Source organism: Coenobita brevimanus, chromosome 63 (assembly GCF_032717465.1).
Source record: "Coenobita brevimanus isolate Jiangsu-jjx chromosome 63, ASM3271746v2, whole genome shotgun sequence".
NCBI classification, from domain to species: Eukaryota; Metazoa; Arthropoda; class Malacostraca; order Decapoda; family Coenobitidae; genus Coenobita; species Coenobita brevimanus.
The window spans coordinates 30916551-30988639 of NC_137016.1; positions in this window are offsets into that span (position 1 = coordinate 30916551).

A 72089-nucleotide genomic window follows, 5' to 3' on the forward strand; every position below is an offset into this window, starting at 1 on the left:
AACAGGACCTGGGGAATGCCCAGCACACACGTCCTGTCTCCTGGCTTTGTGGTGTGTGTGTTCCTGAGATATGTTGGAAGGTTACTTATTCCCTCAGACTGAAGACATGCCTGACGTCATTTTCCAACAAGATGGTGCTCCTCCTCACTGGGCCAGTCATTAGAGACACCCTCGATAAGACGTTTCCGGGTCTCTGGATTGGCCGTGATGGATCAATTGCCTGGCCTCCAAGATCTCCTGACATAACTCCCCTCGATTTTTGTCTGTGAGGGTTTGTCAAAGATGCGGTGTAGGCCTACAGTGCCAAGGTGACAAACGTGCAAGAACTCCGTGCTCGAAATACAGCTACATGTGCAATGGTGGACGCTAACATGCTGAGCAGAATATGGCAAGAAACTGAGTACCGACTAGATGTACTGCGTGCAACAAATGGTGCACATATTGAACTGTACTGATAGTGGGTACAAAACTTCATGATCTGCTGTGTTACATGAAACAAATTGTAACGTATAATTTACAGTTCTCAATATATTAACAGATGAAACGGGTCAAATCATTTCGGAACACCGTGTATATTTTTTTTTATTTTTTCTCCACAACCACTGTCCTTGGCCTTTAACCATTTTATCTATTTCCTTTTATTTTCATGTCACCTTGTGATTTTATCATCATCATCATCATCCGTCTGTCTGTCTACTGCCAGAAGCTTTAATCACGTAAGGGGTGACCGTAAAACAAATCAGCTCCACGTTGTCTGCCCTCTACCATTTGGTTGCTTTCCCTACAACTCACAACCCCCTCCCTTGTACGAATTTAATTCTCCAATCCATCCTTCCTTCTTATTCTTGATTTCTCCCTCTTCCTCTCCCCGCCCCCCACATAACCCACTCACATAACACTCTTTTCTCCATCCTCACCAAATGGCTAAGTAATTTCAGTGTATTTCCCTTAACTCTCATTCCCATCCATAACGACACTATAACGCCTCTTTACTTCCTGATTTGTATCTCCATGTAACCCCACAGCACCTCCCAAGTAATTCATTTCCATTGCTCACATTATCATTATTATTATTATTATTTTCTTTTTCATACTGGAGGATATAATGGATATTTTCTAATACCGTCACACTAAGAGACTTGCCCAGTGTAAAATATAATGGACTGGAGATGTCTAGAGCAACATAAAAAAGTGCAAGAGTACTAGGGACGCGAGCTTCAGAACCCTCTGGTGTAGTGTGGTGCAGGAGTGTGATTTTGTTTGGTGTGGTGTAATGTGGTATGGGAGACGGATTTTCTTTGGTGTGGTTCAGAGGGGGTGGTATTGTGGGATGTAGTGTGTGGTGTGGGTGAGTAATTACGTGTGGTGGGATGTAGTGTGATATATTGTTCTGTGGTGTGTGTGGCTTCACAGACATCGTAAAAGTCTAAGGGAGTGAAGCACCTTGCATCCGGGTATCATTAGTAACAGATAGGTGGACAGCTGCTTCTAGACATGCTTGGCCACCAAAGAAAGAAAAAAAATGACACCATGCTAGTGATGAGGTAGCCATTAAATGTTTAATCTTTCAAGGGTAAGAAGTGTACGATATCAGCCTATGATCATCATCTGTAGCCTATGGTGTATAAGAATTAGATAGCACTGAGAGTGCTCATATCTTCGCCAGAACCAATGAGATTTAGAATTTACAGCTGTACTTCATACAACCAGACGAATACTTTTACGGTCTCTCATAGTTGGTTGATTCAAGGTCTGTTACACAGATTCAGAGAGGGCATCATTCGCCAAAGCCAATAAAATATATGAATTATTTCTGCATCCTGATCCTGATGAGGATTCACTTCAAAATTCAATCAGCTCTTCCTTTACCCACTGCCAACCTATCCACCACGTTTGATTTAAATCCGAAAACAACTTTTTGAGATACCTTGTACACAAATGTAAAGGCAAACACTGCTGAATACATAACCTCCGTTCAATTTCGTTGGCAGAGGTAAAAGTGAATACATTAAAAGTATATTTTATGGGAATTAAGTGCCATCCCTTGCATTGCGAGAGAAAACGTATCAGCGTTGAAAGAAAATCTGGCTGTCGAATACTTTGGGCAAACTAAAATACAGTACATTCTCTCTCTCTCTCTCTCTCTCTCTCTCTCTCTCTCTCACACACACACACACACACACACACACACACACACACACACACACACACACACACTGTCGCCCATTTTGGTTGTCAGCGTAAGCAAATAAGCTTTAATCATTTCAACCATTGCTTTTTTCTGACGATTTCATTCAGTTCAAGGGAGATTATTTGAAGCAGAAGAGTTTGATGTGCACTGTATGCGTTTTGGGATCCATAACGAGGGGCTTTATAAGTGATATACTGTAGATTCGTCTGGAAGTAGTAAGATTACACCTTTAAAAACTCACTGGATACTAGGATATAATACTGTAGTTAGAATGAAGTTTTGCAGGGGGGTTTGTCTCAGTCGCTCAGATTTATTATGGTATGATGTTTCCGAGCAAGGGTAGCGATGCGATGTTTACGCTCAGCTGAGAGATGAGCGGCCTGACGCGACAAGGCCCGACGGCAATGGTTTTCAGAGGCTAATAACTTTCTCCTGTGTGAGATAGAGAAGAGGTTCTCAGTAGGTAGTAGATATAGTTAATAAATTTTGTTTTTAGCTTTATATTTACTCATGAGACCAAAGAAACCACTTGGAATCCCAGCGTACCAAGGGAATGTACCGAGAGCTTCAGCTTTCGTGCTCCACCATGAAATCGATTTAAAACACTGTGAAAGTGACGCCTGCGTGGTATGAGTTTTTCATTTTCATATGTTGATTGAACGCGGTGTGTGTGTGTGTGTGTGTGTGTGTGTGTGTGTGTGTGTGTGTGTGTGTGTGTGTGTGTGTGTGTGTGAGAGAGAGAGAGAGAGAGAGAGAGAGAGAGTACAAATTTTAGCTCAGTTCATCTCTTATTGTTGAACTGCCTCACCAGAAGTACCGGTACTGAAAGTTTACACCAAGATTAAGTTTAGATAGGCCTATGTATAAACGCTCGCTCTCTCGTCAAGCGCTTACAAAAGCGCATTTTACTGGTATGTAATAAGTGACGTTCTGTGACAAAAAGAAGCAGTCATTGAATCGAAAAACAGAATATTTACGTAGTTTCTAGACGTTTCCCCCATGATAATGAGATAGTAAAAGGAGTCCATTTCATTTCTCGCTAGATCGCGATTCGGGTCCATTAACCCTTCTTCAGTAGCCTTGGTAGATAGATGTTTCTTCCTTCGTGACTGAGGTGTGAATGTGCTGAGCAGGTGAGGTGGGAGCTATTTAATCCGTGTCCTGGATCGGACTCAACTGAAGCGGCACACTGCCTTAACTGAACTGAACTGAAATGCACTGACATACTGGATGCAGCATGCTCACTAACTCCGTCCATTACACTTGGCTAAGTGCCAGCAAGTGGGGTAGTTCTCTTTAAATGCTCCCACGGTGCCATTATAACCACGTCCTCTGCCACGAAGCTCCCAGGGGCGGCATCTCTGTATAGGTACACTCACTCCTCACCCTTCGTAGCTAAATAAAATATCGAATTTACTGCATTTGATAAACTACCATAGGTAGCCCAAATTGCCACTTTCTAGAAGAATATGTTCATTTTGTTATGTAATCTAGTTGTATCTAGTATACACTACGAGAAACAGAAATTAAAATACAAGGCAATTAATGAATAAAAAGATAATCATCTGGTAAAATAGGTCACTTGCGAGAACTAGTCACAGTAATGTAAAACAGTTGTAGCTGTTATTTTTGCCATGTCCCCGCGGTCGTCTGAACGTGAACCTAGTTAACTTCAGGTTGAGGTTGCCTTTCTCCTGCCGCCCACCGTCTTCCTTTCGGGGGACAGGCAGTATATTTAAGTGTGGCTATATGTCATAAATAATAGAACTTTGTTTGGGGCAGAAATATAATATAATGCTTCTCTAGCATTATTTTATCGATAATTTTACCGTAAGTACTCTGACGAACTGGCTTCAATTGTGCCTCCCCTTCACATTTTCTCCTGAAAAACTCGGGCAACTGGGAGCGTCCATGAACTCACACTATCTTCTCCGCAATGCAGAACCTCTGCATATCAAAATTCATTTATCCCCAGAACTACTACTCTCTGGATTTCACTTCCTGGGAGTTGTTTTCCACATACATTTAATCCACTCGAATTTAAATCCAAATGTTATAAGTATTTTATGAAAGGAGGATGCCTTTGGGCACATGGACTTTTTTTTTTCTCCTTTGTTTTTCCTTCCTCCATTTATTTTCAAAAAAAAAAAAAAAAGTATATTGAACAAAGTAATTTCTTATAACTAAAGCTCATTTCAGGGAGAGTCAGACATACTTGAGAAAATCTGCTTACAAAGTTTAAGATTGGCCCTTTTTTATCATTACTCGTGATTAGTCTGGCTGTCAGCAGTAGTCTCAGCAACTTGGTCCATTCATCTCACCCACCTGTCACTGTCCCACCACTGCCACCAGAATTATTCTCTCTCTCTCTCTTTCTCTCTCTCTCTCTCTCTCTCTCTCTCTCTCCACACTATTTTTCATTGTGTTTTTGTTATCGCCAAATTTGGTTATGAACGTAGGCCTTACAGTTGAAATTATTAGGAAGTCAGGTATAGTCTATCACAAAATCATTGTCTGGTGAGGTTTTAGGTGAAGTCCATGGGTTTAGGTCAGTGGTCCTCAAGTTTTCCACTGTCTGGCGTCCCGAACAAATAAGAAAACGTCCGTGCGCCTTATCTACCCGTGCATTTGAAGGAACTGGGTAACTTCGCATGAATGATTATGTCTGACAAAAAGTATTGATAAAAAAGCAATTTAAAACAGAGATGCGTTGCATGCTCGTCAAATAATGTTCAGAATAAACTGAAAACTGTGTTACCATTAAAACTACATATTCCTACCAATTGGGTTATCAGTAATTGACAAACAGAAAGGACACGAGATCATCTTCCACGTGGAGTTGATTACTCAGTTTGATATTTCACAGCTGGGAAAACTGTGATTTGCAGAGATTTGCGGACGATACCAACTTAAACACACGGATGACAGTATGCCATAACATCTCATTTTCACACCCAACTCCACGCTGCTCTCCTCCCGATTGTTCTGTGACTGATAGGTAATTTTGGAATTCTAGTAAATCTTTTTACATTGCCCCCAGGTATGCTACTGACGAGATGATTGACAGGAAGTATCTCAGATCTTTCTCAGGGAACGCATTATTAAGCTGACCAGTTAATCCACGTGCTTAAGATTTTCCTGTGGCTTCCTTGAGAATACAATATGGCTCCCCAGGAGACCATGGTCCCCAGTTTGAGAACATTGGTTTGGTGGGGAAATGGGAGCACCTTGAAAATCCTCTAGGCTTGACATTCGAAGTCTTGTAAATGATCAAAATAAAATAGATAAGAATGTTCTGCTAGAGATGCTGAAATATCCATACCCAGGAATACTGTAGTTAGGATACCATATCCCCTCTGACCCGTACAAACGCACATACTGGTTTGGAGCATAATCTATCTGGCTTTCTTGAGAGGCAGACCTGTAATCCTATCCCTCTATACTCGTATACTTCAAATGAACCCCTTGTACACTATTTTCACTCTTTCTTTATCGAACTATGGGATATTGAGGGACGAAGAAAATTAGTCACATTAGGAGAAAAAGAGGCGCTCAAGAGGTTTCTAATTCACCTACGCCCACGCTTACATCACTGCCAGTTTGAGGGCTACATACCAAATGGATATCTGCAACGCTAAAAACCTACAGCCTCCAGTCCCAACCACGACATACCTCCCTAACAATCCAAACTACTTATCACATCTGGCAACAACCTGTCTTGGCGATGACGTAGCAACAGGGATTTTGAGTCACTGTATTAAATAAGTTCTCTAAAATCATTCTTTCAGGTATTTTTATGAATCAAGCGCATACTCTTCGCAACTCATCATCAGTAACTGGTAAGTGATATGGTTTTGCATAATAAAAACGGGAAAAATTTCAAGATTACTAATTTCCTAATTTATTTCCTTAAGGCATCTGTTAACGGTTTAAAATTTAAAACACATGAATAATCCTGCCTTTTTCGTAAATCCTTCGTCTTCTTTCGTAATGTAATGAATTCAAACACCATAAAATCTCCTTGTAAAGATAACCGATGTTGATTATTAGGAAACACCGTTTTCCTTGGTTATCTTTGACCTCGCTCCAACTCCCAGGTTTCAAGTTTTAAGGACGTACCTCGAACATGAGAGAAGACGAAGACCCTTATTAGTATCAGTCAAAGAGGCTCAGTAGCACCTTTTCCTTGTCAGTTTCTCCCTGCATATGCGACTTTAATATTGGCTTGTGTTACTGAGCAGTTTATGCCCTTTTTAATATTAGAGAAATGGCATAAAAGGGAATACAGTAACTAGGTTTAGTATTCATGATAAATTACAGAGAAAAGGGCGCTACAAAGCGCCCGTAGCTGACAAGTAAGTGAATCCAAAATGTGTAAATATATTTTAATGGCTTTGCAATTGAGATATTTAGTAGGGAGCTGACCTGTAATGATGACACCCCAAGTTTAAGAGGTAATTAACCCGTATTTTTCTTGCAGGTGTTGTGACCTGCAAGCACTGATGGCGCTGCTGATGCTGTTCATCGTTTCTACAACGTAAGTCTCGTCGCTTCGTACAACGTAAGTTAATCACCTTGTAGTAGGATTGTTGTTATTTTATTTTCAACCAAATTATTGTGTTACGCGTAGGCGATATACCTCTGAAGTGGTTATTCAAGAACTTAACAGTGTGATATACAGTTGATTCATATCAGCTTTACTAACTTCTTATATATTTTTTAGGTAGTCTTATAGCTCTCCGAGGGGGCAAACCCAACCAACCCATCGTTCAAGCCCGCCTGTGGTGAGTGTTGCATTGGATTCGTTGGCAGGGTGTTAGGGCTGTTAGGTCACTGACACGCTTCCATGAGCACAAATAACAGTTTTTGCGTGGCCGTTCCCACAGGATAAATATATCCCAGCCGCTGACATCTAGTCACGGCAGAGGAGTTTATGTACCAGATTTGAAGATGAAAACTATCTACCAGGCTTGAAGATGAAAATATCCACCAGGCTTGAGGATAAAAACTACCCCCCACGAATGAAGATGAAAACTACCTGTCAAGCTTGAAGACGAAAACTGTCTACCAGGTTTGAAGATAAAACCTACCAGTTAGGCTTGTAGATAAAACCTACCAGCTAGGCTTGTAGATAAAACCGACCAACCACGACTGAAAATAAAACCGATCAACAACGATTGAAGGTAAAGCCTGCCCACCAGGCTTGAAGATAAAACCTACCCACCAGGCTTGAAGGAAAAACCTACCTAGTAGGCATGAAGATTAAAACTACCTATCAGGCTTGAAGATGAAAACTATCTACCAAGCTTGAAGATAAAACCTACCCACCAGGCTAAAAGATAAAAATGTGAGTGTTATGTACTATGGATTTAGGTAATATCTGTTTGGGTATTTGAAGGTATTGTTTGAGTCAGGGTATTATTGAGTATTATTGGTTATAAGTAGTACTTGGGTATTATACGTTATGCATTTGGGGTACAGTCGTGGTCAGTTATCCACTTACATGTCTGGGGCATTGCTCACTAGTGAAGTGCTTCCATGCTGCTTGATTTGGTTTAGCAACAGCTGAAGGTTTTGACATCCCTTAAATTTAGGGGATTTAGACGGATCGATTACGGCTTGCTTGGTTATTACTGACATCCTTTAATGACACGTTCTTTAACTATTAGATTGTAGCTTGCTGGATATCAATGACTGGGAAAAACTCATTAAGTTTGACATCCTCTTCCCGTCTGCGAGTCCAAGGAAGATGCTAACCCGCTTTTATTACATTACAAGGAACTCTCCTATGTTTTGACTTCTTTTACGCGTCTGAGATTCGGAGTTATTGAAGAGGGTGTTCTAAAAACTCATTTAGGTTATGACGGTTTTCTACAACTGAGTCCCAGACTTAACCTGTCTGCTTGGTATGACTGGGGGTCGGAGCGAGGGAGATGTTGAAGATTGAGTTCCATCCATTCATCCATTAGTCCATCATTTAGTCCATTAATGTCCCAGCAGGAGTGTTGGGGCCCGGGGCTAGGCTACTTAGTCCACACAAGTAATGCATGTAACTATTTGTGTCCCCTAGCAACATAACCTGGGCAGTAAACCAGTCACCCCTACTTTTTCTTCCCCCTTCATGCCTGCTTATCTCCACCACCTACATTTAATCCCTTTAGTCATGCAGATGACGCCTTTTTCATTTCGATTAATTCTCCACCAGATGATATAATTAACTTCCCCTATTGGAAGATTTTCTTCTAAACTTGATAAGATTGTCTGGAGACTGCACGAACAACAGATAAAAAATATTTCCTCTTTGTGAATGTTTTGGTTCTGGTGATGAAGGTTGACGTCGTTTTCACTTAATTGTAGCTACCAACAGACCATACTCTGTTCGAGAAGGACCTCTCTGACTGACGATAACTTCATATAAACTCGTCAACAACTCGTCCTTCTGTGTTTTTGTGTGATTTCAGCAACCGCCATACGATTTTACTCAGTATAAGGAAGACCTTTCGAACAGAGAGGTTCGCAGGTATGAGTCAGGTAAATCCTGAGAAATTTCTCAACACTTCCCTGTCTTCCTCCCTCTCCCTGTTCCCCCCTCCTCCTCTCCTCCCATCTTTCCCATCCCCTCTTCTTCCTCCAACTTTTAATATCAGGTGATGAAGGTTGACGTCTCCCGGCCCCATCACGGTGGCCTAATGGATGTCTGGGAGCCAAAGGCGGGCACATCACAGCGGACGGGGCTCCAGGGGTTGTAATATCTGGGATCCATCTTGCTCACCTTCTGTTGGTAGGGGGGGCGTGGGTTATAAAGATGGCGATATATTAGGTTTTTAATGGAGAGTGATTCCGACTCCTTCACCCGGAGTGATCTCTTCTAAATTGTATAAAATCTTCCGGGAGAATAAAATGGAAAGTACGTTCGCAGGCTGATTGGGTTAATGGGGATTGTTTATATCCCCATTTACCCCACCAAAATCTTACCTTATCTGGACAAAATAGCGTGGCGTTATGCAGAGAAAACAAGAAGCGATGCCGAGGCACAGCAAACCCGTCCCCTGCAGTCATTTTAGTGCTGACTTATAAACACAACAGGATATCTAGTAAAAAATGTCATATTTCAATAATATGGAGTAAATCGAGTGAAAATTTGACGATTTTATGCCCATTAGAAATTTTAGGCTCGACCCCCCTACCGCTAACTTGGGGGTGACCCCTCTGATGTAATGAAGCAAATTATGGGATGCAGTTTTGAAAGATGCACCTTTAGGTTCTGGTTTCATATCGATATGACGAATTTGAAAGGAGTTATGGCGAAATCTCTCTCTCTCTCTTTCTATATATATATATATATATATATATATATATATATATATATATATATATATATATATATATATATATATATATATATATATATATATATATATATATATATATATATATATATACAGTTTTGGGGTCTACAGCCTTGGCCTGGGCCCAATTAGGGCCAAAATTTAATCAGGTGATCAGAAGCTCATAGCCCATCATCCCTGTAATTTTAGTCAAAATCGCACCAGTAGTTTTCGGCTAAAGTTGTTAAGAGACAGACAGACAGACAAACAAAACAGTGCCCTTCCTCAAGCCCCTCCCGGGCAGGGAAGGGGTAATTACAAAGTACTGTGGTGAGTGTGCTTAAGTGGGGACGAACTTAGAGTCGAGGTCTTTCTCATCATTGACTTCCCTGGCTCACTTGTAACGTCACATTATCATCGCTTCTAATCTTTCAGTCGTCGTTGACTCACTACACAGGTTTCCCCATTCATCATGACCTCGCATTGTTCCCAGCTCCTAGATTCGCAGTTTTAGCACTCTAATATCTTTGTTTATTTTGGTCTTATCTATGCCCCAGTTATTTACATAAAGTAATCTTGGCTGTTCACTAATATATCTTTGACTCACTGCACTGTCACGTTCATTCACCCTGACTCCACTCCTCTTCCTGGCTCAGTAACATAGCTTTCTCCTAATAACGTAGGAACAAGGAAACAATTACACATGTTGCTTTGCTTCTTTTTGCTCCCGTTTGCTTCGCCTCCTATATCAGCGTTGACACCGATTCCGCGCTTCCTTTTCGGTATAGCCAGATATGAAGAAGAATGTGATATCTGCGTGGGTGATTTTAATATTGATGAAAATGGAGTAGTATGGATTATGCTTCTCGTGGGAAATATGTATGTTTTGATCACACACACACACACACACACACACACACACACACACACACACACACACACACACACACACACACACACTGTGAAACACCTTCGCAAATTTGCGAGGATACGGTTATGGGATGAGTCTTTTAATTATTATTTGAAGGCAGCGCATCAAGAAAATTGTTCAGAAAATGATATGAAACAGTGTACAGTACAGTACATATAAAACTTATACCTGTTGACCTAAATGAAACAGTGTTTGGTAATTTATCCGTACATCAAAAATTAGTTCTGCCCTGAATACTGACTGCTATGTAGTGATGAATTAAAACACTGAGATAGCCTCTTGTTATACCAATACTAACCTTCTCTTATTTGCTGTTTTTTAGTTCCTCTCCTGATTATTGTCAGAGAGGGGTTAAACTTATGTTCTCCTTGTTGAACGGTAATATATGCTGCTCTCGATATTTTTTCCCCTCTCGGTTCTTGTTTTATTTTCGGTCACCCATATATATATATATATATATATATATATATATATATATATATATATATATATATATATATATATATATGGCTGTGCACTATGATAATGCCCGAAATAAATTTCTTAATGCATAGTTAAAGTTATGTAGTACGTCTGCTTCATCTGCCTTTTTTTTATGAAATTGTTATACATTCTTTAAATACGTTATATATGAGAATGCGGAAGGTATCTCATATAAACGCGGAAGAGGACTCCTTATCCTCGTTTAATTCACGCAGACCATTCTATTGGATTATTTTTCCGCGTGGCAGACGAAATTTGAGCTCTTTGCTTATGCGCTCCAGATTCACCCTCATTCTACTCACTATTCATCCTGATTCACATCCATTCTCCCTGCTTCTGATTCAGTCTCAAATTCCCAGCATCGATTCCTGATTCACGCATTCAGTTGGCCTTGACTCTAGATTTATTCACATTCTCCATGTTCCTAATTTTGTGTCCCTTGTTCATCCTCACTCGACTTCAGTGATTCTCATTCTCCGTATTTGATCCACTGTCTGCATCAACTCTCGATTCTCCCTTATTCGTCCTCCTTCGACATGATTCACCCTTGTTCTTCCAACTTCGTATTCAGTTTGATTCGTCGTGTTTCGACTTCTGATTCATTCTTATTCATCCTTCCTCTACTTTGACGCATCGTCATTGTTCCTTCGACTTCTGATTCAGTCATGTTTCTCCTGCTTCATCTTAAATTTCATCTTACATCTGATTCGCTATTTGCTCAATTTTGAATTCTGATTCACTTCGTCGTACTGTGACGTCTGATTCACACTTATTCATCCAGCTTCCACAAATGATTCCACTCTTGTTCATCCTGCTTCCACATCTGATTGACTCTTGTTCATCCTGCTTCCACATCTGATTGACTCTTGTTCATCCTACTTCCACATCTGGTTGACTCTTGTTCATCCTGCTTCCACATCTGATTCACTCTTGTTCATCCTGCTTCCACATCTGATTCAGTGTCATTCCTGCTCCGACTGACCCAAATCCTCCTTCATTCTTGATTTTCTGCCTTGCTACTTTGGATGTGTTAATAATTTTCTCGCCTCATCCCATTACTCTTTGAGTCGTCGTTATTGAAAGACTTGTAACTCAGTCAAGCGCAGTTAAAGCCTGAATATATATGAGTTCATGAGGCGGTATGGCCATGTGTAGCGAATGGAAGTCAATAGATAGATTGATAGATTATGAATGAGCATGAGATTGGTGAAACTGGAAAAGATGTTGTGGCCTGTGAGAGTAAAGAAAGGGAGAATTCGAACAATGAGGAATGTTTATGGGTCGTATTTTAAGTGGCTTTGAAGACTGTGTAACACCCTTTTTATAGTGATTCATTACACATGCTGTAACTCTCTAACATTATATATTTCCGTAACGCATTCATTTTAACTAAGCGGAGATTGTCATTCGTTTGCACCATATTTCCCATAGCTCAGTGGCGAAATATAGATATAAAACAGCTCTTTAGATAGACTTCATGTATTAACATCATATTCTAGTGTGGTATCTATTCCGCTCAACATTCAAGATAGAGAGATGGCAGTTTTGTATAGCTATTAAACGTTTCAGCGATGTACAAGGGATAAAGTGAAATGTGCAATATAAATCGTGTAGGAAGTAGAGGTGACGAAGCCTCCCATGCCATTTAGAACACGAGAGAATCAGTCGTTACTGAGGAAGAACATATATGGCTAGAAGTTGTTTTTTTTTTTTCCAGATTTCCTTTCATCAGAGAAACCGTTACACAATAGACACACACACACACACACACTCTCTCTCTCTCTCTCTCTCTCTCTCTCTCTCTCTCTCTTCAGATAAGAACAAAAGTTATTCAAGTATTTCTGCCTAGTTCACGGTGTCTCTCTTGCCTCAACCCATTGTCACTAGTTTTTTCACCACTGTCGCTGTCAAAGGTCTGCGATGGATGCGTTTGGGTTTCCTTATATATATATATATATATATATATATATATATATATATATATATATATATATATATATATATATATATATATATATATATATATATATATATATAGTATTATCCTGCCGCGGACATTTGATGGACTGGCTCGTAGTGCTGGGTGATCGAGAGGCACGGGGATGATGGGAGAGGAAGGGGGTGGAAAGGAAAGGGATTGATGGATGGATGGAGGTAAAGAGCTGATGGGAGAGGAAGTTCGGGAGAGAAATAACAGGAGAGAGAGAGAGAGAGAGAGAGAGAGAGAGAGAGAGAGAGAGAGAGAGAGAGAGAGAGAGAGAGAGAAATATAGTGAGGGAGAAGAAGAGAAAAGACAGACAAGTGAGAGACAGAAAAAGAATAAAGGTGTGTGTGAGAGAGAGAGAGAGAGAGAGAGAGAGAGAGAGAGAGAGAAATATAGTGAGGGAGAAGAAAAGACAGACAAGTGAGACAGAAAAAGAATAAAGGTGTGTGTGTGTGTGTGTGTGAGAGAGAGAGAGAGAGAGAGAGAGAGAGAGAGAGAGAGAGAGAGAGAGAGAGAGAGAGAGCAGGGAAGGAAATGGGGAGGAAAATGGAGCGAATGTAAGCACTCCTGTAGTACTGGGGGACGTGAAAGGTCGGAAAGTGATTAGGAGGAAAAAAAAGTAGGGAAGGATGGAGAGAGGGAAAGGGTCTGAGCAAGAGAGGGGAATGGAAAAGGAGAGATGTAGGGGAGGTGGAGAGAATGTGCGAGATTGAGTGATGGAGGGGGGAGAAAACTGATATTGGAAGCGAGTAGGAGAAGGGACATGAACGTATGGGAATGGGGAGAACTGTATAATGAGAATGGTGAATAGAAGAATATTGAGTAAGGTAAAGGAGTGGAGAGAAATATGAAGAAAGGAGATGGAAGGAGAGCTGATGGATTGCGGAGAAGGTGCTGATGATGGAGAGCGACTGAGAGAGAGAATTATCTGAGGGAGTAGGAACGGAGAAAGAGAAGTTTGGAGAGGGGGCGGGAAAGAGAGATAAAAAAAAATGGTGTAAATAGGGGGAGGAATGAACGAGAGATAGTGAAGTGGTGAAGAGGAGAAGTAGGAAAGAAAGATAGTTGGAGAATGGAGTGGTTGAGGGTGTTGGGCACGAGAAATGGAATAGATATAGAGAGGAACGAAAGGAAGAGTGGTGCAGAAAATGTATATACCCTGTACTGTATGAGCTGAAGTGGAGATGGAAATGACAGGAAAAGAATTTAACTTCGTGAGGATTTTTATTTTACTTCATTTTATCAAACTCAGGGCATAAACTACATCTTAAGTTTCCAAAGTCCCGCTGTCCTTGCAGGAGCACCAGTTGGGGCTACACACTTTCACATGTCACGCCTTGGCCACCAGTACTACTCGCCGTCAATATTGAATACATGCTAGTGGTTTTTCATTTAGAACGCGTGACGGTATTGGTAGGACTGTTTTTATTTCGAAAGTGAAACATCCAAGTTGTTCCCGCACCAGAGATCGATTTTGCGTCCAGCACTGTCTCACTTTAATATGGATGACTGAAGGTAAGCAAGGGGCGGAGAAGGGAGATGGAAATAAAGAAAAAGAGAGAGAGAGAGAGAGAGAGAGAGAGAGAGAAAGGGAATGGGCAGGACATAAAGAGCACTTAAGAAATGGCGTGGAGGGGAATGGTATAAAACAGAAGGAACTGGTGAGGAGAGATGCTAGTGGAGAGTGATGGATGTGAAGGGTGGATGATGGATGGCAGAGTGATACTGGATAGAGTTAAAGAGAAGGGTAGGGAATGGGGGTGGATTGAGAGGTAGGATGGAATAGACAGACGGGCAGGATGGGGTAGAGAGAGGGGCAGGATGGGGTAGAGAGAGGGGTAGGATGGGGTGGGGAGAGGGATACGATGAAGTGGAGACAGGGGTTGGATGGGGTTGTGGACAAAGGGGTAGAACGTGGTGGAGAGAGGATTAGGGTATGGAGTGGAAAGAGGGGTAGGGGATGGGGTGGAGAGAGGAGTAGGGGAAAAAGATAAAAGGGAACGAAATTTAAAAAAAAGTCCATCCAAAGTTACTGCCTCCATTTCAGCGTCTCCTGTTATGTTAGTAGCTGAGTGATCTGCATTCATCTCGTGTTGTAAATAACGGTTTGAACATAAATTCATATATATTATAAATTATTTTTTCCACATATATGCGAGAAACTGTATGTTCCTTCACCAGACATACTGGAAATGCTAGGAAGACATACCCATCCGACACTGGGAGAGTAGACGAGGCATTCAGGAAGGCTATGGTTGTTTTGCTAAGGTCACCTTTTTTTTTTTTTTTCAGTGACGATGGAGATGGGCCTGTAGTATTATCCAGTATTTTGGTGGTTGAATACTCATTTGAAATGGATGTACTGTCAAGAGCCCTGGTAAATGTTCTAGTTATTCATTCGTGCTAATGTGCTGTGGATCCATAACTTTGCTGTGAAGATGCCTTGTTGGCAAACGACCTAAGTATGTGAAATCGACAAACAAAAAAAAAAAAAAAAGTCTCCTTACAATTACAAAGACGGACAATATATGGAAGTGCAGTGACAGAGCTAAATAACAGCAGTTTTATGTTTTCATGTATGTGGATATTGGTGGCGTGCCCTTCATAACTTGACCAGATGTTACGAGCAACTTGCTGCTAAAGAATATGTAGTTCCTTAGCCTCGTTCATATGGCATCTGAGTGTTGGTTTAATGATGGCTATATGAATGTCAGCCTTAATAAAGTAAAATCACGCAGCGTTCATGGCATAACCTTAGTTTTGCGAGCAGTTCATGAGGTCACTTGGATATATTAGTAAGAAACACAGTTCCTAATGCTAAATCTCCATTTTCTGCATGAAGTGAATTTTCCATTGTAAGAAAACTCTGAAAAATTCCAACATTGCAAATGGTTGGACCGCAATCGACAGTAACCTATCCCGACAGAAAGCAGTGCTCAGTACATGTAGTATACCTTAATACGTGGATTTTTTAAGAAAATAAATGTCCTCCTGACAGTCCAAAAGTGCTTGAATATTGTCATAATTACCAGATTTTGTAAACAATTGGCGATACATGAAACAAAACCTGCAAATTGTTTCAGACATTAAAAAAATGCATGATTTTCAGCATCGTCTGCTACTGCTGTTGCTGTTGTTGTTACTGTTGTTGTTTGTAGTTGTTGCAGCCCCAAGTTTAACGGAACATGAACCCAGCAGACTTCTAGCTGAAGTTGCCCCCTCCTGTAGTCTACCATCCCTTTTTCATGGGGATGGTTGCTGAACACATCACATCATTCAGTTCGCTTTTGTATTACTGTCCATGGTGCCAGATGGTTCAAGGTGAACAGGAATCAGAGGCTGTTTGTTTGGTTTCGTTTGTTTGTGTTTGTCAAATCGTGTTTTTAAAGAAAAGGCGATATTTGTTGTAAACACACATAAACGCAGAGACATATATGCCTAAAATTAGTGTAAATTTTCAAATGCTCTGGCTAACTTTTTTCCCCATGTGTTTCTTTCCCTCCTTACAAAAACAAATGGGTTTTAGCAGTCGGGTTCTCATTTTTCAGGCTGTCAGAGAGAAATTAAAAGAAAACAGAAGTATGTCTGCCTCTTCCACTCACACAGCAGTCGTTTGCCCGATCGTGAGACCGTCTCGTCTTGGTGAGCTAGAGGAAGGCGGAAGGTTGTCGAAGCTTCACAGTGGCCATTAATTTCCCCAGGGCTGGAGAATTTGCTCTTCGTGACGCTCAGCCTCCCAACTAGATAAATGGAAAGTGAAAAGTGATGGTGGTTTGGAGAGAGAGATAAAACAAAAATGCATAAGAGTTTTAATTTAGACGTGCTGGAGAGAGGCGCCTTCATACGGTGAGATATTTATGCTTCTTGGTTATGCAAACGTCCTTTCACTGCAAGAATTTTATACTAAGCTCAGTGAAACGGTATCAGAAAGGAAAAAATAATGCTGACAGTGTAAGCTCGTTAAGTATAATGACTATTCTTGCTACCTCCAGAAAATTCTATAAAGGGAAGGCCACTCATATTGAAAGGGTCAGAGACTCCACTAACCCTTTGGGTACCAGACCCCCCTCCCCTCCTCTCTCTCTCTCTCTCTCTGTATATATATATATATATATATATATATATATATATATACAGTATATGTATAATTTGTGTGCGCGCATTTGTATATGTGTTTGAAATTCCGTTTATAATATTTAAAAACAATACTCCAACTGGGAATCATCTTCCCGGGATTCAAGTGCGATGACACCAAACAACTCCTCTTCCCACAACATAACAGTTTTTCCCAGTTTACTATATCTTGTAAATATACTCGCTCAGCTTGTGTCTGCGCGTTGCTTTTGTCCCGCTTCTCCCTCTTTCTATTGACACAGCTAAGCTCACTCCCTAACAGCCGAACCCTTTCAGAAGTTCTTAATTACCTGAACATCGTCCTCAAAGTCACGAATCCGTATATTCGTCCATCAATTCCACGTTACCTCTCAGATACTTCTCCTGGAACATGACTGAATAACCCTTTATCTTGATTTATAGCCTTGTATTAATAGCATCGTCCAAGTTTCTCTGCAGGGCGTCAGAGTTTGATTATAGCATTTTATGATCACGTAATGTTTCCGTACAAGTGGCTTTGGAGATATCGTAACACCACTTCCTTAGCGACGTATTCTGCACATTACACGTCAGTATTCACTTGTACTTCAGTGGTGTAAACTCTTCCAGTATTAAAACATAAGTGGCATTCAAGAGGAGAATGAAGAGCATTATGCTACATAAATCGCTTAGGAAAATGTGCTACGAAACCCCCAGTGCCGTCTAGAATAAGACCCTTACCCTCATACTCGTTCATACTTAATATTAATCTTCATGAGGTCCCAGCTGTTTTTTTTTTTTTTTTTCACCACATCCTTTTTATCATTTACCATACTTTTGTCTGCTGACAACGATGCCTTGCTCGAATGCCTTATAAACATGCCACCCAGGCCTGTATTCTCGCTGACATAGGAGTGTTCGTAACTCCTTTTCCTTAGTGATCTGTTTTGCACATTACACTTTGTTCTCTTGTTTGTTATTTATATCGTTGTAATATCAACATGGTTTGCATCAGTAAAAAAAAAAAAAAAACGAATGTGCAAGTGTAAAATGCAGAATAAAATAGCTAACGAAAAAGTGTTAGGAAATCTCCAACACCACCTAAAATACAACCCCCCAGTCTCCCACCAACATTTCGTCTCCATGCTTCAAATACGTCCACAAACAGAACTGCAGAATTTTCCCAGTCGCTGCCTTTCTTGTGAGCCACTATCCTCACAAATCGTTCGTATTCACTCTTGTCTATAAGTAAATTCAAGTCACAGTGACAAAATAGCCACTGCTTCAAGTCAACATTGACGGTAAAAAGTTGCGACGGTGAATAACTTACGGCCAACTTTACTGAAGAGATGGGACTTGTGGAAGTACTGGGCATTCATCTCAAGTTTGCGTGAAAAATGGACGCGGCGTTCCTTTGTCTCTGCAGATGCCACGGAAACTTCTGCCGTGTTGCTTAATTAACAAAAAATGTGAATGCAGGCCAGTGGAAAAAATATTTTCAAATTGTGTCAACGTGATAGTGCTTGTGTTTGCTTGTTATTGTTTGTTTTTAACGGGCTGACACAAGGAGCCAATGCAAGCCGTTGTTTCGAACTTGACTAGAATTTGGAATACAATGGCTCTAACACAAGGGCAGGAGTCTTTTAGATTGGAAAGCGGTTCGATGAATGAGGATGCAAAGACTCTCGGAAACCATAATATACCTAATGCTTCATTATTATTATCGGGTATATTAGAAGTACAGAACCAGTAGCATGCTGTCGACTTTATGTACAAAACAGCTAAGATATCCACTGATAACGATGGCGGAACACAAATGTATGCAACTTATGTATCTTTCTCACAACACAGATTAAGCTTTTTATAGTCTTACCTCTACATCAACTTAAACAACGCATAAACAAAAGGAAAGATCCCTAAGTCTGTTGCTGTGCGTGAACTGTGGAATTCAGGGTATATGATGGAGTTTATTGTCTGGTGAAACGGTGTGCAGTTTCGTGAAAGTTATTTACTTAAGAAACTGGCAACACGCATACCTCTTGTTCCCACCACGAACTCATTTAGCCCGAGGACGTCGTTTTCGTATTATTCTTGCCATTTCCTGACGTTTTTATTCAGTTTAGGGTATACTTTTCGAACTGGAGAGTTACATAATGCAAAGAATACACCTCTTTCAGTACGAGAGCCAACATTTGAATAAAACCTCTTAGTAGCTACAGGGATAAACTGCTGTATGATATGAATGATGTCACCAAGATTCAGGGGGTTAAGGTCATTCCAAAACAAGCCTTGTATGATGAAAAATTAGTGAGAGGAAGAGGATTATATTTCAATGGACATAGGGGAATATTAGCCAAAGAACCATTTATAAGGATAACTATAGTTGCGGCACGCGACTCTGAGGTTGTTATTATCGTGCCCTGGCAACCTACCATTCAAAAGTGTGTCTGATTTCGTGTATAATATGAAGCGCATATGATTCCTGTATAATATGTTCGTGCATAATAATATTCGTGTATAATATATTCGTGCATAATAATATGATTCGTGTATAATATGATACGAAATCGGACGCACTTTTGAATGGTAGGTTGCCAGGGTACGATAATGACAACCTCAGAGCCGTGCGCCGCGACTATGGAAGAGTACTGAGTCGACATATATCTTGGTACCTCAAGACAAATTCATTTAAGTGCTGAAGGGGTTACTGAAGATTATATCTACCCCCTCCAGTTACTAAGAAAATAAAATAATTTGTGACATCAAGAAAATATATGTAAATATAATCGTTCTGAAGGAGTTATGGCAGTGGGATGAGGTAAGTCAGGTCAGTGGAGAACAGATCTGTTTATCTCAGAAATTTTTCTCATATAATGACTTCTGCATTACCGGCGTTCATAATGACTGTCGATTTCGTATGCAGTCGTTTTTATGATAGCTAGTGAACAATATTTATCTGAAGATAAAAAATCATCATTGGTAAATTTATGTGAAAGATAACCATTTTCAAACAGGTACAAAAGTCCTAGATACAGGAGCTTCAGGACCCTTCTGGTAATGCCCTTAGTGTGGTGTGGAGTTGAAGGGTGAATATTTTAAACGTGGTGTGAGAGGGTAGTGGTGTGATATGGTGGTGTGTTGCTTCGCTATAATCATTAAGGTGTAAGGGAGTGAATGATTTCTGGAGTCGTGAAAAGCAAATAACTGAATTAACAAATGCACGGACAACAGTACTAGCCAATTTGCCACACAGTGGAACCACTACTACGAATCGGGAGAAATGATCACTACTAATCGATAGACGAAGTCTGATTCTGCATGTGGTAGTTCAGAAGGTCAAGGGAGACAGTTTGTCAAGGCTTCGATGGTACAGGGTATTGCAGTATGGGTGCAGACCGACCAGTAGAACCTTCATTACGAGCATAAGATAGTCATGCATCACAATGAGCTTCTATATTCTTTCGCACAGTGGGCCAGTAATACAAAAGACGCGCCTGTCATAAGCGTGAGTAGTGTCATGGATTAAATGGAGGGTGCCAGGAATTAAATTCGTTGGAATGACTAGTTACCTAACATCGCGATGAGGCACATCGCTACCTGTTAGTACCGTCCGTTTGTACTGTAAGTCATTCAAGATGAAGAAATCAGACTCAGGAACTGGTAGCTTTGGCAAGGAAGAATCATCACCAGACTCAACGAAGTATATGACCTGGGACCATAGAGGTTCAACACATTGGAAGTTGCCGAGAACATCGTAATCAAACGCCAAACTTAAATCGCAACCTTTCGAAACTGTGGCAACATGACGAGAGAGCATCGGTCACAACTTTTGGCTTTCCAGGAATGTCTTCAAATGTTGAGTTATAATCATTAACGCGCAAGGTGATCAGTAAGATTACGACCTCGAAACAGGTCACATAGAGGAAGGTGATCTGGTGGATATGAATAGAATAATCACAGATATGTCGTGGAAATGTTTAGTGACCAAACCACGGTAAGTGCTTCCCAATGAGTTACAATGAAATTTTTTTCCATGGAATTTAGTACTCGGCTCGCATAGGCAGTGACACGCTTCCTGCGTTTGGGATCAACTTGCATGAGAACCGCACAGAGGCCAACTCCGGAAGTATCTGTGCATAATAGGAAAGGTTTGGAATAGTCAGGGAGCGCCAAGACCAGAGCTTGTGCAAGAGCAGTTTTTAGGGAGGTAAATGCAGTAGCTTGTGCATCTGACAATACAATAGGCTCATCCATCTTTAGCAGTTTAGTCAGCAGCGCAGCTGTTTGGCGTACCGCTTGATGAAACGACAGTAATAGCCACTAAGACCAAGGAAACTGTGCACTGCATTAGTATTTGTAGGGGTAGGAAAGTTGGTCACCACCAATACCTTTTCATCTGACGTGTATGCCACGAGCGTCGACCACATGTCCGAGGAACTTCAATTTCTTACATAGGAAATGACATTTTGACAGTTTGACCTTTAGTCCAGCCTGTTGGAGCCTGGAGAAAACCTTTGTTAATTTCTCCAAGTGTTCTGGAACAGAATGACTAGCGAAAATGACATCATGAAGATAAGCAAACACTGATTGACCTATCATGACAGCAAAAACTGTGTGAATCAACCACATGAACGTGGACAGGCATTTCTCAAGGCAAACGGAAGTCTAAGGAACTGATAAGGTCTGGACGGGGTGCTGAAGGCAGTGATTGGGCGAGACGATTCCTCCATTTCTACTTGCCAATTGCCACTCAACAGATCCAGAGAGGAGAAGATGCAATTATTTTCGCCTAGGGATTCCAAGAAGTCAGTGAGCATAGGAGTTGGGGATCTGTCCAGAACAGTTAAGGCACTGACGCAGCTTGTGGTAGTCTATGACATGGCGTAATTCACCACCTTCTATGGAAAAAAAAATAAGGGACTCTTCCACAGACTGTCAGACTGTTCAAAAACGTCGGACCTAACATGTCCTCAATAAGACGGTCAACTTCCTTACTTTGACTATAAGGTAAGCGATATGCAGGGATATTAAACGGATTGAGCATCAGGCTCCAATGTAATTGAGTGCTCTACTTAGTTAGTTTTGCCCATATTTTCACCATGCGGAGCTACAGCCCCACAAGAGCTCAAGTAACTGCCTTCTATACTTAGGATAATCACCCCATTTCACAAGAGACTCAAGAATAGTTGGGGTAGTATTGTCAATAGAGTGAGTAACTGAGCACACCTCTGTGACAGTGTGGGAAATCTTTGCATACACGTATGGCCGCTGTGTATACCAAAAAATCACCAATCTACGTCCCAGCACACAGCTTAAGTGGTGCATTAGTAGTGATGGCTAAGTAGAAATAACAAAAGCTGTCGTTTGACACCGAGCACATCGCAGACTCATAACTCAAGTCCTGTTAACGACAGGTCTCCGGCTGAGAGATAGTAACACCGCCATGTGACCCAACAATCCTCAGAGCAATCTTACTATATACATTAGGGGGTAAAACCGTGCACTATTTTACCACTGCTCGGTTGGCTGTTTAGGACTACATGAGGTTTTCTAACGGCAATGAGGTAGGTAATGACGAGTCCGGAAATGCCTCAGTGTCAAAGGATGGCTCACTGAGAAGATCCATTTCTTAATCAGGGTGAGAATCTGAAGAGTACAAGGGATCAGTAATGGAATCACGTATGTCAGTAACGGAATCAGGTATGAATATGTAGGAGGGACAGCAGCTGTGTCAACGTGTTCCTGAGAAATTGTGTTTGAGATACCTGGCACAAAACAGTCTTGAATAGCAATGCCTCCACGTGCCAGTAACACATTGGTGTCTTCGTCTGCCATGGTTTTAATACCCAGTACAACGTCAGCAGGACAGCTGATCCAAGGAGTGACAGAGAAATCAGCAAGCAATGGGTGTGCGGAATCATGAATAGAAATTTGAAGTGTAACTTTGCCCATGACGTCAAAATCTGATCCATCTACACTACAAAGACAAAGCTCAGAGGGCTAAGGGAAGCAAATATGTTTCAGCTGTGGCCTTTAGTTCTTGCTAATGCTTCCTCATTCACCAAATCGACAACAGAACCTGAGTCCATGAAGAGAGAGAGAGAAAGAGAGAGAGAGAGAGAGAGAGAGAGAGAGAGAGAGACAAACAGACAGACAGAGACAGAGAGACAGAGACAGAGAGAGATTCACCTGACTACATTTTCCACGCACAACTACCCCTGAAAAACCTATTGCATGAACACGAGACAGAGGCAATTCGTGGTGTTCGGTAACTGCTATGAACGATAGGTCCGAGTGCGGGGCTCGTTTTCCCCCGAACGCTGTCATGCTGGATAATGACATTCACTGGTAGCATGACTCGTGGATTCCATATGATATTTACAGAACAGACTGTCGGACCACGGAGATGAACGTCATCTCCAGTCATCCTTATAGTACCTACAATATGCATGGCCAAAACGCGAAGGTAAACATCGCCGTCTGTCCCCACGGGAATGACTGTTGTTACATAGCCTATGATTTCATCATCCTTTGTGTAATTCTAATGCACACTATGCTGCATGTTTGATCACGAGCGTGTTCTACCTCACTCCCCCTTCTCTCCCTTATAGTAGAGTAAGTCGTTCTTTCTGTTGTTCAGAGCAGGATTGTCAACTCTTTGTCCCCTATGGCTTCATTTGCGCGTCCTTTTTACAAGTTGTATCAAGCTCTACCGGCCCCTATATAATGAGCTCAGTCTCTACATTAAGGGCCACTTAGATCTACTCCTCATTTTGCTCTCATCTCTGTCCTCCCCTGTACAGTTATTATTATTGTGAGTGCTCAGGAAGTCTCCAACCATCTAGCAGCTGTGTAATTTGAGTATAAGTGTTATTACATTTTGTTTTTGTACTGTATAGCATAAGGTGTTGATTCGTAGGCCTAGTAAAGTTTTTGTAATTCATATTGTCAGCCAGTGGTAATAATATTTTGTATCTGTAATAATATATCTTGCGTTAACTGAGCATTATCCAGTGTTTTCTCATTTTATCAGGGCTGACAGATAAATTTACTCATGCTAATTTCGTGTTAATAGAGACTATTGCAGTTAACCATATATTTAACCTGTTTTTTGCCATTACATTATCCTTATGAGTCCTGAATGTTTTGTTGTTAGTTTGAGCATTAAACTTTAACTTGTAATTTTACCTAACTCTTTTGTTTTGAACCTGGAACTTTACGGGACAGTAGTGATTTTTAGTATTCTCACTTAAAGTGTACATTATCTTTCTCTGTTCCGTAACATAAATTTGGCGACCTCTTATCAGGATATTCAGGATATTATCATAAGGATATTGCTTGATATTTTGTGACTGTGATTTATTCATGATGTCTACTATTACTACGCTTGATGAAGCCAAAGATTTTTTGTCAAATGTGCAAACAATGTGTGATGTAGAAAACAGAACAAAGAATGAACTTAAGCTTGTTGCTCAACAATTGGGAATTGTTGTTCGCTCTCATCATTCTAAAGATCAAATTGTTGACATGATTAATGAAAGCTTGTTTAATGTAACTCCTCCAAATGAGCAAACGCAGATTGAATTAGCTAAGTTACAGCTAGCCCTGCAGGAGGCTCGTGCTAAGGAGGCTGAATTTCAGGCAAATGCTCGTATTCAGGAGGCACAGGCTCAGGCACAAATTGAACTAGCTAGGATTCAGGCAGACCATGAGTATCACATGAAACAAAGTGGAACTGGATCATCTGGCTCTGATGATTCTGATGTGGCTAAAAATGTTAAACTTGTCCCTCCTTTTAATGAATCTGATTTAACAAAGTATTTTCAATTGTTTGAGAGGGTAGCTACAGGTTTTAATTGGCCCAAAAAGTATTGGCCAGTACTCCTTCAAACTGTTCTCACCGGAAAAGCTCAAGTAACTTATGCATCTTTGCCTCAGGATCAATCTGATAATTATGATGTAGTTAAGAGCTTGATTCTTAAGGCCTATGAGCTTGTTCCTGAAGCCTATAGAGTAAAATTTAGGACAACTTAAAAGCAAGATAAACAATCCCATGTTGAGTATGCAAAAATCAAAGAAGATCTGTTAGAGCAGTGGTTAAATTCTAAGAATGTAAATTCTGATTTTGGTAAATTTAAGCAGATGATTTTGCTGGAAGACTTCAAAAGGTGTATTAATAATGATGTAAGCCTATATCTCGATGAGAAAAGAATAGATAATTTGTCTGATGCTGCAGTTTTAGCTGATGAATATGTTCTCACTCACAAGAGATATTCTAAAGAAAAAAGGAAAGCTGAGAGTAAGTACGTTGCCTCTACTCAGAGTACAGGTAACAGGAAAGAGAATAAAAATGATGTTTCTCAGGAAGTAAATACCAGCTTCACCTCTAGATTTCAGAAAAGTAAATGTACTTATTGTAGTAAGCTTGGTCATACTATGGAGAAATGTTTTAGGAGACAGCGTGATGTGAACAAAAAGGAGTCTTTAAATATTCAGTCAATTGGTCTAGTGTCCACCCTTGAGAGTTCCCAGAATTCTTTAACTGAGTTAACTGAACCTGCTTTGAAGGGTAAATTAAATTCTCATGATGAAGCTCCTCTTTTGAGCAGTAACGTGGGTGACACTCTCAAGAGTTCATGTGCTAATTTCCTGTCTGATGGTTTTGTTAGTCCTCTGGACAGTAATGACAGGAAATCAGTTAAAATATATCGTGATACAGGTGCTTGCCAATCCCTTATGCTGACCAGTGTTCTAGGCTCTAATGTTAATTCCTCTGATGAAACTGTAATCTTATAAGGTGTAGGGAATAATTACCTCTCTGTCCCTCTGTGCAGAGTGAATTTAGAGTCTGGTTTTGTTAATGGTTCCGTTATGGTTGGGTTGGTTGAGACACTCCCAATGTCAGGCGTAACTTTCTTACTTGGAAATGATATTGGTGGAAGTCAAGTGTGTCCAGCTCCTCAGTTGTCTAGTGAGCCAGTGGCTGCGGCCCAGGATTGTGATGTCCCTGATGTGTTCTCTGCATGTGCTGTCACTAGGGCTAAGTCTAAAGTTACTGGTGACTTAGAGGATAATGATGATGATGATGTTATCCTAGCTGACACTTTTCTTGCTAATTTGGACCACTCACCAGATGAGGCAGTACCGCGTAGTGTTGATAATTTGTCTCGTCAAGAGTTGGTTGAGTTGCAGGTTGCTGACCCTGAGTTGAAAGGTCTAGCTAACTCTGCTTGCAGTGAGGAAGAGTCAGCCGGTGCTTCTACTTGTTATTATATAAAGTCAGGAGTACTTATGAGGAAGTGGAGACCCCCAGCAGCATCAGCCGACTGTGAATGGGAGGTTGTACATCAAGTTGTCATCCCTCGTGTTTGTAGGCAGGATATTATTAGAGTGGCTCATGATTCCAGTTTGGCAGGACACCTTGGAGTGAGGAAGACTGTGGCACGCATTTTGAAACACTTCTACTGGCCAGGTATCTTCAGGGATGTTTCCTGGTATTGTAAGTCTTGTCACACCTGTCAAGTTGTGGGGAAGTGTAATCAGACCGAAAAGGTTGCACCTCTAGTTCCCATTCCTCCTTTTGAGGCGCCATTCACCCGTGTGTTGGTGGATATTGTAGGCCCTCTTCCTAAGACTTCTTCAGGATTTTCTTATGTGTTGACCCTGATTGATATGGCTATTCGTTATCCTGAAGCCATTCCACTTAGAAATATCTCAGCAAAGAACGTGGTTAAGGAAATGCTAGGGTTCTTCACAAAGTTTGGTCTGCCCAAGGAGGTACAGTCAGACCGGAGAAGTAATTTCATGTCAAATGTTTTCAAGCAGTCTCTGAAAGAGTTGGGCATCACCCAGATCACGTCTTCAGCTTACCATCCCCAGACCCAAGGAGCGTTGGAGAGATATCATCAAACACTTAAATCGATGCTCAAGAAATACTGTTTGGAACATCAGAAAGACTGGGATAAAGGTCTTCCATTCGTTGTATTTGTCTCAAGAGAATCTCCAAATGAATCACTGGGCTTCTCACCTTTTGAACTACTGTTTGGCCATGAAGTAAGAGGACCCCTTAAGTTACTCAAGGAATGCTGGCTGTCGGAGGAAGATGACGTCAACCTGCTGGAGTATGTGATGAAGTTCAAAGAACGGCTGTCCACTGCTTTACAGCTGGCGAGAGAGAATTTAGGAGCTGCTCAGGAGAAGATGAAGACTTTTTATGATAAGAAGTCCAGGTTACGCCACTTTCAGCCAGGAGATCAGGTTTTGATTCTGCTACCGGTGCATGGGCAACCTCTTCAAGCCAAGTTTAGTGGTCCTTCTTTCGTGGAGAAGAAACTCAGTGATGTCAACTATGTCATCGCCACACCAGATCGTAGAAAGAACAAGCAACCTTGTCACATCAACATGCTAAAGTTATATCACAGGCGGGACGAAAATAACCCAGTCTACACTGTAGCTGTTCCACCCGAGTCTGCAAGTGAAGTTCTCCCATGCAGTATGAGCCTGAGTGATAGTTTGGGGAAGAATCCTGATATCATGAATGATCTCCAGACTAAGCTTTCTCATCTAGCTCCCGAGGAAAGGCAGGAGTTTTCGGCATTACTGCAGGAGTACCCGCAAGTGTTCCGTGCCACTCCAGGAAGAACCACTGTGTTGATGCATGATGTCGATGTTGGAGACGCAAAGCCAATTAAATTGCCTCCTTACCATGTGAACCCGGTGAAAGTTCCTCTCATCGAGAAGGAGCTTGGCTACCTGTTGGACCACAAGATGATTGAGCCCTGTCAGAGCGAGTGGAGTTCTCCTGTCACTCTAGTCCCTAAGCCAGGTGGGTCACAGCGGCTTTGCATCGACTACAGATGTGTTAATCAGATAACCAAAACAGACACTTACCCTCTCCCTCGCATGGAAGATTGCATAGACAAGATCGGAAAGGCTAGGTACATAAGTAAGTTTGATTTGTTAAAGGGATACTGGCAAGTACCTATGACTGAACGTGCTAGGGAGATCTCATGTTTTGTAACACTAGGAAAGACTTTTGCATGTTTTGTAATGCCATATGGTATGAAGAATGCACCAGCCACATTTCAGAAGCTCATGAATGTTGTAACAGAGGGTTTGGCAGGGTGTGTTGTTTATAATGATGATGTATTAATCTTCAGTGACAACTGGAAAGATCACCTATGCCATGTCAGTAAATTTCTTGAGCGTTTGGTTCAGGCTAATCTTGTAGCTAATTTATCAAAGTGTGAGTTTGGTCAAGCTAAAGTTCAGTACCTTGGGTACGTAATTGGTGATGGACATGTTGCACCACCAGGAGCTAAGGTTCAGGTTATAAGTGATCTTCCCAGACCTAAAAATAGGAAAGAGCTACAAAGATTTTTGGGAATGGTAGGTTATTACAGGAGATTTGTTCTTAACTTTTCAATTCTTGTATCACCACTTACAGACCTACTGAAAAAGGGAGTTAAATTTGTCTGGACCGATGACTGTGAATCCTCTTTCAGCAAACTTAAAGCTATCCTATTAAGTCAGCCAGTGCTCGCTACTCCAAATTTTGCAAAGCCCTTTAAGATGGCTGTTGAAGCAAGTGAAACAGGAGCTGGGGCTGTTTTGCTGCAAGAGGATGATCAGGGTATTGAACACCCTGTATCTTATTACAGTAAGAAGTTCACTCCACCTCAAAAGAATTACTCAACTATTGAGAAAGAGCTTTTGGCCTTGATTCTGGGTTTACAGCATTTTTCATTTTATTTGTGTTCTGGTTTTGACCCCATAGTCATTTATACCGATCATAACCCACTGAAATTCCTTAGTAAGTTTAAAGATAAAAATCAGAGATTGACAAGATGGAGTCTACTTCTTCAGGAGTATTCATTAGACATACAACATGTCAAGGGAAAGAAAATGTTATTGCAGATTGCTTATCTAGACTTTAGACAGATTGTTTTAGAGTAATAAGAAATTTCCTTTGTAAATTTCTTTTTCTTTGTGGGGGGAGGTGTTACATAGCCTATGATTTCATCATCCTTTGTGTAATTCTAACGTACAGTATGCTGCATGTTTGATCACGAGCGTGTTCTACCTCACTCCCCCTTCTCTCCCTTATAGTAGAGTAAGTCGTTCTTTCTGTTGTTCAGAGCAGGATTGTCAACTCTTTGTCCCCTATGGCTTCATTTGCGCGTCCTTCTTACAAGTTGTATCAAGCTCTGCTGGCACCTGTATAATGAGCTCAGTCTCTACATTAAGGGCCACTTATATCTACTCCTCATTTTGCTCACATCTCTGTCCTCCCCTGTACAGTTATTATTATTGTGAGTGCTCAGGAAGTCTCCAACCATCTAGCAGCTGTGTAATTTGAGTATAAGTGTTATTACATTTTGTTCTTGTACTGTATAGCATAAGGTGTTGATTCGTTGGCCTAGTAAAGTTTTTGTAATTCATATTGTCAGCCAGTGGTAATAATATTTTGTATCTGCAATAATATATCTTGCGTTAACTGAGCATTATCCAGTGTTTTCTCATTTTATCAGGGCTGACTTAGATAAATTTACTCATGCTTATTTCGTGTTAATAGAGGCTATTGCAGTTAACCATATATTTAACCTGTTTTTTGCCATTACATTATCCTTATGAGTCCTGAATGTTTTGTTGTTAGTTTGAGCATTAAACTTTAACTTGTAATTTTACCTAACTATTTTGTTTTGAACCTGGAACTTTACGGGACAGTAGTGATTTTTAGTATTCTCACTTAGACACCACAATGCTAGCACACAACAAAGGATTTCTCGCTTCAATGCGCGGTCAACAGTCATGTCGTGTAGGCGATCTGTGTAGAGGATTAGTAGAGGCACCATCGTTAGACCAGCGCGAATGAGCAGAGAAATACACAGTCGCACCTGTCATCGTTGTACACATATGTGGTTGACACGGGGAAGGTGTAGGAGGAGATTCTTCACCGGATGGAGATTGAGAGACAGAAGGGGGAAACTAAGGTAGAAGGAGTAGTGAAAGAGAGCAGTGGTGTTGTAGACAGAGTACTGTATAAGCAAAATTAACTGAAGGTAGATCAGTAGGAAAATGATAACATGGAAGAGGGTCGTTCGGGGGAGAAGGAGTACTAATATCTGGTTATTATTACCTTGTTTTGCATAAAAGTTACCGCCACAAAGCACAGTTAATCTATCATCGTCACCATTGCCTTTATCATCATCATTTGTAGTCGACTGGAGAATGGAAGAGAGTTTAACTTTTTAAAAAGAATTCAAGTGTAAGTGGAGAGTCTAAGCATGAGCAAACACACACACACACACACACACACACACACAATTGCAACTACAAGTAAGGGAGTGATTATACACTATGAAGACAGTATATTAAAGAAAACTGGCAGTTTTATAAAGAATGAATAAAGAGAGAGAAGAGAACAAGATTTATAAAAATGAAAAATCTAATAATGTATATCTACTAATGTAATGAACTAAAGCACTGTATAAAATCAGAAATGAACAGTAATAATAATCACAATCTTTTGAGAAAGTGACAGTCTCTAGAGATAGTGGTAAAGCAACATTAAAAATCAGAAGTCCAACCACTAACAGCATCAGCTGATCTGGACAATAAGGCTGTCGAGGGCAAGGTCCGGAGAATATTCTCTGACCTTGGTCGAGGGCAGAGTGAGATGTGAAGCTTCTCCTACGGAGTAGAACAGAGTATTTGATTGGAGAAGGCTGGATGATGAAAACCGTAACGTGGAATGATGCTAGAACCTACACTCCCGTGGCCTCTGACGTAGCTATAACAGATGGTTTGGGTGTGGCCTAGTGCCCTTGGGTGGGCGCTAAAACTAAAGACACGTTGAAAATATGGCGCTTAAACCCCTGTCACACACAGACGACTCAAGGGCAGACAGCAGCGTGACTCAAGGTCGTAACGCATTTTTTCATCGATCGTCCCTTGATTCGCTGACAAAGCCCGGACTCTTAAGGGCGCTCGTGAGCCGCTGGGGTGACTCGTTGGGCCTCACGACTTGCCAAAAGTCGTGTCATAGTTGCGTTGCAGTCGGGAGTGTCGTACGTCGGTCGTGAAGCAGTCTTAGCTCAATTGGATGAGTCGTGATGCGGCCGTTGCGTACCATGATGCTGTCGCCGACAAAAAAAACATTATGACTGTGGGTCCCTCATCAACTGACTAGACACAGAAGAGGTCCATGTGATGCTCTGGGTGTCATTGGTGATCCATGTGTTATGTCCCGCCCCACACTGGGTGTCATTTGTGGTCTAGGTGTGATGCCCTGCCCCACACTGGGTGTCACTGGTGGTTCAGGTGTGATGTCCAGCCCCATGGGTCGGTCGTGGGGGGGTCGTGGGGGTGTCCTGGAGGGGTTGGGGTGCATTCCCCAAATGCATCACGAAGTCGTCTTGCGTTCGTGGGTGGTCGTGTCATGGTCGTGGCTGAAAAAAATTCATTAAATTTCATATTTGAAGACTTGTAGCTTTGTTGCCTCGTGGTTGCCTCATGATCTTGTTTCGTTCTTGAGGATGTCACGACCGGTCGTAAGGCAGTCCTGAAGTGGTCATTAGGCAGTCATGAGCAGAGCAGATTCGGGGCCAGTCAGCAGACGTGGGAGCCAACTAGGACACAACCTTGAGTCACGCCATGGTCGGCCCTTAAGTCGTGTATGTGTGACAGGGGCTTTAGCAACTCTTTGTGATGGGGCATGGTAGTGGGATGGGGGCAATGTCGTTACATTCCCACAGTACAGGATGGAGAAATTTCCGAGTTCAATTACCACACTAGGAAGACGGAACACACACACACCACACAGTGAAGGACAGGAGGCAACAGGAACTTGTAGGCAGGTAGAGGCTCCGGAGCAAAACACCAGGCAGGTAACACGAGATATAATGCAGCCAGGCTATGTACAGCAGGAGATGTAGGACACCGGCAGGACAGAGCTCACTAACTGTGGGCAAGGCAGAGGAGACCAGGGCAGCATGGTTAAGACAGGGTAGAGCTCACCGACAATGAGATGGGCACACTGACAAGATGTAGAGAAAAACGTTATATCCCCCAACCCACACTGCCGCCATCATTAATGAATCTTGAAATATAAACAACTTGTCATAAGGTGTGAGTTTGGTGTTATAAGGTTGAGGTCACCACTGTGTTGTTTTTGGTTATAGGGATATATATTTTACTAGGAGCTACACCAAGGCAAATGGTTAGGATAAATAAACACCAGTGTGTTTGGAAGAAAAAGAAAGAATTGATTATTGACTTGGAACAATACAGAGTTATTACATTATTTCAGAATAGTACAAGGCCGATACATTACAGCATGTGTAGATCAATTACATGAATGAATAGTTACAGACTAAGAATATGAGTAATGAATTTAGTGAGAAGTGGGAGTGCCAGGCTGTTGTGTTTATGTGTATCGTATATGTAAAGTTGTACCACGTGGCCAGATTTTACCAGGAGAGACAGAGAGCAAGGCAGGTAGTAGCCAGGTGAAGTTCTGAGTGGGAAGAAGAGTGAGCGAGGTCGCCCGCATGGTTGTAAGCCCCTTAATGAGGTAGGCAGAGCACTGGTAGGCCTAGGTCACCTGAATAGGCAAATATGATTGGTTTAGGCACCACTACAGGTGAGGAGGGAAGAGAAATTGAATACAATTGGTAGCGGCACGAGTAGCCATGCTAATTCCGAGAACAAGGTGAGGAAAAGCCACAAGGGAAGGAAACCACGTGTGTAGGTGAAATGCGGAAAAGCCATGAGGGAAGGAAACCACGTGTGTAGGTGAAATGCGGAAAAGCCATGAGGGAAGGAAACCACTTATGTAAGTGAAATGCGAGGTACAATACTTTGTGGTGTGATATATGCTACAGCACTCCCCCTCCCACCCTCCATTTATGGCAACAAAACAAGAAGAAAAGAGAAAAAAATATGATTAGGGTACAAAGTAAAAAAGGGAAAAATATGTACAATTTTCAAATTGAGCGAACATTGGAAAGTGATTTGAATGCATTAATTACAAATAGCAGTTCTTATAGACTAAGAAATAGTAGCCGGCCATAACATTCTGTACAAGAACTTGACTAGTGCTTAGTTATTATGAGCAAATGAATGAGAGAGAGTTATGCCCAGCTTTACAACTGAGCTATTATATGAGGTAGCACACACGCAAAAACAATTCTGTACCATATGAATGCAACGTAGGTGTGATGATTTGGAGGCTAAGTAAGCTATGTGTGCTGCGAATGCCTGGGTGCACCATCTTGTGGTAATGACTAAAGCCTTGCCTTCGGAATCACTGGGGAATATAGGGCCGTGCTGTCCCACATGATATGTCACACTAAAGTTTCCAGGGTGTGCTGGTGACATCAAACTGGTGCAGTGGAAGTGAGGTCGTGGCCCGCAGCAATTCTTGGAGTTCCTGATCATCCTCCTTCTCCCGGGCTAAGGCTGCATGGTCAAGTGGGGGTAGTGTAGGGCCGACGGCTGAAACTCCACGGGACAGGGCGTCCACAGCCTTGTTCAGGTCCCCACTGATATGCTGGATGTTAGTGGAAAACTCTGAAATGAAGGCTAGCTGTCTTGCCACCTGAGGAGACCAATTTTCACCTTTCTGAGCTATGCGTAAATAAGGGGTTTATGGTCACTGAGGATGGTGAATTCTCTGCCTTCCAAAAAATGCCTGAAATGTCTGACTGCCTCATATATAGCCAGCAACTCTCTGTCGAAGGCACTGTATTTGCGCTGGGCAGGGATAAGGCGCTGGCTGAAGAATGCGACAGGTATGTTTGCACCATTGACTTGTTGTTGTAGGACTGCACCCACAGCTTCGGCAGAGGCATCTGTGATGAGTGTCATGGGGGCATCTGGTGATGGGTATGCTAGGCAATGTGGTTTTTGAGGGTGGTGAAGGCATGGTCTGACTGTGCAGTCCATTGAAGAGGCTTGGAGGAGGTCTTTTTTTGTCCCCTTCAGGAGATCGTTAAGAGGGGCTAGTGTGGCTGCAGCGTTTCTCAGAAACTTGTGATAATAATTGACCATCCCCAAGAACTCCCTGAGCCTGTGAGGTGTAGCCGGGTGTGGAAAGTCCTCAATGGCGTCCACCTTCTGCGGGAGGGGCGTGATACCTGTGGTGGATACTCTGTGACCCAAGAAATCCAATTCGTCTGCACCAAGGATACACTTCACCAGGTGCACACGCAGCCCATAGTCCTGCAGACATTGGAACAACATTTGGGGTTGTGTTTTGTGCTGCTCTTGGGAATCAGAAGTGATGAGGATGTCATCAATGTGCACCATGACGAAATCTAGCCTCCTGACAACCTGGTCCATAAATCTCTGAAATGTTTGTGCGGCATTTTTGAGGCCGAAATTCATCTTTGTGTATTCAAACAGGCCGAAGGGGATGGTTACCGCCATCTTGGGGATGTCCTTCTCCGCCACAGGGCTTTGATGGAACGCCCTTACTAAATCAGTCTTGGAAAATACACGAAGGCCGAGTAGTTGGGGGTGGAAATCGTGGATGTGGGGACTGGGGTATCTATCGGGAACTGTCATGGCATTCAGTGCCCTGTAGTCCCCACATGCTCTCCACTCACCTTGCTGTGCCTGCAGTGCCATGTGTAGAGGGGATGCCCAGCAGCTTGATGACGGCCGAATGATGGCCTCGTCGAACATCACCTGAAACTCTTTTTCCGCTGCCTGATGACTTACTGGGGGATGGCATCTGGGATGGACAAAACAGAGGGGGTCAGGAAGTGATGATGCAGTGCTCTACACCATGGTCTGTACAGCCGTTGTTGGCCAAGTGAGAGGTCAAGAGGGGAAATTGGCGTAGTATGGAATCGTATGAGGATTTCTGGTGAAGGTGTGTAATGAGTGGAGGATTATCAGCACACCCGGTTACTTTGATGGACGAGTTTGAAGGTCAGTGATATAGAATACGTCCTCTGGTATCCACGAGCAAGTCATGTGCCTCCAGGAAGTCGACGCCAATAATGGGTTGATTAACATCTGCGACGAGGAACGGCCAAGTAAATGACACTGAATGGGTGAGTGCCACGTGATGGGGTTCCATGTCGTATGTGGCTATGGGGGTGCCGTTTGCTGCTATCAGGTCAAATACGGGTTGCTGAGCCGTTTTGTGGTCAGAGGTAGGAGGGACTATACTGAATGCAGCTCCAGTGTTAATAAGGTATTTTGTGCTGGAGATGGCACCTTTAACCTATAGTACTTCCCTGGAGCCAGTGGAATGTGTCATAGCTTTGGGTGTGCTGATCCTGAGGGAATGTTTGGTGTGTGTGGCGGGAGACATTACTGGAACTGTCTCCTGCCATATGTGTTTCCCGTGAATATGCAGGGTGGTGCACATCGTCTGCCTTCCATGCCAAAGCACTTGTGATATGTACACAACACGAAATTGTCCCTTGCTGTTTGGGGATTAGCATTACGAGCATGGTTCACTGGGGGAACACTGTTGGAACATCGATGGGCTGGGGGATTAATTGCAACACTAGGGGTCAGAGCGATGAAGCCACTTATTTTACTTTTCAGCTCATCTAATCTGTTTGTTAACTTTGCTAATAAGGTACACAGCTCTGACATGGAACCGTTTTTGTTCGCAACACTGTTCACTGACACTGCTGCTTCACTAAGGGTAGCACTGGGGGCTATGACAGGGGAAAGAGAGGAGTGTGCACTTACTGGGTGGTCGGCATAATGCTGTAGAGTTTCCTATAGAGTGTCCGCCCTCTCGATGAACTCAGCAAGGGACGTGCCAGGGCCCAGGGATGCTAGGTGGAGTCGGAAGTCTGATGGCATGAGCTGGAGGAGTCGGTGACAGAGGAGGTCATCTGATAGGGTGGCCCCAGCTGCCGTGAGAGTGGCTTGAATGTGGGCAAGGAGGGCCGAGGGGCGCTGCTGTTGGGAGCAAATTGCATCTAGCTCCATTAAAAGTGCCTGATTTGATTTGCCCAGGGCCCACTCAGACTCTCCTTCAGGATTTTATATTTGTGCCCTGTAGGTGGTTTGAGGAGTGCGTCCTGAACAAGGGCAGCTACTTGAGTTGGGAGAGTGCGGACAACTGCTCTGAATATGTCATCATCACTGGTATCTTCAGGCCATGCGGCATCAACTTATTTAAACCATGTGTTAATATCGTACATGAATGTAGGAAGGGATAGTCGGATGTGTGGTAAGGTATCCATGTTGTTAAACACTCCGGGAAGTCACCAATGTGGTGTTATAAGGTTAGGGTCACCACTGTCTTTTTTTGGGCATATGGAGAGAATGGATAATGAGCGATTGGTGAAAAAGATAACTAGATCTGATGTGAGAGGTGTAAGACTGAGAGGAAGACCACGAATAGGATGGATGGACAGTGTGAAGAGAGCGCTGGATGCGAGAGGGATGTCTGTTGAGCAAGGAAGAGTGGCTGTGCATGACAGAAATAAATGGAGAGAAATTGTGAATGAATAAGTGATGACGCAGCCCTGAGGGGATATTCTCCCGCATTTGGTCTGATCAGCTAGTCAGGTCAGGTGCGGGTAAGGGGATGGGTCTGTTATGATGTGGCAGGGGTAAACCAGTTCTGATGTCGGGCCCTGCTGTGGATGTCACTGATTGCATTGCGCAGTTGACCCCTGTGCGGTGTGATGCGGTGAGGATCTGTCCGTTCTCCCCTTTGGGGCTAAGATGCGAATGAATGTGTTTGAATGGATGAGTAAATGGAGAGTGAGTCGTCCTGTCTCGGCTACCTCCCTTTCCTTGGGGGAAGCAGCCTAGGTATATAGATAGATAGATAGATAGGGATAAATATTTTACTAGGGGCTAGACCAAGGCAAATGGTTAGGATAAATAAACACCAATGTGTTAGGAAGAAAAAACAGGGCAGTGATTATTGACCTGGAACAATACCGAGTTATTGCATGCTTTCAAAATAGTACAAGACCATTACATTACAGCATGTGTAGATCAATTACATGAATGCACAGTTACAGACTAAGAATATGAGTAATGAATTTAGTGAGAAGGGGGAGTGCCAGGCTGTTGTGTTTATGTGTATCGTATATATAATGTTGTACCATGTGGCCAGATTTTACCACGAGAGACGGAGAGCAAGGCAAGTAGTAGCCGGGTGAAGTTCTGAGTGGGAAGAATAGCGAGCGAGGTCGCCCGCTCAATTTTAAGCCCCTTAATGAGGTAGGCAGAGCACCGGTAGGCCTAGGTCGCCTGAATAGGCAAATTTGATTGGTTTAGGCACCACTACGGGTGAGGAGGGAACAGAAATTGAATACTGTTGGTAGCGGCACGAGTAGCCATGCTAATTCCGAGAACAAGGTGGGGAAAAGCCACGAGGGAAGGAAACCATGTGTAGGTGAAATTCGGAAAAGCCACGAGGGAAGGAGACCACGTGTGTAAGTGAAATGCAAGGTACAGTACTTTGTGGTGTAATATACGCCACATGAGTATGAAGTCCATGTGGTTATCACGACTTTGTTCAGGGGCAGACTATATACCGGTGTCGACCTTGGTGAGCTCTCGTTTTAAGTGCCGAGGAACCGACATGCTCCCACAGTCCCCGAGCATCATAAGACACGAGATCAGCAGATCCACGGTTGGCGTCCCATTACTCAGCATATGTGGGCATGCCTTCTATCACTTAGGCCTTCTAACAACTATACATGGCTATACAAGGCTATACACTAGATTCATTAACATTTACATAGGAATAAGCAAGGTTGAAAAAGTAATATAATGTCTATATAATGTCTAGTTTAGAATGAATTATCAAATCATCTGAAACACCTCGCCCAAAAATTGATAGTGAAGGACAGACGACCAGAGCCGTTCTTAGATGAGCTCCTGCGTCTAGAAATGTATGTTCTAGGCTCTGTATCCATTTAATGCATCAGACATTTAATATTTTATCCTAACTATGATGTACGTATAAAGCGACCTCTTGCGTTATAGTATAAATACTGACTGTGTAACATAACTTTTTCAGTGTTGGTTTTGGCTGGAATGCAATATATCTGAAAACTTAGGTACTCGTATCCCTTTTCACTTAAAGTTTGGGATCCACGTTCCCTGCAGCAACGTCTGGGGCTTATAGCTGCATGCACACTTGTAATTTTGCATGCTCATATGTTACAGCTGCATACACACTTGTTGCAGCTGCATGCACACTTGTTATAGCTGCATGCGCGCTTGTTATAGCTGCCTGTGCACTTGTTTTAGCTGCATGCACGCTTGTTATAGCTGTATGCACATTTGTTACAGCTGCATACACACTTATAGCTGCTTGCACACTTACCCTGTTTATCTGTTAGCCTGGTGGGAGAGAGGTCTGCTGTCTCAAGGTTATGGCCTCGTATAATTTCAAGAGCTATATCCTACCTAGTATTACCCCTTCATGTATGATATTACCTCCCCACTTCTCTTCCTCCCTCCCATCCTTCCCTCCATGTTATTCAGTTACCTCCTAATCGACTTGTACCCTTTTGCACGTTTCCTTCACCTTATCATATTTCTCAATCTTTTGCTCAGTATATTTTTCATCCTCACTCACGTCATCTGTTTTCCTCTACTCACTTCCTCACTTCAGTCCACACTCTCCCTCAACCCCCGCATGATATTCTCTCTCAATCCCACGTCTTCATTTCCCCGCCCCCCTTCCTCCATGTCATGTCCCACACAGTAGTTTCTCCTAAACCTTTCCTCCATCTATTTGCCACACTTTCTCTACCTCATTTCCCACCCCACCCAAGTCATTTCATCTTCATCCTCCCATTCTCCCCTCACATACCTCATTCTCCTCCTCCAACTTTGTTCCGCACCTCATACCACCTCTCCACCTAAGTTCCCCACCTCATTCCCCCCTCCCCCACGTCAGTCCCCCACCTCATTGTTACTTCTCCATCCCATTCCCCGAATCCCACCTCGATCCTTCTCCATAATAACCGTCCTCCAACTTACTCCCTTATTTCATTTCCCCATGTCCATCTCAGCTCTCAACTCATTACCCCTCCTCCACCTAAGTTCTCCACCTTATTCCTCATCACCTCATTCCTCACCCCATTCCTCCTTTACTTCAGTCCCCACCTCATTCCTCCTCTTCCACCTCAATCTCTAATCTTATTTCCATTCCCCCACCTCAGATCCCTATATAATTTTCCCTTCCCCACCTCAGTTCCTCATCTCATTCTCCTATCTCATTCCTCCTTCCCCATTTCATCCCCCTCCTCCACCTCTGTCCACATCTCATTTCCCCTCCCCTCCCCCATTTCATTTCCCTTCCTCATTACCGCTCCTTACCTCATTTTCTCCCTCCTCCACCTTAATTTCCATCTCATTTTCCCCTTCCAATCTCATTCTTCTGCTCACGTCAAACCCTCACTCCTTCACCTTAATCTCCCACCTTTTTCGTCCTCCTCATCCATCTTAAACCCCCATCTTATTCCGCCTTCCCCACCTCAATATCCCATATCATTCTCCCTTTTTCACATTTCCCCACCTCCTTCACCCACCCTTTCTTCAGTCCCCCACTTTAGTTTCCAATTTCATTACCCTTCCTCATCTCATTCCCCCTCCCAATCTCATTCCTCTTCCTCATCTCATTACCCCTTCTCCACCTCATGCAAGGGTTGTGTCACTGAGCACTGGTGTGATGGTATTAGCTTGTAGTTTTGGGAGCATGTTAGCATTACACACCCCGATAACCCATGCAGTACGATGACTCACTTCTTATATTTTTCAGGAATATAATTATCTCACGAGTGCCTGGTTCAATCTGGATCAGTCTTTGCACATACATTATTTGTGGGGATAGAGAGAGAGAGAGAGAGAGAGAGAGAGAGAGAGAGAGAGTCAAACTTCAGGGCGTGGCGTTATTTCATGGATGCCTGATCCGTTTGTACGAAACTTTGCACATATTATTCGTGGCTGTATTAAAGAAGTAATTCGATTTTGGTGCAGATCGATCAGAGGTCGTCACAGGCCAAGGTCGAACTTCGTAGTGACGTCACTTCTGAAAAGTTAAATCATGCTTGTTACAGTTTGACATTTATGTCCAAGTTAAAAGGTATCCCTTCAGTACGATGTCATTTTTTTAGCTTATTTTCACAATTTCAGTTTTGGTGAAGCTTATCATAACGAAGGAGTTTACGTTCTACAGCGATGACATAGTTTAAAATTTGTTCTTGCCATCTCCAGTCAATTTTACTAGCTTTTTAGCTTTGGAAAACCTTTTCAAACTAGAGCGTTTTGGTATAGCCTTATCTGATCCTTTCACTCCGGGAGCCTCACGAAAGCTGAATATAATAGGCTGACGTATGGGAAACCAAAGTGCTTAAGACTTTTGGCTGAAGGAAATGATAACGAAAATGAGTTATGTCGTCCAGAAGTAAAGATGGGTTATTTATAGAAAAACAAATGCCAAAATATGTAGGAAGCTGTGCATTGCGAGTCCATTGCTGACGGCTGTTGGAGGCACGATAAGGGTCATTAGCATCCAGAGTGCACCATTAGCATCCTGAGTGACCTTCCCACATGCACCGGGGCTCTCACCTCTGTCCTGCTGTATTCCATATGCTATACACGTCTGAATAATTACATGTGAACTCTCAGGTTTGCAATATACGGTGTTGCTTCAGGTTTATTATAGGGTTATCCTTTGGCTTCCGCTTTGTTACGAGATGCAAAAACCCAAAGCAGGCCGATTTACGCTTTTGAACAGCGCTTCCTTTTCAGAATAATCACGGGGAAATCAGAATACACAACTAGACCCCTTTCTCCCCAGAATATCTAAATTTATGAAGCTTTCTGGATGCTTGTTGCATTAACTGAATCGCAGTCGATGTGAAACTGACTTGTTGTTGTTGTTGAGTAACATTGACCTGTGGCGGAGCAGACCCATCAACAGCAGGCAAGCAACTGCCGCTGCAGGGTCGTCCTGTGCAGTGAACCGATGTTCCCTTGGTGTATTCAGCGCCTTGCCATAGCGATACACTTGGAAGAGTGTGGAAGTTTGGCTTCTGAATGGACGGCATATTTGCGTCTCTCCATCCAGTTAACATGGACACCATAGTTGATGCCACCTAACCCCGTTATATGGTTATATGGTTACTACTCAGCGTTGTAAATGGTTTCCTGGGTTATAGGAAACCATTTGGTTTGTCACTTAGTGTTGAGCCATCTGAAGAGGAAATAAAAAGTGACAGGAAGGACGGAAGAAATAGTAAGAGAGGAAGGCAGACACAGAAAAGAATGATCAAGGTGAAGGAATAGGCAAACAGCACTATATCATGTGAGTGGATAGTGGTCGCCATCACCTACCACATCAGCCGTAACACCTGTACTGAATTAAGTCTGTAATGGGTGAAAAAAAAAAAAAGAACTTCTGTTCTGGAGGTTAGGGAACCCAACATCAGAGAGATCAGCAACCGTATCAGATCATTCTTACAAGATATTCATGAGGTAGATGGTTACGAGCCATCCGCTAAGTACAGTAGCACGCAATAATATCGCCCGACGTACTAGCCCGACAGTTATGATATGTCTGCAGTATATTTTGAACAGTTTGTTTGGTACTGAGGATAAAATGTCTTGCTAATTATCGTACGGAAGGGAAGCGGTGTTCACCTAAACACTGGTACTTCATGTTGTTCTGATCATAAACTCTTGTGTAGTCACTGGAGTTCTGTTTTGTGTCTTCCTGGTCGCCAGCAAAGGATACCGCAGACCTAACCAAATAACTGCTGCACGAAACACAACCAGCTCACATTTGGAAAAGTTGTTTAAAAGGATTACACAAGTATCAGCCATGGACTTGGATCCCATTCAGGTGGAGGAAGAGAATCCATGCCGTGCCGAAATTGTTGTGTCTAACATACGTCATTTACGGTGCTGATAAGGGATGCCTTCATTTGTTGGCACCGATGTAAATGAGCGATTCCTCTGCCTGGTTATACAGACGTCTCTGATCTCCCACTCAACCCTCAAAATGAGGATGGTGGACTGCAAATGAGAGGTAACTATAGTCTACAGTACACTTGGTTCACATCTCAGATGAACCTGACGTTACAGATAGTACTGCTACTACTACTATGCGACTTTCCAATGGTGGGTAATGGCACTGTCTTAATAATATACATTTCCGCCATGGCTAATACGTAACTATAAACCCGTTCAGTCCTAGAACGTCTTTTATATTTTGTTTGTTATCTGGGGAAGGTTATATCTGCTTGAGAGAGATTTTTCTTCCTAACGGGAGGGTTTAGATACGCACTTCATTAATCTCCGCACTATGAAGGAGCTGAGTAAAATCGTTTGGAGGTAGCAGTAGTAAACTAAAAATTTCACCATCTTAGTGAAGGCTTTAAATATGACGCACCTTCTTCACAAGGGATTATACGCAATCGATACGAAGGGGCAGTCAATTCTTTCAGTACGTTGATTTCTTTTGTAAAGTTTCTTCTACCATCAGACGGTTTTATTCAGCCTAAGGGAAATTCCTACTAGTTCTGAGTGACCACAGTCTTCAATATCCCCATCTTTAACAAATGCCCCCCTTTAAGATGAATAAAATAGTCTGGTAACAAAAAGAATTAATATGGTTGTAAACGCAATGAAAGGGTTAAGATGGATATCTCGTCAGTCAGCAACTAACGAGAGCAAAAGAAACATCATACTACTGAAGATATTAAAGGAGCCTTTCACATTCTTTCTGCTGGTCATCCCTTGTCTTGAACGTTTAGAAGAGTTACGATAGTCATAACCGAACTTTTCACAAACATCCTCGATAGGGCCAATAGGTCTGTTGCTGTTTGCATTCCTTTATATTCCTTTGTATACCTCGCCCCCTCCCCCCATTTTTATTTTTTTAACTCACCAAGTAAGTGTTTCGTTGGTCATCCCTTACGCTGTACCATCTGCCCTCTTCCCTCTGATCGATTTAGCTGTCTCCACTATATTACGTTCCGCTCCACCCTATCCCATCTTTGCATCTCTACCCTTCTAAATTCCCTTCTCCTCCTACCCCCCTCCTCTACCATCTCTCCTGGGAGCCTTGCCCACCCCCCCTCCCACCTTATTCCACTCTTTCCTGCCCCATAGTGCTCAACCTCAGCCCACCCTACCGAACCATTTTTATGTTACCTTGCATCGTACACTAACCTACCTTACCTTTCCTAACCTACCGTAGCTTCCCTTACCTTATATTGCACTGCCTTGTTTTACCTTAGCCTTATCCATCTTGCATTCCCTACTCTGCCTTGCCTCACGTTACTCTATCCTACCTTAACCTCACTTCCTCTCCTTTTCCATTCCCAATTCTCCCTAACTCCTTCTTCCCAGTATAATGCGATCTTAACTGATAATCAGGTATAAGTGTATCCAGTTATCTGTTTAGCTCATCTCAAGCTTTCCCGTACCTCACTTGAAGCTCCGTGTGAGACTGATAGTAAAGGGAGCTGGAGTGAGAAAGGAGAGGAGAAAAGGGAAGAGGCTAAATTATTGATGAGGGGAGAGGAGAAAGAATGAGGGTAAACTAAGTGGGGGAGAATCGGGGAAGGGAGATTGGAACGCGATGAACTAGAGGGTTGGGGTTGACGATAGAGGAAGGGGTAGTAGCGAAGCGAAACGATATTTGTAGGAAACAAATTCATATGGGCTAGAATGGATAGAGGGGGGAGAAGAGTGAGGGAGGAAATAAGCTAAGGAAGAGGCTAAAGAGAAGAAGAGACGAAATGGGAGGGATGGGAATTGATGGAAGTACAGGTAGAAGAGAGCTTGAAAGGGGTTAGAGAGGAATTTGGGAGGAAGGGATTTTGGTTACAATGAAAAGTGTCGGAAGAAACATATAGGAGCTTAGGTGAAAGGAGAGGGAAATGGAAGATGAGCAGGGGAGGGGAGGTTGGTGGGGATGGAGAAGCAAACACAGGGAGGGACGATGATGATGGGTAAATAGTGGGGATATGAAATGGGTGAAATGGGGGGAACTGCATGCGGAAAGATAAAGGAAGGAAGTAACTGGCTGTTGAGGAATAAGGGAGTGAGGACAGGAAGGAGTGCGGTAGAGGGGAAAGCTGTAAAGAGTGGGACAAACAGATGTAGTTCAAGAGGAAAGATTTTTGGCCAGGTAGATGCAGTTTTGAGGGAAAGATGAAATGAGGGATGCAGATACAGTTAAAAGGAAACGATGGACGTGGAGGTGGAACAAATGCAATTGAAGGGGAGAGTTGTAGGAGGGGGTGGAACAAACGCAGCTGGTGATAGGAAATTTCCACAAGCCAACTAGAATCTGACCCCTAAAACGTGCGTGGGTTGTAAAGGGGAAGGAGAACTGAAGGAAGGGGAGCAGAGAAACAAGGGGGAGAAGTGGATGGAACAGCGGGGCAGTTGAGGTGACAGTGTCTGTTGGAGGGAGGAGGAAATACGATAAGTGTTGGGGAAGAGAGAGAGAGAGAGAGAGAGAGAGAGAGGGGAACTGTAGGAGGAGCATTAAGAGAAGAGATGGAAGGGGGACTGGGGAGGGGGGCAGACATGGTAGGAGTAAGGATGATATTGTAAGTGGCTCTGGAGGTTTTGTAACACCACTTCCTTAGCGATTTATTCAGCATGTTACACCTCAGTCTTCTCTAGTTTGTTACTGATGTAAACTGTGTGGATAATAAAACTATATAAACAGGATACAGGAGAAGGCTAAGGTGTAGTATACAAGTTAAATCGCTAAAGTGTTTGTTATTGATGCAAACTATGTGGATTATGAAACTATATAAAGAGCATACAAGAGAATGCTAAAGTTAGTATACAAATTTAATCGCTGAGGATGAGGTGCAACGAAGCCATCCATGCCACCAATAATACGGCCTTGAGAGTAGCTGTTAGAGAATGATAGGGAGAGAGAGGAAGGAGAGAGAGATGGAGTGTAAGAACAAGGTTAGGTTCAGATGGAGTGTAAGAACAAGGTTAGGTTAAGTTTGGGCGAGGGTTAGACAGGGAGTATTGGAAGGAAATATAATAAGCAGTGAGGGTGTTGCAAAGGACCCTCTTGTACAATGATGTCTTTTCTACAGATGATGTCATTAATGTTCTGCTCCCCTCGAATAATTTTGTTTAGTTGAAGAGATAACCTACTGGTCCAGAGTTCGAAAAGCATTCCATCTCACTGCAGGATGTAATTAAGTTTATCGGTTCCCTTAAATTTGATGCACCTTTCCGAAATTAAATAAGATGGTGTGGCAGTGGTAAGAGGAAAATATAATATACCTCATCACACTGAAGGCGATAAAGTGTTACAAAAGTTGATAATGTAAACCGAAATTAGAGGAAAAACACTTCAATTTTTTTTTTAAGTACATTTGTGCCCTATGTTTAACTCATGATAACTTGAAGCAGTTTAATTCGGCTTAGGAGAAACTTTATTGAACTGGAGTGTTAGATGTTGCCTTCATTGTCCCGTGCACTACAAGACGCCTTCCCTAAGTTGAATAAAAACGTCTCGATATGGCATGAATAACCAGAAAATAACCTAAGTTTGTAAAAAATAAAATTCCCCTTCCCCTGTTCAGCAGTATACGTCCTTGTTACGAAAGATGAGCATTGTTTCGGAACTGCCTTTTGGAACTACGAGCAATACTGGTGATTGCTTTATCGAATATGGAGACAGTTTCCGAACATTATTCTAGGTGGCATAAGTGATTTGGCAGTACTTTTTCCTTAGCGGTTTAGGCAATATTTTAGGGGGTATACACTTCAGAGCACTTTTTCCTTGGCGGTTCATTGTGCATATGATACATTTATTGCTCAACTTTTGTTATTTGTTTCAATGATCAATATAGTTTGCCTCAGAAGCGGACAAGAAGGTAGAAAGCAGTAATATGCCAAAGAAATAATTGAGGAGCTGCTACAAAGTCCTCTTATGTCTTCATAAATACGGTCATTAGGCTCACTGGCATAGGAGACGTTCCAGCGCTTCCTCCTTGGCAGTTTATTGTTGTTGGCATGGGAGGAGTCGCAACACTTCATAAGTAGTTTATTCTCATTGTCACAGAAGACTTAAGCACATCTGTCTTAAGGATTTATTCTCGTTGGCGCAGGAGAACTTAACACGTCATCCTTAGAGATTTATTCTCGTTGTCACAGAAGATATTAACACTTCTTTCTGAGGAATTTATTGTCGTTAGCGATTTGTTCTCGTTAGCACACGGGACACTACTTTCTTATAGTATTCCTGTTCTCTTTAGCATAGGAAACTTCGTACATTTCCTTCTACCCGATTTTTTTCGTTAGGATGGGAAACAGTACCACCTCTCTTTTCTCGGTACTATAGTGTACTTGGTTGTTGTTCTTCCTTTGCGAAATATTCTTCACGCAATACTTAAACCCCACCATGTAGGTACGGTGGGATATTTTTAGGTGCGGGATCATGTAATAGGAGCGGCCCTGCCTGTGTCCCTCGTTAAAGGTTTTCGGAAAGGAGATGCTTCGCTCCTGTAGACTTTAGCGAAGATGCACCACACTATGCCGTATCACACCACGTCACCCAACACAACACAACACAGCTCACCATACAACATCTTTACACCACACCATATCACAAAAAGCCACTCAAAACAACACAGCACAAAACAACACAACACAGCTCGGCACATCTTACCCTGCCACCCTCTTACAGCACACCACACACCATCACTCCCACACAAATCGCCAAGGGTATAAACCAAGGAGCTCGGAAGCCCCTGCACCAAGTAATTTTGTGCTTATTCAAGGACTGTGTCGTCTGAAGATAATTCATCTGGAGACAGCAAGAATAAAGTTGTCTGTAGATAGTTATAAAGAAGTCGTCAGAAGATAATAAGAATAAAGTCGTCTGGAGATAGTAGGAATAAAGCCGTCTGGAGATAGTAAGAATAAAGCCGTCTGGAGATAATAATAAAATCGCCTGAAGCTAGATTAATGTCGTCTGGAGAGAGTAATAATAAATCCGTTTGGAGATAGTAAGAATAGTCGTCAGGAGATAGTAAGAATAAAGTCGTCAGAAGATCAGAATAAAGTCGTCTGGAGATAGTAAGAATAAAGTCGTCTGGAGACAGCAAGAATAAAATCGTCTGGAGATAGTAAGAATAAAGTCGTCTGGAGATAGTAAGAATAAAGTGGTCTGGAGATAGAATAAAGTCGTCTTGAGATGGTAAGAACACGAAGCAGTGCCAAGGCACAACAAATCCGAACCCGGCAGTCATTTTAGTGCTGACGTATAAATACAACAGGATATCTAGTAAAAAATGTCACGTATCAGATTTGAAGTAAATAGGGTGAAAATTGACGATAATATGCCCATTTAAAATTTTAGGCCCACACACCCGACACTGATCCCCCTACCACTAACTGGGGGATATGCAAAATTGAAAGATGCACCATCAGGTTTTAGTTCCATGTCGATAGGACGAATTTGAAAGGAGTTGTGGCGATAAAACATTTTTTGTTTTTTTACATTTTTTAAGGCCTACAGCCTGGGACTTGGCCCAATTTGGCCCAAAATTTGTTCAGGTGATCAGAAGGTCATAGCCCATCATCCCTGTAATTTTAGTAAAAGTCGCACCAGTAGTTTTCGTTTAATGTTGTTGACAGACAATCAGACAAACCGGATGAAAACAAAACCCGTCCCCGAGCCTCTCCGGGGCAGGGACGGGTAAAAAGTCCTCTGCAGATAATTGGACCTGAGCCGTTTGGAGATAGCAAGTATATAGTATTAGAACAGCGAGGGTGTTTGCTTCCGGAGCACTGGGGCACATGGAAGTTCTCTGTGTAGTATTATTTTGTGCTCCAACTCAGGAGAAAAGGAAAAAGAGTCAAACCTCTTAAAAACGGAGAAAGGAAACAAATACTAAGTGACATCTAGATTTTCAAGGCTTAGGACGGTCCCTGTAGCTATCGTAGAGGCTTTAAGGGGGCTCAGTGGGCTAATTTCAGAATGCGAGAGTGTGACGTAAAGCATTTTAGTTCCCCTATTAACCACAAGAGTGAATGGATGGGTACATCATTGTGAACTGGCGTGTGCTGCCGGAAGCTGGCTTGCTAATTGATGTGCAAGCTAAAAGATCGCTCAGTCAGTCAGTCAACCACTCACTCACCCACTCACTCACTTGCCCATTGAGACATTTCTAGGCCACACATACTACGAGGATCCGACAGTATTGACGTCCTCGAACAGAAAAGCTAGGCATTGTACTCTTAACCATATTTTCCCACTACCATCGTCTATTGTAATGGATAATGATAAAGTTTCGCTACGTATCTAAAATATTCCAGTTGATATAGAACAAATTAAAACTTTACTATTCGGAAGGTAGAACTCTCCTCTGGTTTAATTGGAATTCAGAACACGGTGTGAATGTACTCTTAGGAACTGTGCGTGGGACGGTTGGAGTGATACTGGAATTGCCCTGTGCAGTTATTCTGACATCAAAGCGAATAATACCTTTGATGCCTTTCACCCCGAGAGCGTCAGATTTTCCTATAGCCTTTCCATTTTCAGACGTCAATTCTGTGCTAAGGATAGGCTTTTCGTACTGAAATGCATAAATATAGCCTTCATCAACCCCATCCTTACTATACTCTTGTTGCTTTAGCTTGCCCAAATACTGACTTCTTTTAATATTAATACAGGCCTGCAACATACGATTAACACCAGAATATGGTCGCAGTCACGAAGAAGTGTTATGGAAAGGATGTAGAACCGTAGAAGCTTTTTACTACCATTGAGCTGCATGAAATAAAGCAACTAAAACCAAAAATCTGGGTCAAGTTAAAATGAACGAACTATAGCAGGTGCTGAATGTTATCCTATGTTAGGAGCAAGAATACGATATAAAAAGACATCAACCTATTATATAGTCCTACAAAATTTCCTTTTGAACCCATTAAAACTTGATCAGAAGATAAGAAATAAAAAGAAGGAAAGACGAAGACATCTGGTAACGTGTAAAACTTTTGCCTCCTCTGACTCACTCCAATACGATTCTGCATTCACTGGACCGAGGCATGCAGTATCGCACACGAGTTTGACACTGCTTTGATGCTCCTTCCAACCCTTCAGCTCCCAGAATGGCTGTGGGATCGGGCGGAGAATGTCACTACTTTTATTTTTTAATTCTCCAACTTATAATAGGCAAACTTTTCCCCAGTACACAAGTTATCCATTTCATTACTATGAGCGTTGTTGCTGCTCGTGTGTTTTCTGAATGGATAGTATACTTTATGCGTTGTATAGAGCCCCTTCTAAATTATATTGATAATGACAGTATGCCTTACTGAGTCTATGAGAAGTTAACCCTAAACAAGTATTGTGGGGTATCAGAAACCCCAGTCCCCGAAATTTAATTTTTAAAAATATGAGCATAAGGTCTACAGATCTGTCCGTCTCATTACCTTCCTGCCTAGTGATGCTCTTCATGGGGATGATGGGGTCATAGCTGTACCTGGCTCTGATTTTGTTCTATAGAGCCATTGGGGTATGTCATACCCCAGTTTACCTATAATGTAACCTCAGTTTAGCCCTCATGTGATTTTTTAATTTTAATTTGCTGTCTTTCTCCTTTTGTATACAGAACGTCCCAACATCAGTCTACCGCAAGCCACCCAAGGAATCACGATATTACTTTTCAGTTTTGTAAAATTTAATTTTAAAATTTGTGTACCTAAAATTTCACCATTGTCTGAAAACTTTTAAAAATATATATTTTTTTCATTTAAACTTTATTTTTCTTGGCCCTATTCAAAGATAATGGGTTGAATTATTTGTGTATTGAAGCATTTTGAAATCTCTCAAACGGAAGTATTTTTGTTTTATTTTTTTTCTCCTTGGGGTACGTTATACCCCACTTTACCTAATATAGTAACAAAAAAAAAAAAAAAAGTTTACCTATCCAGGGTTAATAGATAATATTTTCAGACTGTTTCGCCCACAGTTTTTGAATACCGTATTATGGTGGAATACTTTAGAAACAGAGAGAGAGAGAGAGAGAGAGAGAGCAACACAGTGAACCGATCAAAAATAGCCACAGTTAACGTTATCTGGGACTTAATATACATTAAACTTTCGTCATTATAGAGGCTGAAATACTCTGCGGCATCGTTTCTGGAGATCTAATTTATTCCCACCGTTACCTGCGAGTCCAGCATCTGATCCGCGGCATTAGACCCCCAAATTAAAGCGTTATCTGACTCAGGCAACGCAAATTTTCACCCATTCCAAAGATTTCAGTTTATGGCACTTCAGCAACACGCTTCCATCCCACCCCCCGTTGATAGCATTAACCACTTCGCCATGAGGACATCGTAAATAATTCTTGCTTTTTCTGGACGATCTTCTTCATCTTAGGGTAGATCTCTTGTTGTGTTGGGCTAAGTAAAGGCTGTATCTAACTTTCCCCTTCATCTCGAGAGGTTTCTGTGCAGAATAATATTGTCTTCAGGTTGTGAGAAGAAAACTTTAATGACGTTCTTGGGCTGAAGGGGTGAAATAATAATCTAACTTAGCCTTCTCATGGTCGGGACAACTCTGGTATCCTATTCCAGCTAATGACAGACGATTTTATTCATCTGAGTGTAAGTATAGGAGCCTGGAATGCATTTAAGATTGGTGATGTCTTACGTTGTGTGCTCGTAAAGAATCCGTCATAAGAGAGTGTTGATGCTGTCATCATTGGCCCATTTTTGGTCGGGGCAACTCTGTTATTCTATTCCACGTACAAAAGATGATTTTATTCATCCGTGAGTCATAGGAGCTAAAAAGTGATAAGCCCAAGTGCTCAGTTATGATGAGGTCAACACTAGTATTTTATTCAACCTTAGGACAGACGATTTTATTCATCAGTGAGTGGGTCATAGGAGAACAGAAGCGCTAAGTAACGCGAAGTCTTACCCAACTCGAAAGTTCATTGTGTGGCATTTGTGATACACGCTTCCATTCCCGCCCGTGGTGGAGGTTTGCATTAAAGGATTTGTGGGTGGTACTTGAGGATGAGAGAGGCGGGAAGGAGGAGGAAGGGGGGGGGGAATAGGGGAGCAAGGAAGAAGAAGAGCGGGAGGAGGAGGGGGAAGGAGAGGGGGGAGAGGAGGGGGTGCAAGGGGGAGGAAGAGTGGGAGTAGGAGGAATGGAAAGTAATTAACACATTCATAACCGGGACTTTGTATTTAAATTTGGCTACATTTGACAGTTTCATTCATTTTAGGATTTCTTGTGATGAAAGGGTTTATTAAAGCAATGCTTAATACCATCAGTTTGTTTCTCTTTTACTGTGAAAGCTTAATAGAAAAATTAGTTTGTTGGTAACATGAAGTAAAAATAATAAGAAGAAAAATCAGTCATCGGACGGAAAATACTAAGATTTCAACTGCGAATGATGAGGTGAAAGAGAGAGAGATTGTCCAGGTGTTTGAGGATGCGAAAGTGGATGTATGTGGAATAACTGAAACAAAATGGAGAGGAGAAAGTGTGAGAAAATGGGAGTATGGATGGGGTATATGTGCAGGAGTAGGTGGGAATGAGAGGGCAAAGGAAGGAGTATGTATAGTTGTGAGTAAAAGATGGAAGAGGAGCATAAGACAGTATGGATCAGTTGGGTCAAGGATTGTGTGGGTAAAGTTGAAAGTTGGAATACAAATGTGGGCGATTGTGTGTGAGTATGCGCCAACGCAAGATCGTGCTAGAAGAGTGAGAGAAGAGTCCTGGACAAATGTAGAAGTGTGCATGGAAAAGTTTGGAAGGAATGAGAGAGTGTTTTTGATTGGTGATATGAATGGTAAAGTTGGGAATGTGAAGGTGGATGGAATAGTTGGTGAGTGGGGTGTGCCTGCTGAGATAGATGAGAATGGGAGTGCGTTAGTGGACATGTGTGCTGGGAGGGGGTTGGTGATAGCCAATACCCTCTTCAGACACAAAATGATCCAGAGGTATACATGGCGAGTGATGAGAAGGGTGGGTGGTGAACTGAATGAAAGGAAGGCAATGATTGATTATGTGTGTGTGGATGAAAGGATGCGAAGATGTGTAATGGATGCAAGAGTGTATAGAGGTTGGGGGAGTGGACTTTCTGACCACTACTTGGTGATGGCCAGAATTAAAGTTCAAGTAAGTTGGAGAAATAGAAGAAGGGAAAGACGAGAGGAAGGAGTAGTTGCAAGGAGAGTGGAAAGGTTACAAGAGGATGAGAAAAAGGCAGAGTATAAGAGAGAAGTGGAGGAACGATTGAGCAAATATGAATTGGAGCAGATGGGAGACGTGGAAGATGTGTGTAGAATATTTACAGAAAAATATGTGCAGCATGTGATGTGGTGTGTGGAAGGAAGAGAAGACGGAGGGGGGTGCAAGGAACGGCGTGGTGGACTGATGAGGTGAAACAGGCTGTGCCACAAAAGAAGAAAGCATACAATGAATGGATGAGAAATAGGGGCGTGGAAGAAGTTGAGAGGCGGAAGAGAGAGTTATATGTAGAAAGAAAGAGAGAGGTGAAAAGATTAGTAAGAGAGAGTAAGAAGAGAGTGGATGAGGAATTTGGAAGAAATTTGAGTGTAAAGTGGAGGGACTGTAAGAAAATGTTCTGGAGAGAGGTGAAAAGAGTAAGACAGGGTGGAAGTGAAGTTAGCAGGGGAGTGAAAGATAAAAATGGTAGATTACTAGTGGAGAAGGGACAAAAAGTGAGCAGATGGAGAGAACACTTTAGGGAATTGTTGAACGTAGAGGATGGAAGTAATGCGAGTATAAGTGGCTGGGGAATGGCAGGGAGAAGGAGGGAAGTGAGAAGACAGGAAGAAATCAGTAGGATAGAAGTTGTGGAAGCAATGAAGAAAGTTAAATCAGGGAAAGCCCCAGGAATTGATGGAGTGTGTGGTGAAATGCTGAAGCATGGGGGAGAGATAGTAGTAGAATGGATGTGGAAGATGTGCAGATTGGCCTGGGAGGAAGGTAGAGTCCCGAGGATTGGAAGTCAGGTATAATTATTCCCTTGTACAAAGGACAAGGGGAAAAAGAAGTGTGTGGTAATCATAGGGGCATTTGTCTTCTTAGTATAATAGGAAAAGTGTATGGTAGGATACTTACTGACAGAGTTAGAGAAAGAACAGAGAAATTAGTTGGAGAAGAACAGGGAGGCTTTAGGAAGGGAAGAGGTTGTGTAGATCAGATATTCATTCTCAGATCTTTAGTGGAGAAGTTTCTAGAGAAGGGAAAGAAGTTGTATGCGGCTTTCATGGACTTGGAGAAAGCATATGACAGGGTGGATAGACAAGGATTGTGGAAAGTGTTAAGAATATATGGAGTAGATGGAAAGTTGTTGAATGCTGTGAAGAGTATGTACGTTGGTGCGAAGGCTGCAGTGCGTGTGGATGGTGAACTAAGTGAATTTTTCTCTTTGAAGGTTGGGTTGAAACAGGGATGTGTCATGTCTCCATGGTTGTTCAATCTGTACATGGATGCGGTAATAAAAGAGGTACAAGGTAGGGTAGTGGATGTTGGAGTGGCCCTGGTGAGAGAGGATAGTGTTTGGAAACTCCCTGTACTGTTGTTTGCAGATGATACTGTGTTGTTGAGTGAAGACGAAGGGGAGCTGCAAGGCTTGGTGGATGAGTTTGAGAGAGTGTGTAAGAAACGGAATCTAAAGGTGAATGTAGGGAAGAGTAAAGTGATGGTCTTTGAGAGAGGTGAAGTCAGTGAATGTACAGCGAGGTTGGATGGTGAGGAATTGGAAAATGTGAGTACGTTTAAGTACTTGGGTAGTGTGATGAGTAAGGATGGAGGTTTGGAGGGTGAAGTGCTTGAAAGGGTACAGCAAGGAAGAAAGGTTGCTGGTTCCTTGAAAGCAGTGATAAGAAACAGGGAAGTGAGCATGGAAGTGAAAAAGTTACTACATGACAGTATTGTGATACCAACTCTAACATACGGAAGTGAAGCTTGGACGTTGTTGGAAGGACACAAGTCAAGAGTGAGAGCAGTGGAAATGAATTATTTAAGAGGAGCCTGTGGAGTCACATGGAGAGACAGGCTGACGAATGAGGATATAAAGGAGCGTTGTGGTGTTGATGTGGATGTGATAGGAAGCGTTATGAGGAACACACTGAGGTGGTTTGGCCATGTGGAGAGGATGGAGGGTGGAAGACTGACGAAGAGAGTGTATGTGAGTGAGGTGGAGGGGGAAAGAGGGAGGGGGAGGCCGAGGATGAGATGGAGGGATGGGGTGGAGAAGTATATGAGAGATGGGGGTGTGACCTGGGAGCAGGGGAGTGAAATGGCGGGGGACTGGGCGACTTGGAGGCGATTTGTTTGTGGCCACCCCAAACGGGATTGAGGCGTCTGGCAATAGATAGATAGATAGATAGAAAATATTTTGAGGAAAGAAAATAGAATGATTCTGGATGAAAATACTGTAAAATCAAGAATGATTATGGAAACAGTCTGGAAAATTAGAGCGGCCTGGGATGGTGGTGGGTGGTGAAGCAGGGAGGGGGACAGTATACACTGTGAAGATATCCGTTGTAGGTTAGCCGGCATTGTCATGTGATGGTTCAAATGAAAAAATAAACTTTCCCGCTGAATAAAACTATGAAAGTAAACTCTCACCACTTCCATATATATGGTGTCTCATGGTAAAGGAAAACATTGGCAACACTACGCTGTTGCAACCCTCCATCTGACCAAGCACATATCCCCCGCTTCCCTGCACACCCAACCAAGCACATGACGGTCCTCACCCTTCCTCCCCACAATAATTTCCTTTAAAGGTGGGCGTAAGGAGAATGCCTAAACCCGTCACATCCCGACCAATTTTCCACCACTGACTCCCCCCAGTCCTGACCAATTTTGGAAAAAAAAAATTTTGGCTCAAACCTCAGATTTTGGTGAGAAACATCGAAAATTCATAGAGAAATCACTCACTTGAGGATTGAAATACTTGATACAGATAGCAGTACTCCTTACCTTACTGGGTTTTCTATCAGGCTGGCTCCAAAGAAAACGAGTTCTATGGGAGGGTAACTATTCCACACCACTCATAAACGGTATTTATTTATTTATTTGGTACGAATTTATATGTAGTACGAGAGTATATTGGTTTTCAAACAGTAATATAGGCAATATAAGCATTGTTTCACTCACTAACACATCAACATACCTGACCTTTTTTGGCGACATTACCTGATCATCATTTCTGACTGTTTCTTCCTCTAATGCTACGTAAACTTTGTCCTCCACATTATCATCGACTGGGAAATCACTCTGGCCCTGAATGCCTTTACTGGCCATGTCACTGGTAACAGGTGAATTGCCGAGACAATGATGTGTGGGGGGGGAGGTCACGCAGGGTAAGGCATTGTCCCTGCCTGGCATCTTGTAGAGGAATAGAGGAAGGTGTCCCGTGTATATGTACCAATTATCACACACAAAAACTGAAAATTGTGCAAATTATGAACCTTGCAATTGCGTGACGTACCAGTACGTCGACGGGTTTAACTGTGATACCCATATGTCGACGGGACGCCTCGGGTTAACCCCTTAACAGTGGGGCGTCACTTTTGTGACGCTTGGGAGCAAGGGATCATACCGCGGGGCGTTGCTTTTGTGATTCTGTGTTATTTTGAATTCACCCGGGCTTCCAAGTGAGGGCTTGTATCATCTATCAGTACTGCCAATGTCCAACACTAGTCAGCACTCCTAATCTCATCTGTACTCCCATCCATTGTTGACAATTTAGCCATTTCTCCCCGTTCTTGACTCCCCTCCCTACCCCCTATCCTCTCGCCTGCCTGGCCGTGCTACGCTAAGTAAATTATCCCTGAAATTTTTCTCTGATTTCATCCATTGAAATAAGCCCTATGCCCTATTCTTATACCAAATAATATATACAAGAAAGAAATAAGGTAAGTGAGAGTGCCATACACCTGGAATTGGCTAATTATTACCTGACAACACCTCACGTGCACTCGTTCGCTAATTTTCGCTGTTTATTTCCCCTTGAAATATGCCGTATAATCTATTTTCGTAATAAATATACATATAAGGAGGGAAGGGAGAAGCCTAAGTGATATTTACATTCACCTGGAACTACCTTATTTATAATGTATTGTCTAGATTTCCTGCCAATCATTTCACTGCTATAAAGTAGCTGTGTCAAGAGGCTAAACGTTGGCAGTACTGATTTCCCTAGGTAGGCCACCACCCCGGCCCACCCTTATCAGTTCACTCTCATCTTCCAGTGTGGGGGTACGTCTGTTCGCTCTTGCTAGCTTCAGGGCCTTTTCACCCCCATGCAAAGGGCCCTGTGACCTTTACCCCCTACTAAACCTCGTGTGGAAAGAGGTAGAGGGCTGACAATTGATAAAAGAGTGACTACGATCTTTCTATTGAGTAAAACAGTGCAAGTGGAATTGTAAATAATGTGTAAATAATGTGTAAACAGCAAGTGAAAGTAATGAATGTAAATATACGTGAACAGTGGAAATAGTTTTATAAGTTACTTCAAGTGACAGTGCATAACACAGTGTAAATAAAATCGAAATGTAAATAACGTAAATAAAATAGAGAACGTAAATAGAAATGTAAATGAGTAGTATTATAAGAATACAAGTATATACCCTAGGAGTAATGAAAGTGAAAGTTTCACTCTAGCATGTCTGAATACTATGAGTTATGAGAGTGAAACTGAAAGTGACATTCACTCTCAATGCTAGTATACAGGACGAGAAAGTGAATGCTACGTATTTTACTGAAAGAAATTGAATCCCTACAGTGACAATAAACTAATACTACTGAAGGAAACTTATGGATAAAGACTGTAGATATATATAAGTGTTATATAGTAATAGAAATATAAAGTGTGAGGGGTTTTATGAATAATAAATGACAGAGTACCAAGAGCGAACTACGCAAGTGCGACGGTCAGACACGCTTGTAATTTTCATCGCTTTCACAGTGGTTTTTTTTTTGGAGTATGGATCCCAAACTACTTGAAAATCATAGAGTAGTGTTTATAGTGTTAATATCTGGCTGTGGTAATCATATTACGGGTTGTCGGAAGTGTAAAGTGGAGACTTCGTTACCCAACTTCAGAGGTCTCCTCAAGTCCTACGGTAACGACGAAGGCTCAACAAACATTCCAGGAGAAAGCTGAAGGTATGTGCCATAAGCATATATAATTTTAATATTCTAGGACTAATAACTGATTTTTAGCAAATATTTTTTGAGAGTCTGTCAGAGCCTGAATAACGCCGCGGCACACGCAAAACATTGGTAAACATGCCCGCGGTGTAGGGGTTAAGGATACATAATTCGGGCACTTCAGATTCCTTGCTCAGATCGCACTGCAATCAGTTTTATTTTCATTATTAAAAAGTAATACTTGAGACACAGCTTTCTACGTGTCATAAGGCACCAATTCACTATAAGACATAACTATGCGAAATTTCATGACTGTATATTGAATACTTTCGGAGTTCTGACCCGGAAACGAAATCTCTATGCCCGGCCAGCTGCCCTGCCACCCAGCTCTGCGGACAGACACCTATTGATCCCAGTGATAACAACACCCTACTCTGACTTTGTCAGGTGGAGGGTAAAAAAGGCATTATTGTAGTGACTGGGTGAACCTCGTCATAACGTTAGCTTCTTTTAACTTTTTTATTGTTTCTATTTCCTTAGGATTCTATTTTGCTTAGGAGAGACTTTTCGGGCTAGAGAGTTAAATATAACCTTCACGAAACTCCTCCCTACTGCACACTTTCCTAATCTTAATTTAATCGTCTTGAGATAGGAAGAGCAGAAAAGACGTCCTCAAGCAGAAGGGTTTCACTTTCTTTGTGGTAGCATAGCACATCTGCGTAATGTGTTCAGGTATTGTGTATTTTGTGATAAACCATGTACCCATTTGCACCCTGCCGCCTTAGCACTCTACTTTTCCTTACCCCCCTGGCCTCCGCTAGTGCTGTGATTGTGATAGGTGAGCTATTGTCTGAGGTGGGGGAAGTTGGGGGGAGGGAAACAGGGGAAGGTTAAGGAAAAGAGAGGCGCGAGGGTACCATGTGATGGGAAGAGTGAGAGAAGGAGGTAGGAGTGGCAGGCGTGAGTAGAGGGGGAAGATGGTTAAGTTATTGCAAAGGTGGGTAAGAGAGAGGAGGTTAGTGGTGAGTGGAGATAAGGAGTGAGAGGAAAGGGAAGGAGGGTTAGGTCATATGGGTGTGTGGGTGAGAGTGGGCGAGGTGACCGGGAGTGGAAGAGGGAATTAAATGGAGGGGTGGGTAAAATGAGCGACGTAGGAGGCGGGGGGAATGAAAGGAGCGTATGAGCAGAAAGGTAATGGCGAGGGAAGGGAGGGGAGAGAGAAAGGTGAGTAATGGAAGTGGGATAATAAGGAGCGAAGGGTGAGAGTGGGAGTAGCAGGAAGGATGATTAGAGAGGTAGATAAGATAGAGCAAGGTGAGGGGGAATGCAGGGGCAGGCGATTAAGGAGAGGGGTGAGAGAAAGAAAACAACATAAGGGTTAATGGAAATAAGGAGTAAGCGGAGGGGTGGTGAGAGGGGCAATATAGGGATGAGTAGAGGGGGGGAGAGGGTATTTTAGGTAGAGGAGATGAAAAATAAAGTGGTATGACAACTTGTCCAGGCCAAGGACGTAATTTTCAGTTTACTCCTACTACTGGCAGACTTTTTTATTCAGATTATTAAAGCACCTTTGCAGAGTACTTCTTAATAGAAGGCCGTATCTAATCCCATGTTCGAAAAGTCCATCCAAAGGTGAATAAAATCGTCTGGAAGTACCAAGAATAAAATAGAATATACGTCCTCGGATTGAAGGGGTTAACAATTAAATTTAGAACGAGACACTATGTACTGTTAAGTAAAGAAATTAAAAAGAACATACTATAAAAAAAAATCAAACACTTTCGAGGTTAGAAGATAAAGGATATTTGAAAGATCATTGGAAAATAATTGATAAGGGAGGAATTTAATAAGATCGAGTCTGCATTATTTAAAAATGTATTAAAAAATGATCTCTAATATCAGGAAATGAAATACTTGCAAGTCATTTAAAACTAGGCAAATTTTATGGCCGGTCATCAAAGTTTTGTGGGATTTCATTACAGATATGATTCCCATTTTCACATTCATTTTACTTTATATGAAAAAAAGTATAGGTTGATTCAGATAGGTAGATGTCCATTTTACCCTTGATATTGCCAAGACTATGTATATAGATTATGTTTATAGGCTTTTTCAGGAGTTGTGATTGATAGATTTCCATTTTCTCTCCTTTATTTGCCTTAACGTTTTTTTTTTTTTTTTTTTCCTTGGGAATATGGTAGACTTTTGGAGGAAGTCGCAATGGTTATGGTTTCCATTTTCTCCTCCTGTAACTTGATATTGTTAAGGACATGTGAGTAGACTTCTGTGGGAGTTAAAATGGATATTATTTCCATTTCCCTTATTCCCTTACTTTGCTTTCATGTTGCCGAGGAAGTATGGGCATACTTTTGTGAGGGTTGAGACAGACATGGTTTCCAGTTCTTCTCTACAGTATATTCCTTTACTATAGTCGCGGCGCACGACTCTGAGGTTGTCATTATCGTACCCTGGCAACCTACTATTCATAAGTGCGTGCAATTCCATATCACACTGTACACGAATCATATTCTTATGTACAAATATATTATACACGACTATTATTATACACGAACATGCTATACACGAATCACATGCATCTCATATTATACACGAAATCAGACGCACTTTTGAATCGTAGGTTGCCAGAGCACGATATTAACCTCAGAGTCGCGCGCCGCGACTATAGTGCTTGCCCGCAAAACAAATTGCGGGAGTAACTAATAGCCTTCCTATCATGGAATGTTTGCAAATACAATTATCTCTGTTGTCATACCGTTTTTTATCCCAGAATGACCAGTTCTGACCAGAAAGTTTAAAAATTATTTCCTCCTTTTTACGTGTCGTAGTTTACGACAATATTGCGCCGTTGCGTTGCGCACCATCTCCATTTTTTTTTTTTCTTCCTGGCACTCCGAATACAAAAAGGATTAGGTCGAAATCAAGTATAGTTCTCGTGAAAGAAACAAACAAACGCACCGACAGATATTTTCGCGTGTCGCGATTTTCGATAATTTCGTACTGTCGGATCGCGTGCAACTGCCAAAATGTTTGTTTGGTATTTTTCTGACCATCCCAGAACTTACCCCTACCAAATGTAAAAAGAATTAGATCGATATTTATTACCGTCTTCGTGAAGGAAAAGAACAAACGCACAGACACACACACGCATACACACACATACACAACTTGAATTTATTATTTAGATCTTACCTTGATATTACCAAGCAAGTGTTGGTAGACTTCAAAGGAGTCATAATAGACAGATTCTCATACTTCCTAACTGTCTTACTTTACCTTTACCGTTTTTTGCCAGGGAAGTGTGAATAGACATGAGTAATGTTATGATAGACACGATTCTATTTCACATACTTTACATCATCATTACCAAGGACATGTAAGCAAACGCTCAGTAATCATGCTAAAGACAAGAGTAATGCTTTAATACCTAAGAACTAACCCAACTTTCTAGTTTTGACATAGCGTCACAAAATACCCTAGGGGGTTTTTCTAACTTGACGAAGATCCTTAACCCCCTTCTGCTCAGTTAATGACAAAGTGTAGTCGGATTAAGAGGTCGACACGCGAGAATGGTAGATATGTATGCCATGGAAGCCAGTTACTGAAAAACCTTGACACTCATAGTTAAAAAGGGTAAGTTTTAGGGACAGACTAAACAGCACCACTAACCCCCTTTTGAAATTGGCTCACTGTTATCTGATGTTTTATTTTTTCTTGGAGGGAACAACCTTGCGGATCTAGCCTTTGGTTCCTTCTTCTTTGCATTTAAAGGGGAATAAAAATAAGCGCAAAAGTATTCATGCGGACACACAATAAAAGAAAGTACCGTTACAACTCATCCTATGAAAATTGACTCACCGAATGAAAGATTTGTTAAATAACCCTTGTTGGATATATTACAATAATTTACCTGTTATATCCCTATATTCCCTAGTACAATATTCTGTTTGGCATCTCACACACATTCACGCTTACAAACCTTGCTGGCGTACTTGGACTGTTCAGCATGAAACTCACTGGACCCCTGGTTGCGATGTATACAGTCCCGTGTGTCCATATTTTAGTGCACAACAACGTAGGGAAAGTAACAGTACAACATACAATGACACAAATACGAAAAGTTCCCAGCAAATAGAATAGCAGGGTGTCGTCAATACGAAATCGTATTCGTTGTGTCTTACGCTGATGCCAGGTTGTCGAACGGAGGTTCGAAGGAGACATTATCCAGTTTCATCAAGTTAGGATTGATTTGCCTATAGCGCTTCACAGTTGCCACTTTTGCTTGATCCAAGGAAATGAGATTTTGTGTGTGTGTGTGTGTGTGTGTGTGTGTGTGTGTGTGTGTGTGTGTGTGTGTGTGTGTGTGTGTGTGTGTGTGTGTGTGTGTGTGTGCGTGTGCGCACGTGCGTGCGTGCGTGCGCGTTTGCGTGTGTCTTAATTAGGCACTTTACGAAGAACAAAGAATTAATTAAAGCACGTCTATACCCACAGCTCTCCTGCTACAATGGTAAAATCTCGAGACCTACATATAAATCTAAGCCGGAAACTGGCAGCAGATGAGGTATGGGAGGGACCCATCGAGGCAGAAAACGAGAAGACGATAGGATTGGAAATGAGAAAAGGGGAGATGGCTGAGGTCCCGAAGGAGGAGAGAATGTTTGTCCGAAAAGGAAAGAAAGGAAGGATTAAAAGGGAAGGAGAAAGTGAAGAAATGAAATATTAAAAATGAGGAGGATGAAGGAGGAAATATTTTTGTGCAAACGAAAGAAAGAGATGACTAAGAAGGAACAGAGAGAGAGAGAGAGAATTTGTTAGAGGGTCTTCTGATAAAGTGGATGAAGGAAGGAATACGTAGGCAAAAGGAGAAACAAGGACAATGAAGGAGGAAGGGAACTGGAAGGAAGAAAGTACCTATGTATTACTGAGGATGCCGAATAAGGTAGTTGAAAGAAGGAATGCTTTGGTGGAAAAGAAAGAAGTTATTAAGACGGAAGGAAATGTGAAGAAAGGGAATATGACAAGATGGGATATCTGTTAGAGTGCTATGTTAGACAGGGTATGTTTTGGTAAGAGAGACGGAAGAGAAAACATTTGGATAGAAATGACTGATGAAAAAAAAAAATATTTAGGGTAAATGGAAGGAGGAAAGAGTAATGATATTGCTGTAACTGAAGTGTCCGAGTAAGGTATATGGGAGAGAGTTTTAATGGAAGAAGAACAGAGTTCATGAGGAAGAGAGGGAATAGGAAGAAAAGAAGGCAGAGCTTTTGTTTTTTACTGGGGTCTACAGATTTGGTGGATGGAAAAAAGAATTTTTGATTGGAAAGGAATGGAATGGATAATTAAGGAGGGAGGGATATAACAAGAAATCGAGAAGAATGCTGATTATACTGAGATCTCCAAATAAGGTGAATGGAGGGAGACTGTTGGGTGGAAAAGAAAAAATATGATTTTTTAGGTAGAGACTGAAAAGGAGAAAAAATACACGCTGAATTTAATAGTTAAATTGCTGTTATTTACAGCAGGATATTATCTCCATCAACCCTCCGATGGTCGGGACAGCTCACATATTCAATTCAGACTAATACCAGATTATTTCTTGCTGCAGGGAGTGCATCATATGTGCCTGAAAGTGCTAATGCTGTCAACATCATCCCTTTCAGGATCGGTGACAGCTCAGGTTCCACTAACGCCAGGCCACTGTATTCAGCTGAGAACGAGTCATAGGAGCCTGAGAGTTAATAGGCTACGTAATTACCAGGGTGATAGCAGTCGATATCGCCTGAGACTCTTCCTCTATTAGTGGCTCCATTAACGGCCCATTAACGTAAAAGGTTGGCGTCTTAACCTAATAGTCTTAATGCCTGTTAGAGGAGGGGCGGGTTGTGAGAAGTAAAAATCCTGAGAGGTGTATCTTTTCTTGTGTTCAAAATAGATTAGGATATATATATATATATATATATATATATATAGTATGTAGGTAGACTGACATGCAGGTAGATAAGTAGACAGACAAGCAGATAGCTCGACTGACAAAGAGAAAGAGACGAGAGTAAAGAACAGAGTGGAAGAAAAAAGAAATGACCTGAGAACAGATATTCTATTCACTACTAGTAGAATTGGTTTTCAGATGAATTCCATTGGCTGCCAGACGCCTTTTGTTGAATCCCTCTTAATATTTTTTCCCCTCCACCCTAAAGTAATGATTGTGCGATGGATTTGACAGTTTCCTCTTCCGCCAACGGCAAATGAAATGTCTGGGGAAAATGCTGAAAACTGGGTCTATAGGATGTTAGTGCTGGAAGTGAGTGCTTTTTTTGTAGCTCTTGTTGGAAATGACTTTTTTTTTGTGGGGGGGGGGGAAGTGACTGGTCGTTTCTTTATGGTGTGTGTGTGTGTGTGTGTGTGTGTGTGTGTGTGTGTGTGTGTGTGTGTGTGTGTGTGTGTGTGTGTGTGTGTGTGTGTGTGTGTGTGTGTGTGTGTGTGTGTGTGTGTGTGTGTGTTTTGTAGAGGGGGAGGTTGTTCTTGCTGGTAGTTGTAGGGAACTTTTTATAGTTTGTATTGGAAGTGTTTTTGTGGTACATGTTGGAAGTGGCTGTGTTTTTTGGTCCGATAAATCGTGTTCGAAGTGATGATACTTTTTCATGTTTCGTATTGGAGGTGGCGTTGCTCTTTTCATGTTTCGTGTTCGAAGTCGTGTTTCTCTCTCTCTCTCTCTCTCTCTCTCTCTCTCTCTCTCTCTCACTCTCTCTCTCTCTCTCTCCTTTGAGGATTTCTTCTCGATTGCAAGCATGTGCAGGCGCGCTCGGGAAAAAATTTAAATTATTCCTTTAACAAAAGCAGTGTAAGAGAACTGTCATCAGAATATCCAGAGGATGTCGGCAAAGCTCCATATCAGCATTATTCAAGGCCACCAAATTCGCGAGTCCGTTCTGCAGGTTACTTAATCCGAAAATCTCAATGGACCTTGCTTAGTCCTCTCAATTTAGTGACGTATTTTTCATTTTATTTTGCCGTCCACAGGCGATTTTACTCAAAATCAGAGAAATTTTTAGCCAAATGTTAGGTTTAGCCTTATTTCTTCCATGAAAGAGGTCGTTTAAATTGACTACAATCGTCTGGAGGAAGAAAATATACTGTATATATATATATATATATATATATATATATATATATATATATATATATATATATAATCATCATCTATACATATATATATATATATATATATATATATATATATATATATATATATATATATATATATATATATATATATAGTGCTGGAAGTGAGTGCTTTTTTGTAGCTCGTATTGGAAATGACTTTTTTTTTTTTTTGGGGGGGGGGGAGGAAGTGACTGCGTTTCTTTATGGTGTGGCTTTTTTTTTTTTTTTTAGGGGGGCAGGTTGTTGTTGTTGGAAGTATATATATATATATATATATATATATATATATATATATATATATATATATATATATATAATCATCATCATCATCATCATCATCATCATCATGTCATTACAAGTCCACTGCTGAGCAAAGGCCTCCTCCAACCTTCTCCACGAATTCCTTGACTGAGCCAATCTTTGCCACGTTTTCCCTGCAAATTTCTGTATGGTATCTCTCCACCTCCTGTCTGGCCTTCTTCTGCAACGCTTACAATCTCTTGATGTCCAGTCAGTCAACCTCTTGCTCCATCGGTTATCCCTTATTCTTGCTACATGGCCTGCCCACCTCCATTTTTGTTCTTTTGTAATTTCTATAATAACTTTGACTTTAGTCTGCTCTCTCACCCAAGTTGATCTTCTGTCTCTTAAAGATATTCCCAACAGTGACCTTCCCATTGCTCTCTGAGAACGGATTAATTTGTTTTCCATCGATTTTGTCAGTTTCCAGGTCTCACAACCAAACGTTATAGCAGGAATTATACATCCGTTATATATTTTTCATTTCATACAAACAGACAAGCTACTTTTCATAATGTCTCTATGATTACCGAAAGCTTTCCATCCACTTGTAATGCGTCTTTTTATTTCGCTACCATTATCATTCGTTAATTTTAGTATTTGTCCTAAATAATTGTACTCCACGACTTCTTCAAGAATTTAATTGCTTTTCTGATGACGCTTTTTGGTGCTTGTGGATTAAACATTAGTTTTACTCCGGTTCATGTTTATCCTTACTTTGAGACTTTCTCTCTTCAGTTCATTTAACATTTCTTGCCATGTCTCTGTTGTTTCTGAGATTAGGACAATGTCATCTACAAATCTTAAATGAATTAGCTTTTCTCCATCCATGTTCACTCCTTTGTTTTCCCAGTCTAGCTTTCTGAAAATACTTTCTTGGCATGCTGTAAATAACTTTGGTGTAAATATTTGCTGTAAATAATATTTGGTATATCTATATCTATCTATCTATCTATCTATATCTGCCTATCTATCTATCTATCTATCTATATCTGCCTATCTATCTATCTATCTATCTATATCTGCCTATCTATCTATCTATCTATCTCTATATCCATCTATCTATCCATCTATATAGGTGGGGGCGCTCACCATCCACTCACTCGATGTATTGCTGCTGTCGGGTGTCTGCCCTTTGCCCTCCTCCATTCTTCTTTCCTTCCATCCTCTTCTGTCTTTCTTTCCTTCATTCTTTCTTTCCTTCATTCTTTCCTTGTCCTTCTGCCTACGGGTGACTTTACACTCCCTCTTCTGTCTTTCTTTCCTTCATTCTTTCCTCTTCCTTCTGTTTGTGGGTGACTCTACACTGAGTGACAAGCCAAATGGTTTCTTGTACACCAGGAAACCATTTACTACGCTGGGTGGTAATCATATAACCAAATTTTGGCACCTGGCGAGTTTAGTGGGTAATTATTGAGCTCCAATCGGATTGAGTCGGTGAAGGTTTATATCCAAGTGGTGGTTGGGGTTGATTGCTCATGTAATGCCACTCAGTCTGCTGGTCAGTCTTTCAGTCTTGCAATTCCAGTCTTGCAATGCAGTTTCGGAGACGATTAGCGGAGGAGTTGGGACCAATAGATAATGCTCAGATTCTTGTCCTCTTACCGCTTCAGCACTGCACCGTCATTTTGACTTCATTTTGGTTGTCTCCTGATGATAGTACTTACTTCAGGATTTTCAAACCGGGTACGTTAACTTCCTTTATTTCTAGGACGTATTTTACTTACCAGTCCGCCACCAGTCGATTTTATTCGGATTACGAGGTACGCCTGGTAGCGAAGGGGTAGAGAAAAGGTGTTTTAACCCCTCTTGCAGCAGGAAGTTTCATGAGATGAATAAAATCATCTGATGATAGCAAAAACTAAGCAAAAAATATGGCGTCATACCAACGATGATTAATAGCCTCAAATCCTACAGTACAAGATGTCGTTAGTTGAATAAAATATTCTGAAGGTAGTAGGTACCCAATAAACCCAAACAAGACGTCATTGTACTGAAATGAAATGGGAGCCTGTGGTGTAATGGATGGCACATAAAGCCTGAAACTGGAAAGAACCCTAGGTCGATTTCAGGACCGATCGAACTCTTGGACAGTGTTGGTTCCCTTATGCCCCTTTTCAGCCATTTGTGTAAATGGGGACCTAGATATAACTTGGATTGTTGAATGCCGTATTCTGAGGGAAGATTGTAACTTGGTAGAAATTAATAAAAGACCAAAATAATGTTCCTCGTGCAGTTGATAGCCATTAATTCTTGCATCTTCTAATGTTAAGAAAGGTTAAAGGGATTGGGGTGATGGATTATATTTTCTGATGGCTTTTCTGTCATTTTTCTCTATGCCCTTGTTTTTAATCCTTCTAATAAGCCAACGCTAATTAAGGTTTCACCCACATCCTCTGTTCCTGTCGCTCCAGAGTTTCCTTCACCTCTGACATTTCCTCCTCCCCTCCCCCCCGTTCTCTCTCTCTCTCTCTCTCTCTCTCTCTCTCTTCTTCCCCATACCAAACAGGTCTGTTGCTGTTTGCTTTATACACATTACACACACACACACACACACACACACACACACACACACACACACACACACACACACACACACTCTCTCTCTCTCTCTCTCTCTCTCTCTTTTCTTTTCTTTCGTGTATTAATGAACCACAAGCAAAAAGTGTACATTTGATGACTCACTAAGCTCCTCTCATAATTCTCGTGTGTTGTTTTCTTTTGTTCTTCTTCCCCTTTTATTGCTTTTCGTTTTTTTTTTACTGCTTTTCTCTGTGTTAGTCTGATCTCTTTCTTATCCCTCTCCCTTCCTCATTAATCAGTTTCTTCCTCATATTTTTCTCTGTCAAAATTACCCCGGGAAGGTGGGGTTAGTGTGCAGTGTCAACTTTTAGCGCGTTTAACTAGAATATGAGCAGAATTGTCATAGGAGGCTTCGGAGCACCTTTTCCTCAGCGACTTATTTTGCACAGTACATCTTAATATCCTCTTGTGTGTTTTATGTGCAAGTTAGGCTATTGATGCAAATGCTATAAAGAGCCTGCAAGATAATGTTAAGGCATAACATCGTAAAATACTTGCCTCGCGTACTAACTAGAATACAACTTCAGGTATATACACACAGGTTAGAAGATCCACAGAAAGAAACCCCATAACCCAAAGCATTTATTTGTAGATCAGTCTCTGTCGTTGTGCCTACGTTGGCGTGCGAGTTGATTACACACACACACACACACACACACACACACACGTCTTATGCGGTATGTATCCCTTCCTCCTTCGCTTTTTCCATTCTTCCTTACTCCTCATACAACATTCCCTTTTCCTTCCTCCCTTACCCTTGTCCCTCCTTCCCATTCCCTCCCTTCTGCTTCTCATCCATTCCTCTCGTCTTCCGTCTTTCATTCCTTCCCCATCTTTTTCCCTCCCTCCCTATCCTTCCTCTCAGCTTGTTTTACTTTCTTCCTCCCTCCTCTCCTTCCCTCCCTTTTCCTTCCTTCCATCACCACCTTCACTTCTCATCCTCTCTTAGCCTCTCTTCTCTTCCTTTTTCTTCCACCCTCTCCCTCCATCTTTCTCTCCTTTCCTCTCCCTCTCCTTTACTCTCATTCTTCCCCACTTCCTCAGCCTTTCTCCCTTCCTCCCACTCCTTTTTTCTTCCTTCTCCCTCCCCTCCGCTTCTCATATCCTTCTGCCTCAATTCCTTACCTCCTTATTCCTCTTCATCGTCCCTCCTTCCTTCCTCCCCCTCCTTCCTTCCCTCCTTCCTTCCTTCTTTCCTTCCTTTCCTTTCCATTCCTTTCCTTTATCCGTACTCATCCTTTATTCTCCCTGTCCCCTTTCTATGTCTCACTTCTTTCTCTTACCCTTCCATGGTTATCTTTACCAATGACTCCTCCCCCCCCTCTCTCTCTCTCTCTCTCTCTCTCTCTCTCTCTCTCTCGCTCGCTCTCGCTCTCTCTCTTTCTCTCTCTCTCTTTTTCATTTCTTCATGGCACTTTGTTGCCTCCGCTCCTCATTTCTCTTTCAAATCTTCTTCTCCGCGTCCTGCCTTCTCTTCTGCCTCCACTTTATCTCTGCCTCTTCCTCATCTCAACCTCCTCTCTTCGTCACTACCTGCCATCTTCCACTTGGCATCCCATCGTCCTCTCTAGCTCCTGTCTGTATCTCTGTCCTTTTTGTTCCTCATCGTCCCTGTTTCCTGTCTTCATTTCCACCTCTTATCACCTTTTTTTCCACCTCCTATCTTCATCTTTGCCTCTCTATCCCTGTCTTCTCTTGATCCCCGCCTCCAGTCTTGTTTCTGTCTCTTCATCTCTACCTTCTGCCTTCATCTCTCTTTTCTTCGTTTCTCCCTTTTCTCTCCGTCTCTCCCTCTTCACCTCATTTCTCGTTCCCCTCTTCGTCTCTCTCTCTCTCTCTCTCTCTCTCTCTCTCTCTCTCTCTCTCTCTCTCTCTCTCCACTTTGTCACTCCCTCTCCTCTTCGTCTTTCCCTTTATTCTCTTCGGCTCTGTTTCTTTTCTGGGTCTGTCCCTCTTCTCTTGGTCTGTCCCTCTTCTCTTGGTCTGTCCCTCTTCTCATCGCCTCGGTATCCCCTTCCTTCCAGAGGTTTTACAAGATAACAACCTCCTGCCTCACCTACGTTGCCCTGATCCCTTGTAAACAACCACTCATCCTCTCTATCATAATACACTTTTTTTTTTTTTTGGCCTGAAGGTAAACCATTCGGGGAAAAGTTGAAGTTGTGTTGGGAATTTTTGTGAAGAAAGATGTTTTTTATACCGGATAGTAAGTGATTTTTAAGCTAAACTGTGACAGGAGAATGAACATACTCTAGATGTGGAAGTCAGATGGAAAATATGTGGAAGTAATTGGTATGAAATCTGTTAGTGACATTTTTAAAACATAATTACGACTGGAGAATGATTTTGGTTTCCATTGGCGAATATTCGGTCGAGTCTAGCTCACATAAAAATTGGATTCTAGTAGTATGTCCTTTCCTTTGCTTCCATATTTTCATTTTGAGGAAGAACAAGAGATATGCGAAGTTTATGCATATTCTTTCTTTGTCCTTTTGAGAAACTTTGCATATCTGTTATTTCTTAGAACGAATATATGGAAACAGTGGGAATGAAGTTCTTTTGCTCCTCTACTGCATTAGTAAGTCAGTTCTAAGTTTTGTCAGTCAGTCCTAAGGTAGTCAGTCAATCAGTTATTCCTAAGTCAGTAAGGCCGTCAGTCAGTTAGCCATAAGTCAGCGGCTGACTTAGGGCTAAGTGACTGACTGCCTGACAGCTGTCAGCCCGTCAGTTAGTCTTAAGTTAGTCAGTCATTAACCCTGGCAGTCAGTTTGTCCTAAGTCAGCCAATCAATCAGCCGGTCTGTTAGTCAGTTATTCAACCAGACAGTAGGTTGGTCCTGGTCATTCCTTCAGCCAGTCAGTCAGTCAGTCAGTCAAGAATAATATACTTCCCTCAAGTTTCCATGTAAGTAATAAAGTGCCACGTCTCCAGTGTAAGCCGCCTTGGCTACGTCATGTTTGCCTTTCCATCCCGAGTGTGTCAGTAAAACACAGAAAAGAGAGAGAGAGAGAGAGAGAGAGAGAGAGAGAGACCCCTCCGTCCACCCTCATGTTGACACGCCGGGCAGCCCCAGTGATGTAGCAGAGCAGAGCTGCGGCGTGTTTGGCCTACAAGTTAGCCTCCTCCCCACCCGTAATAGTTGGCCTCCATCTCTCTAGTCTCTCACACCCGCCTGCCTCCACGCTGCCTCCTCACCTGTAAATCAAACTTTGGACTTCCTGCCGCGAATTTGAGGTGGCACAGGAGGCTTCGTAGCACCTCTAGCACAGCCATATAATGTGCATATTGCTTGGTAGTAATTCGGCATCAGTAGCATGAAAGAGGACACTGAGGTAAACTATGCAGAATAAATCGCAAAGATAGAGGTGTTACGGACTTTATAAAGCCACTTAAAATCGATCCATGGGCTAAATTTGTACTTTGTACCCATTATGCAGTAAGAAGGAGCCCAAAACTTGAATCTAGCAAAAAAACAAAAAAAAAAGTAAGTAGATAAAGTAGGCTTAAAAAACTCTATCCACTGCTTCTCCATTATTCAAGCACTGAATGGTTTATTTTAAGAATGGGTTAAATTTTTCTTGAGGAGAGGTTTCCTTCGGTTGAATAAGTCGTTTGACATTAACGAGAAATAATATCTTTGAAAGTTATCGAGGAAATAATATCTCTGAAAGTTATTACACCTCCATTTTATGTCGCCCAACAGTCTTCCCACGCGCCAACCAAACTTGTATGTCGCCAGTGGAACACTGATACGAGACACTGTAGATCTGGGATATGCAAGGACCATCTTATTTCGGATTGTTTATTAGTGTAGCGAGAAAAGATCATAAACTTTGGGTGATTCCTTGAAGATTAAAAGATGACTTTTAATGCAATTCAGAGTGAAATCATGATTTTGGGGTAAGTCTGAAGTAATAAATTGAAAACAAAATGATGTTCAGTGTGACAGTTTGGGATTATGTCTTGGGATATAAAATGACAACTGTGTTAATAATCGTCAGCGTCTCAAAATGCATATCTCATTTCATGCCTCTCCCTTGTCGTCTGCTCATCTGATTTCAATTATTCTTTTCCCAGTCATGTATCATAACTTTTTTCAATTAGCCAATAAATTTTGCGCTCTATTTCCTAAGGTCTGTTACATCCATCCTTTAACTTCTTATATTTATATACCTCAACCATATCCTTAATACGCTACAAATTCACTCTTCAAAGTTACTAGACAACAGGAGTGAAATTCCCATGGCTGTATCTACCTATCTTATGGAATTAAATATAAAATTGGATGAGCGGAAATGGTCTTACGATTAATGGAAATCGACTGCACAGTGGTCATTGAAAAGGATAATTCTGCTAAGTTCCAGTCCTTTCCTGGAATAGGAGTAAGACACGCAACATTCAAATTAACATCCAGGTTCTCAGTTGTACGGCCGGGTGAATAGGGACAAGCGGAAAACCGACTTTGTCCAACAGTCTGATGGTACTGCGTAAGCTACTTGAGAGGAGGTTTGGCCTCGTTTTCTCATGGGTTTAGGTTTTCTATACCTCATACCAATTAATCTGGCCAGGCATGTATGGCAACAGTGTTCCTGCCGAGATTCTGATTGGCTGAAGGGGGTTGTTCGATTTCGTTGTTGCATAAACCGGTACTCTCTTTATTATCGGATGTGATACTGAATTTGTCGACAGTACAGTCGTCAAAAGCAATAGGATATCCGTTATATACTTAACAACAATGAAATTTTCGTAGGAAGGTAAAGATATGAGTCAACAAAGTATTATAACAGTCCAAGTCAAGGTCAACATTCGAACAATTCCTTTAAATCTCCGACACTCCTTAATATAACAGAAAA